Genomic DNA, 60948 nt, shown 5'->3' with positions numbered 1-60948 from the left:
ACTTGAGGTTGAATAGCATCAACTTTGGATGGTTTATCATCGGCGTCAAAGTCCTACAAAGACGAAGAACGATGGCAAAAATTCAAATAAATAATCGGAAATCTTCTTCAAATTCTCACAAAATTGAAATAACCACTCTAAAAACACAATGATCTTATAAATTAATTAAGTGAAATTGATTATAATTTTCTCCATAAAGGATGGGATATAAACTCCAAAAATAATTAACGAAAATCTCATTCTAATTTGCTGAATTTATTATAAAAGAAAATACAAAATGTTGGCTATATATGGAATTTTCTTCATCGTGTGCCAAAAGAAAGTTATTAAGGTAAATGCACCTTAATTATAAACTACCACATTTACACAAGTGGCTATTTAAAATAGAGTTCAGTGGCTATCTAGTCATATGAACTATTAGAAATTTATAAATAGTCAACGTTTCGTTAATTTTTGGTAATAAGCCACATAAATCTATTTACGCAAAGTAAATTTCTAGTAAATATATGTAAATAATGTTGGTTACATTATATTTTTGGTTATTTACGAAATATTTATGACTATTTACAAAAAATTATAAAACGTTGGCTAAAATGCAAATGTTTATGTTTTTGTGACTTATATCACTAAATAATTGTTCAAAATATAGTTGAATAGTTGACATGTTGGTTAAATAACAATTCAAACGTAGTGACTTGGTTAATATAATTCGTGTTATTATATGACAGTACATATCATTAATCACCAACGTAACTAAATTCTGTAAGTACACGAATGATAAACATTAATAAAAATTTATGAGCATATATCCATGCTACTAGTATTATTCACTTAATTAATATTGCTAAAAGTGTGTGATTCTCACGATGTTTACGTTTGGCCTACCAAGTAGGGACGCGTGTTTAAATATGAGTTACAATTAGTAAGTGAGACATTTTTCTTGCTCATCCGTGGAAGACTCAACCACATTTACTGCCTAGCATTAGCTTATGATTTATGATCCCCTGATGTTCTTTATTCTATATTATAATTAATCAGCCAAAGTTAAATACATATCTAGGTCATTTTCAAAGAGAAACATAATTATGCATGCCTCGAAGTTCCATTAGTATACCATTTTTCTCCCAACCCTAATTAAGTTCATCGTACGTACTACAAAAATCAACCGTAAAAGTGAGATTATCAAAGTAGAGGGAAACATAAAGAGGAAATGAGAAGATATGAAAGGAATATTATGATTTTTAATTAATTTTATTTAATGATACTATTGGTATAATGATTATATATATATATATATATATATATATATATATATATAATGGTCTCTACTAAAACATATGGTATATATGCACACACATAATAAATCAAGTAACGAGCATCTACACCCCTTTGGCATTGTTATTGTACAAATAGAGAAAAAAAATGTGTTTAATTTTTTAATTTAGAAAATAATATACAAACAAAATTGTCAAATCTCACTTTTCAATTTCAATTAATATAACGCGCGCGTATATATCTTTCTTGTTCCGAAGGGAGATATCCCATTAATTCTTGACATTTGACACTTTTCTGAAAATAACTATACTACAAAGCAAGGAATAAAAAGCCGGCGAAAATCCTGGAAAGTCGCCGAGAAATTCTCTGCCGGAGGGTTAACGGCCGACGAAAGAAGAAAAGATCGTTTCATCGTTTTATGTTCGCTGGAAAATTGGCGAAGCGACACGCCGTTTTCCATGAACGACAGCCGCTCAATGTCGTTGTAGTCGAAGTATAAAACTGGTTGAATGTCGTCCAAAGTCGGGAGAAAAGAAAAAAAACAGCGGCTCAAATCGTGCGAAGAAGATGAAGATTTTTTTTATTTTTTTTTTTCTGCGCACGGGAAGAAGAAGAAAGGAAGAAGAAGAAAACAAACGTAATTGAGCAAGAGTTGGTTAATTGCTCAATTAAGTCCTCAGTTTTTAGCCTAAGCTTCACTTTTGACCCAAAATTAATTTTTTTGTTGCAACTGGGTCCTTAATTTTTATTGCAAATGGTCATATCCATTTAATTCCTTATTCAAGTCCACAATTAAATGGATAATATCACACATAGTCTAATATATAATAGGATAATTTACAAGAATCCCCCCTGAACTATTACTCGATTAACGAAGTGCACCCTCAACTCGGATTTTCATCAACAATTACCCTGAATTCCTATATGTGTTCACTTTTGCCCCTTCTGTCAAAGTTTATCAGTTATCATCCATGAATTTCACACGTTTTAGGCATGTGAACTCACCATTTAAGCATGTTTTAGTCAGGTGACACATCAGTTGAGGTTATAATTGTAATTTCAATTAATTACTTTGTTTAAATTTTATTTTGTTTATTAAATGAGTTAACATTTTAATAAATATTAAATACAAATAGATATATGGATCTATTTCTTGTCCCTTCTCTTCCACTTCTTAGCCGCCATTACTGTCACCAAGAAGAAAAGGGTTTGGAGATACCAGAGTTCTCAAACATTTGATCGGAACTCCCCGATGTCGGCTCTTCCTTCTCCGACATATTGAGATATTATCCGAACAAGAATATTTGATTTTTGGATCGTGGGCATTTGAGGGATCTGAGATTACAGGTGTTGTGGGTGACTGAACCATTGCCGGAGAAGCCATCCATCTCGGTGAGGAGCTGGTTGATGGTCTGCTCGTGCTCGTCGTTGCCGCCGCCCATGCCGGCCCCGCGCTGGCGGCCGACGGCGTCGATCTCGTCGATGAAGACGATGCAGGGGGGCCTTCTCGAAGAGGTCCCGAACCCTGGAAGCACCGACGCCCACGAAGAGCTCGACGAACTCCGAGGCCGCGCACGAGAAGAAGGGATATTCTGAATAATCAGCCACCGGATCAAACTCAAGACCAAGGGATCTGGAGCGGGGGCTGGGCAAGGACGGCGAGTCTCACCGGACTGGTTCGCGCAGAGGCCGGGGTTGCTTTGGATCTGGTGCGCGAGCAGAGGCGGAGAACCCGGATCTGGAGCGGGGGCTAGGCAAGCGAAAAACGAGGAGGCACCGGCGAGCTGGGAGATCGGTAGCGAGACCCGGGCGAAGGGCAAGGAGGCGCCGGCGAGCCTGGAGTGCAGTCGCGCGCGAAGAAAGGGGCACCGCCGTCGCCGGGGTTGGAGAGAACCGGCGCGCACACCAGCCCGTGGAACTCAGATCCACTTTTTTTGTTCTTTTTTTATTTCTTAAATAAAATAGAGATTTGATTTAGATTTGAATTATTAATAATAAAAAGAAATTGAAATAATAGAGGGTATTTTTATAATTTCATATAATTTAAGTCACATATGACATCCACGTCATAAAATTGTTAACAGAGTTAGTAAAAATTTGACGGAATGGGCAAAAGTGAACACATATAGGAGTTCAGAGTAATTTTTGATGAAAATCCGAGTTGAGGGTGCACTTCGTTAATCGAGTAAGAGTTCAGGGGGTATTCTTGTAAATTATCCTATATAATATCACACATTTAAAAATTATATATAGTATCAAATTCTATTATATATAATATCACATATACTATGAGACAATTCTAATACATAATATCACACATTTATAAATTATATATATTAAATATTATTAATAGCACACATTTATAAAATATTATATATATACAATTTTCTATTAAAAAATTATATGCATAATGTATTTTCTTTATATCTGTTTAAAAACTGAAAAATATATGTATGTATTACATGTATATATTTTAAATATATTTTACCACTTTTTTTTCCGTTCGGTTTTTCATCGGCACGTCGATTTTTCATTTGAAAACGGCATTTCACTTGCCATTTTCCATATAAATTCCGTTCGATTTTCTATCGGCATGACGATTTTCCGTAAATCAGGAGCCTCGAAACGGCAACGAAAACGACATTTTTTTCCTTGCTATAGAGTAGTAGTTTAGCATAGCAGGAAAAGTAAACTACGACTTTCTTCCGTCACCGTACGTAGCCAATAACCTAAGGGAAGTACTACAAACTACAAAGTAATACCTTCTTATAGCCTGTAAACTACACCAAACTCATTATTTCATTTTTAACCTAATAACTGAAACAAGGAATGAGTATTAATTCAATCATGTGTGGACAGTGACGGACCCACGTTGAAGGCCCAAGAGGCCTGGGCCCCCAAAAAAAAAAAAAAAATTCAGGCTTAAAAGAAATTGTTTTTTTTTTTTTTTTTTTTTTTTTTTTTCGGCCAAAATTCAGTTTTGGCCCCCCCGCCGCCCCCCTCCCCGCCTTCCGAGTCTGGGTCCGCCACAGTGTGTGGACGTGAATTAATGAAAGTCGGACTCGGGGATTTGGAGCCATACATAAATTAAATGACACCAATTACTCACTTAAACCAAATTTAATACGCATATATACATGCATGTCATTAAATGCAACGCTAGCGGAAACCGACTTGTCCGCAAATTGCTAGCCATATAGCACGAAAAAGATCTTCGATGTCAAAAGATCACTTGTAATTATGATCATGCATACGAACTCAACACATTATAAAATAATTTCTTCTTTATTTCAGGTTTATGTATTTATATTGCATTTCTTTGCAATATTACTCTTGCCCACTACTTTGCAAAATCGACATATGTTACGTTCATATGGAAAGGCGTAAGTAAGAAGATATATAGTAACGCTTGTTATATGTTTGTTAGGTCTCTTAATATTGTCTTTTTAGGTGATTTATTTTCGGCTTTTCAATGTTATATTTGTTTGGTATTGGTAGTACTCATTTTAGAATAGAAGACTTAAGTATTATTAAGTGGAATTCTAGAACTATTAGGCCAATTAACCCAACCACCTAAGTTATTAGACAGTGACCTTGATTACACTCTCCCTAATGAAATTTTGACATTTAGCAAACCAAGTAACCAACCCAAACTTAAGTTGGTTTTCGATTTTGATGATTGTGCGGACCAAGTTTTACCAAGGATACCCATTACATGAATCTATTATACATTCCATTTTATCGATACAAACATCATATTTATATATGCTAATTGATATAGTCATATCAAGCTATATTTTATTATGGAAGTTTTTTTCAACGATTTGCAATTAAGAAGCGATACTTTACAATGACTAATTATTGAATAATGATAATTAATATATAAAAAACTGCTAATAATATAATATTTAAATACTTGTTTCCGGTAGTTATTAAATTGTCACTGAGCGACCAACTTAAACGTCGACGAAATGTAAACACAAATTATATAAAATAATTTAGTTCAAAATAATTATTTTATTTTATTTATTTATTTTTTTTATAAGAAAAGGCGCTAAACATAAAGTAGAAATACATACATAATAATATCAAGTATAGTAGAAGGTAGTTCATATATATGTATTATAGATATGACAAAAAAAAATCTGTTAGTTAGTAATAAAATAAAACAAAAAAACAGCTTGTCAAATGAATTTTTTCCAATTTTTTTTAAAAACAACAACATAAAGATATAAAATAGTTGAATGTGGCAAAACTGATCAAAATAACACCTTCAAAACATTTGCCGAAAACTTCAACGAGACAAATTAATCAACATTTATCCCCGTGTAATCTCCAAAAGGTGATCATTAGCATTTCCCAATTCCTGAACTGTTGCGATCTAATTCTTTATAAAAGTTAGTCTTTGCCACTCTATTATTACAGTCCTACTGAAGCAATGTGACCTTGAAAGGGTTGAATGTTTTTTAAAGTGTAAGTAGCGGAACGTTATTATGTCAACCATGGAAAGGATTTTTGCGACGACACCTCTAGATATCAGAATTCAGAAGTGAGAATGCTGACATGAGTAACGATATATCATGTGAAAACAGTATTGGCTGCTTACACCAAGTATACCATCACTGAAAACTTTGCTCTCTGTTCATTAACTTTTTCCAGTATTTCTAATTCATTCGGGCGAGACATCTTATGATGTCATGTCATGATGCGCTCGTTCCTATGGATATTCCTTAAATACTTATGGCTCACGAAAGTCTCTTTGTAGGATATACTTGATCAAAGTAGGCCTCGTTTTCCCATAACAATGTACGAGTTCACTTATCACGTACAGGTTCTTACCTGTCAATTGTTGTCTGTCTGTCTATCGATCTATCTATTGAATACGCCTTTTCATATATAAGGCACAAATTGAAGATCGGATGCGGGCTAAATCAATTCCCACCAATGATTGAGAGGTTGATAAAAGACTCATGAAACTCCCTCACAAACACTAACTCTTACCTCATTGCTATGGAACCAATTGCTTTGACAATGGAGAAAAGAAACGTCTCAGGCTCCCCGGCTGTCTATTGCGGTATATCTTTCATGAATTAATGAATGGATGCATGCAATGGAAGGGTTGTGAAGATCTGTTTAACGATGGGTTGTGGTACTGTATTGAAACTGAGAGTTGAGATTTTCGAAGAAGACAAATTAAGATGAAACAAGAGTTCTCTCTTTCACCGTCAAGGGAAAAGAGAAGCAAAAGAATTTCTCGATTCAACTGAATTGATTACAGAGAAGAGATTCCAAACTCTCTTTTAAATAATTGAGGTCACATCACATGCTCAACGACACTCCGCTTAAGCTGTGAACGACCATAAAATAAAAGAAACGACAAAGAAAACATAAAAGCCTAAAACAACTCTAAACAGAACAATTCTTACACACTAATCAACCTACTGACTTAACTAAAACTCCAAAATTTTGCTGTAAAGAAGTGAGTGATTGCTGTTAATATCGATGCATCTTTGCGGAGGATCATCAATGTATTGAAGAATGAACAATATCAATGCTTTAAATCAAAACGATGACGCTGGCAAATCCTCCAGAAAAAAACCAGTCAACTATTATCTGATCAAAACGATAAAGGAAGCACTGAGTTGATAAAATTAAACGATAAAGAAGCGCAGGCATGATCATTGTACAAGAACTAGTGAATCGAGCTACAAGTTTTTTTTTTTGTATCTCGTGTCTTCAAAGACTTGCTGTTTTTTATCAACAGGTATTATATATTTAATTTTTTTTAACAGGTTTAGTTTAGTAGAAATTACAAACCACTTGAGAGTCATTGGATGGAAATACTCCGGAAAACCATCAATATATCTCTTGTACCTCTGAAAAATGGAACCGCCGATATCACCGTTGGTATTCTGGTCGCTATCAGGATTTTCATCATTAGTGCCACTAAGGCAATCGTTTACAGGCAGTACTTCAGTACTTGCTCTCAAATTAGTTCAATCCCAGAGTGAGCAACCTTTTCTGTTTTCTCAACATGGCCACTCTAGTTTCTATTAACGTTTGTATTATTGTGTTAATGTATTGATTATGACATAGTTAATATTTATTTTCCAAGTTTTGACATTTACGTTAAAAGACCATGTATTAGAAAACTTTGTTCTTTAGTACATTTTCTTCTGAAATATCCGTTAACTATCCGTATTTCGGATATCTCCTAAATACCCGTCGGTATAGCTATTTCAATCCTTGCTCCGGGCAAGCCCACATTAAATATGTCCAGCATAAGTTGATATTTGAGACAATGGCTGTTCTTTTTGTGTGCAAGGTTTTCGCAATAATAGATAAATCATACTGCACACCAGCTTGTGAATCAGATATCGTATTACTGGGCATTTTCAACAGATGTTGTCTAATGTTGATCATGACCCTATAATAAATCACTCAGTCATCGAGTTCTTCAGAGGCAAAAATGCTAATTAGAACAATACTCTATTAATGAAATTCCTGTGCAACAATGAGGCCTAAATGCTATGCAAGACTATGTTATATATTATTACACTTGGTCCTTTTTCGCCATGGTTTCAACAGATGGTTCTACCAGAGAAATCGTACAAAGGAAATAATTTTTTATACATAACAGAGATCAACAATGTCTTGAACATCAAAGAAACCAGGTTAGGCAGACCTAAAACAAGAACAAAAATCTTGATGAATGTCAAGAATTTACCTCCGTTGACAAATCATTACCAGCTCTGCTCTTCTCAAACTTTTCCTTCCACTCTCTCCAAGCGGTCCTGACTTTGTCAATCTGCGAATCAGGAATTCCCGTGTTTCGATCCAAAAGCTCGACCCATTCATTCCAAGGAGCCGCCGATGGGTCCAAAAATTGTGAGATTCTCGGAAGCATCGTGGATGCATAGAACTCATCAACTTCCCTCAGAATCGGTCCCGATTCACCCATAGTCTGCAGTTCGGGCCTAGTCTCATTCCATGGTCTTGTTCTCGTCAAAAACGAGTTTCCTCGTAATATCAGGACTTCTGACGGAGCAAGCGGGACTACGAATCTCGAGAACTTGAGCAAAGAGAGTGGTATAACATCTCTCGGGAGTAAATTCCTCTTCACCGCCACGGCCGTACCGACCATTTTTCGAATCTGAAACGATTGCCTATATAATTTTTAGAAGACAGATTAAGAGAGCTAGTCGAAGAAAAGAGAAAAAATTCCGGACCTGATGTAGCATAAAAGACTCTCCCCAAATCGAGACCTCAACGAAACCATGTCCACATGATTTCTCCAAATCTCCGCAAGAACAACGAAAGATCTTTCTGAAATGTGCCGCTCCTATTCGATCCCTCTCGTCGGGTTCGTATAGCCATTTAGCAAGAAGAGGTACGTTCTCTTCAGAAAGATTAGAGCTTGATCCAGCAGAATTTGAAGTGTCGACTCCCTCTGATTTGTTATCTTCTTCTCCATCGATCGCCTCAGAATCAGATTCCAGTCCCGTTTCAGGTTTTATTGTCGTAACGTTACCAGTCCGGCGCGATTTTTTTACGGGATATTTTTGCCTGTAATTTGCTCGTATTGTGTAGTTATGGAATGGATGTTCTCCCTATATATGTATAAATTAAAAAAAAAAAATCACAAGGTTCATAATTCAAGAATCCTCACAAAAATAAAAGTAAGAAAGGTTTTAATTACCTCGAAAGCATTCAATATCTGATTGAAGTCTGATATATGTACAGCAATTTCATCTTCGCTAAAATTACTTTTGATTCCGATTACATCTACCGGAAGAAGGTAAGAGTACTGCCGAAGAACGCACTCTCGTCTGGGGTCAAATCTCCTAAATATACGATTAAGATTAGTTATCAAACACTTAAAATGCTTGAGCTAGAAAAATGATCAGCCACAAAACATAAACATTGTTCTCAAATGGGTAGGGTTTGGTTCTCACTTTTTAGACGGCAAAACGCTGAAAACCCTAATGTCACGAGGCAGAAAAGCGTTGATGTCGTTCGCTAGAGCGATCCCATCAGGATCGTCCCTCCATGCACTCTCTGGTATCTCCATCTTCAACGATATCGTAGTTGCCAGCGAGTGAACCTGATTAAGAAAATTGAAAAGATATAAAAATAAAAATCGAAACCCTAACACAATTTAAAACTCATGCACTATAGAGGTAGTTATTACTCCTTTATCAGTGCGGCTACTCCGAGCCCACCCAATCCTCTGGAGGTTCCCAAAATTAGTTTCTTTAATCCCACCGACTTTGAAGATCGCACTTTCCAATTCCTTCTCTACAGCTACATTCCAATCATTTGATAAGCTGATTGAGTGTATTACAAGTTTGACTCAGTCAATATCGAGCCTTATACATTTCTTGTAAAATGAAAGAGAGCGAGAGAGAGAGAGAGAGAGAGAGAGAGAGAGAGATAAAGAAACTTACTGGATAATGAGTGCTCGTTTCGTTGCATTTGCAAGCCTGGAATATTCAGTACAGAGAATGTTAAGCGAAAATAAAAGGTTGCAGAAGAATTTTCATAGGACGAAACCGAACCTCTGTATTCGGTTCCGACATAGCCGACGCGGAGAGCGACTTTCTTCTTCATGAAGGTTTCCCATTTCTTGGACTGAGACTCGGTGGGTTCTTCGAGCGTTGAGGGAGACGGAGAGCATTGGTAAATTTGGGAGAGGTTGAGGGGTATTTTGGGGTTTGCAGCGATTCCAAAGCTGCGGTGGGTTCGTCGGGGTTTCGCGAGCCACGGCGTGAGCGGGAGTCGCAGGGACGAGATGGCCATAGACACACTTCACTCACTCATTTACCTCTCTTTTCCGTTTTTCGCTAAACCCATTCAGAAAGCTCATATCCAATACTAACTGTGATTTTTAGCAATTTTTAAGCCGAATTTGATTTTTACTACACTATATTTAACACTAAAGATTATATTCTAATATACTTCTAGTTTAATTAGACTAATTTAACTATCTATTGATTATATGTATAATTTAAAATATAAATAATTTAATATACATCAAATGAATAGTATTGAGCCCATAAAGACTATAAACATTTGTGTAATTTAAAAAAAATATAAATGTAATTTTTTTTTATCTGAATATAAATGTAATCTACGTTTGGTGTTAGACTATGTATTTAGTGTACAAATTATCATTAGACCATTTAAGCTTGCCCATAAAGAAGCCCAAACCGGCCCATTAAAACAGACGATTGCTGCGATATACCGTCCCTCTTCTCGTGTGCCACGACACAACACAATACTATCGCTTCTGCTCTCTCTCTCTCTCTCTCTATCCCTTTATCTTCTTCTTTTGTCACTCTATTCTCCTCCTTCTTCCTCCTTAAACCCCGAAACCCCAAGCCCTAGCTCACTCCAACCAACGCTCTCTCAGTCCAGAGCGAGCGGTAGAGAGAGAGAGAGGGAGAGAGAGAGAGAAGAAAGACACAGCAATGAGCCCGTCGGCGCTCCTCGCTCCTCCTTCAACCCCGAGCACTCCTCTCATTCTCCGATCTCCCTTTCTATGCCCTATCCCTCTCCGAAATCCCTCCGCCGCCAGAACCTCTCTCCCTCTCCACCGGCGCTGTTACCGAGCCTCAACGCCAAGGAACTCCTCTTCTTCCGCCGCCGCGCCGTCGAATTCCGACGTCTTTGGCGGAAAGAAGGAGCTCACGGGGATTCAGCCTCTGGTGGAGAAGCTATCGCCTCCGCTCCGCCTGGCTGGCTCGGCCATCGTCTTCTCGGCTGCCGTGGCGGCTGGCTACGGCCTTGGGATTAAGGTCGGGAAGTCTCAGAACGCCGCTATCGGCGCGGCCGTGGTGCTCGGCGCCGCCGGAGGAGCCGCTGCGTACGCTCTCAATGCCTGTGTTCCGGAGGTCGCTGCCGTGGAATTGCACAACTATGTGGCCGGAAGTGACGATCCCACGGCCGTGAAGAAGGAGGAGATCGAAGGAATCGCGAAAAAGTAAGTTTTTTTTATTATTATTTATATTTTGTGATTTGAAGGAAAATTTGACTAAAAGCTCTAATCTCGGTCCATGTGATAGTCTGACAACGAAAATTAGTTACGAGATTTTTTTTTTCTCAAGTCAACAAATTCCACTTATTTCACTCCAAGTTTCTCGTCATGTATCTATCGTTGTTATTGTCATATTCATCTTGATTTTGTGTCCTGATTTTATTTCCTGTTGAAAATCTGTTAGATATGGTGTGAGCAAGCAGGACGAGGCATTTAACGCCGAGCTTAGCGACTTGTATTGCCGGTAAGTTAGTTACTTTCTAGTTTATTATGCTCTGTTTCCTTGATGACAATATGACAATTCTAAGGCCGGTTAAAATAATTTTATTATTTTTCTCTTTCTATACCAGGTTCGTCTCTTCTGTCCTTCCTCCAGGGATGCAAGATCTCAGCGGGAGCGAAGTTGATACGATCGTCGCTTTCAAGAACGCGTTGGGCATTGATGATCCGGAGGCAGCTTCAATGCATATGGAGGTACTATACTAGCTGTAACATTTTACTGGTTCTTCTCTGTTGAATTTGAAGTAGTTTATTGAACTGGGTTAGTCCTTGTTGGCTTTCAGATTGGTCGAAGACTGTTTAGGCAAAGGCTAGAGACCGGAGACCGTGATGGTGATATAGAGCAGCGACGGGTATGTTTTTTGCTGGTATGCATAAAATTTTGAGAGATATGGAGCTTGAGCACTGTTAGTGATTCTCCAGTGCAGGCATTTCAGAAGCTGATTTATGTTTCGACTTTAGTTTTCGGGGATGCATCGTCGTTCCTCTTACCTTGGAAGCGTGTGTTCAAAGTCACTGATTCGGGGGTATGATTTTTCTATGTGGAAACAATTCCAGGATTGCTATTCTTTAATTTTTGCTTCATTCTTTTACTGTGGCCCACAGTTTTTAATTATTGCTCTACCAGGTTGAAATTGCTATCCGTGATAATGCACAGCGGCTTTATGCTGCGAAGATAAAATCGATTGCCAGAGGTATATATACACATGCATTCAAGTTGTATTTACCAGTCTTTCGTAAGTAAAAGACCTCGGATTGTCTCGGGTTTCCTTGAAAGCTAAATCAAATAATTTTATTTATTATAAAAATAGGCTTAATCTATGTTCTCTCCCTTAGCATGGTATCTTTCCCTGTGAGTAGCATTCTCTGCATACTTAGTGATTGAGTTCTAATTTTTTTTTCCTCCTTATTTTGATTATAAAACTTGATTTGTCTTCCTCAGACATTAGTCCTGAGGTGCTTGTCAGCCTTAGAGAAGCACAACTCATGTACCGACTTACCGATGAGGTAACATTCCGTAGTGTAGTGCTGTAATATCTAATCTTTTTTATGAGACGGCCAATAGTTATTTACTTCGGTATTTGTGGTTTGTACAGCATGCTGAGGACTTGCTCAAGGACCATACAAGAAAGCTTGCTGAAAAGAATATTACATCTGCTCTCAACATACTGAAGGCCAGATCAAGAGCAACGTATGAATATTTCCATATAATTTCTGTATGATCAATGGTCTCTCTTGAAAGTAATCGTAGAACACAACGTGCGAGTACTTAGCTTCAGTCTTTTTGGATTTGCTTTAGCTTAGATGTTTTAGCAGCTGCATTGAATTTTTTTTTTTTTTTTTTTTTTTTTTAACTCCATAACAAGCTTCAGTATAAGTTTCCACTTCCGATATCTGTCATTTCTATTACTCATCATCCGGTTCTTATTTTTTTTCTTCCAGTCAGGGAGTTAAGCAAGTTGTTGAAGAGCTTGATAATGTATTAGTGTTGAATAATCTACTAATTTCGTTGAAGAACCATCCAGATGCAGACAAATTTGCTCCTGGGGTCGGTCCGGTTTCCTTACTAGGTGAAGATGGCTACTATGCCTCACAACTCTGCATAGTAATCTAAAACGTAATAAAAATGAATGAATATTAAGAGTTATTATTTTGTTTCTTTCTGGCTTAGGTGGTGAATACGATGGTGATAAAAAGATCGATGACTTAAAGCATCTCTTTAGAGCTTATGTTACAGATGCGTTATCCAGTGGTCGAATGGAGGATAACAAGGTAAAAAGTTCGCGGTGTAGTTTTTGGTTGCAAAATATAGAATTCGGGGACATTTTCTGGTTGCATATTAGTAGAAATCTCTACTGGAATTGATACTTCCCGAAAGAAGACAACTTATTGGTGTTCGCAGGACCATTCCGGACTGGCCTGTCATTATATTCGTCATATCTTAGTACATCTCATCGACGATATGTTTTGGTTGACGTGAATATCTTACTTTCCATTTTCTTTTGTTGGTTCCTGCAGCTGTCTGCTTTGAATCAGTTGAGGAATATATTTGGCTTAGGAACGCGTGAAGCAGAGTCGATTGTTCTCGATGTAACTTCGAAGGTCTATAAAAAACGGCTTTCACAGGCTGTTACTAGCGGGGATTTGGACGCTGCTGATAGTAAAGCATCCTTCCTTCAAAATCTCTGCCAAGAGCTGCAGTTTGACCCACAAAAAGCCAGTGCGATCCATGAAGGTAATAATGGCTTAAATCAAATGACAGAATCGTTCTCGAGTAAATAGTCATCATTTAGCGCGCACAACTGTTTATAGAGTTTTGTTTGTTTGTATGCTCTATGTTTTTATCCAAAATATTACTCTGTTAGCCACTAATAATGTGTTATGTATTTGTCTGAAGAAATTTACCGCCAGAAACTTCAACAATGTGTTGCGGACGGAGAGCTGAACGATGACGATGTTGCTGCTCTGCTTAAGCTACGGGTCTTGCTCTGTGTGCCTCAGCTGACCGTGGAAGCCGCTCACTCAGATATCTGTGGCACTTTGTTTGAGAAGGTTATCATTTATACATTTGACTTAACTAACTTTCTATACATTCTTACTTACTCCCGTTTGTAGCTTTAAACCTCTTCCATAATTTGTTTATTTATGCCAACACATGACGTGGGAACAACGAAAGATCTTATTTCCAAAAATTGTTTTTCTCTTCGGTCACAGATTGTGAAAGAGGCTATTGCAGCAGGAGTGGATGGTTACGATGCAGATATCAAGCAAGCTGTCAGAAAAGCAGCACGTGGCTTAAGATTGAGTCGAGAGCTTGCAATGTCGATTGCCAGTATAGCGGTAAGTATTTCCTATATCTTTCTTTGTTCTTTCAGCTCGCTATGATATAAGAAGCGATTTGTTACCGAGCTATATTATTGGGAATAACGAAAGCATCTCTCAATACTCAAAGGCTCGTTCTTCTCCATTCCATCTGTGCAGGTTCGGAAGATTTTTGTCAACTACATAAAACGAGCCCGGGCAGCTGGGAACCGAACTGAGTCAGCAAAGGAGCTGAAAAAGATGATAGCCTTCAACACTTTGGTTGTGACAGAGCTTGTAAAAGACATCAAAGGCGAACCAGCCGATACTCCGGCAGAAGAGCCTGTTAAGAAGGAAGAAGACGAGAAACAGTTCAAAGACGAGGAATGGGAATCCCTTCAGACGCTCCGGAAGATAAAACCGTCCAAGGATCTCGCAGCAAAGATGGGGAAGCCCGGGCAGACTGAGATAACTCTCAAGGACGACCTACCCGACAGGGATAGAACTGACCTCTACAAAACGTACTTGCTCTTCTGTCTAACCGGGGAAGTAACCAAAATCCCGTTCGGAGCCCAGATCACTACAAAGAAAGACGATTCGGAATATGTTTATCTGAATCAGCTCGGTGGAATCTTGGGTTTGACCGCGGCGGAAATTGTGGAAGTACACAGGGGCTTGGCCGAGCAAGCTTTCAGACAGCAAGCAGAGGTGATTTTGGCAGATGGGCGGTTGACAAAAGCCAGGGTTGACCAGCTCACCGAGCTGGAAAAGCAAGTGGGCTTACCTTCACCGTACGCACAGAAGATTATAAAGAGCATAACGACTACGAAAATGGCCGCGGCTATCGAAAGTGCCATCGGTCAGGGAAGACTGAACATTCAGCAGATCAGGGAGCTCAAGGAATCGAGTGTCGATCTCGAGAACATGATATCAGAGAGCATGAGAGAGAGCCTCTTTAAGAAGACGGTGGACGAGATTTTCTCGTCCGGCACGGGAGAGTTTGACGAGGAAGAGGTCTTTGAGAAAATCCCCGCAGACCTCAGCATCAACGCCGCGAAGGCGAAAGGTGTCGTTTTCGAGCTCGCCCAAAGCCGGCTATCAAACTCATTGATTCAGGCTGTTTCACTGCTAAGGCAGAGAAATCACAAAGGAGTGGTATGCTTGATAATCAATATTAATTTTTTTTTTTAAGTATTTAAAGAGTTGCATGTTATGGAAATTTTCTGTTTCTTTTGCAGGTTTCGTCTCTCAACGACTTGCTGGCTTGTGACAAAGCTGTGCCAGCGAAGCCCCTCTCATGGGAAGTGCCCGAGGAACTAGCTGATCTGTACACGATATACCAGAAGAGCGAGCCGGCCCCCGAAAAGCTGTCTCGCTTGCAATTTCTTTTGGGGATCAGCGACTCCACCGCCGCCACTCTCCGGGAGATGGGAGACAGAGCTCTTTCTGTTACCACCGACGAAGAGAACTTCGTATTTTGATTCCCCAGTCTTAACAATGTAATTTAAGTTATTATTTACTTGGCTTTGCCGTGATCGGCTCATTTTTTGTTGTTTAAGATGTCGAAATTTCAGAAAGTTGGTAGTGAGATTGTTTTAGATAAAAAGAGTTCGTAGTTGTCCATGCAGTACCAGGTGTTGAAAAACTCTAGGGTATTGTAAGATTTTGCAAAATGCTTCTTCTTATGTGCAAGGGAATTATTAATGGAATTAAATATTCATATTCTTCTTCTCTTGCAGTTTTTCTTAAAGACCAAAATAAGGTGAAAAATCATATCTAAAAAAAGAAAAGTGACACTCAAGTCAAAATAAAGTCTCCGTACTTTGGCATGCTTCCTTCCGAATTCCAATGACGTTGTTTCCAGTAATTTGGTCTAGCATGGCAACGATGTGTTACGATATGGATAGTTTAGTCTATTAATTATTCTTGTAGTAGTTAATCTAGTCGCATTCACTATTCTCGAAGGAACTTTAAAGTTCTTGTAATTTTCGATTTTTCATTGAAATGAGATGATTTTGTAAGTTTGTGAACTTGCATCGGAAACGAAAGCTAAATGCGAAGATCACCAAATAGAAAGTTGTGAGCATTTGGGTTAATGAGTTGGAAAAGAGAAAAGCTTTAAATACCCAATGCATGTTCATTTCTAAGAATGCAATTCTGTACAATGAATGCTATTTTTTTTCCCTTTCTTCAACATAAAAAGACAATAATGTTTACTTTCTTTCTTTTTTTTTTTTTTTTTTTTTTGAGAAATAGAATATGTTATCATTGATAATGTTGTTCAATAAGGATTACAAACTCTATCGAGAGAGGAAAATTCTCCAACCAAATGAGTTCATCGTCTATGAAAAGAGCAAGAGTGGTCAATCAATGAGCGGTTAAGAACTTAATATCTGTTGCTCGTCTTTGTGAGCAAGATTATTGTTTAAAGTTCATTAAGAATGACCTCTTTGTAGATATGAGACAACTTTACTCTCGGAAAGACAGACAATAAATTATATATACGAGACAAAATACTTTCAAACGTGTTAATGAAATTAGAGTTTCTCCAAACCTTGGACTACCGTCTTTGCATCTGACTCCACGAAGTGGTTGGCAATCTCACATCCAAAGTCCATGATAAGCCAAAGGCATAGAACAATAGCCTCTGCTTCTTTGACTGTGAACATGTCTGGAAGGTTTCGAACCAGGGCCGCCATAACGAAATCAGTTGAGTTGCGGATGATAGCTCCAATGCCGATACAATTCGAGTCATGTGGGAGGGAAGCTGGCAAAAAAATAATTGTATGCAGAAAAAGAAAAATTATAGAAAATTTATAAAATAGGAATAGTTATTTATTTATTTATTTATTTAAGTTTGAAAAGTTTTTTTCTTCTTTGCTTCGGCTGATGACCAAATTTGTTGAGTGTATGGTAATTTAACAAATTTGTGGTATCTTCCATCGGCTCCTGTAGCTATATAATTTTCTTCAAACGTTAAAATTTGTATTTTAGCCAACATTTAGTTAATAATCATAAATTAATCACTCAGCTATCACCTCATCTCATCAAATAAGGTACGTTTTACTCTTATTATCACTACCACGTAATGAGACTAATGTGTAACTATTACACCTAAAATTGTAAATGTTAGCTAAAATGCAATTAAAATTTCCGTGAATATCTTTTTTTTTTTTTTTAAAGATTCAGAAAGTTTTACAGTAATTCTATATGAAAATGTATATAGGGAAAACAATGCTCAATAAAACTGCAGACAGTAAAAAAAAAAAAAAAAAAAAAAAAAAAAAAAAAAAAACCAAAGTATACGGGAGAAATTTAGCTCATTGCATTTATAAAAAGTTGGTTTTAATTCTATACCCTCATCTCATTTTTATTTTATTTTCTATTTATTTTTTCAGTCCAAAATATCAAAATGACCTTTAAAAATTGCAACATTTTGTTTCATGCACTTAAAAGTTTCAACTTTAAGTGAGTACCTCTCTTAAACAAATAATACCTCAATACCCTTCTCTTTTTTTATTTTTTTATTATTTTTTTAAAAACAAAACAGCTGCATATTGAAAAAAAAAACGAGACAGCGTACGTGGGGTGCTTGGCTCAGGGTTCTCGCTTGCACACCACACAAATCATCGAGTGAAGCTTCATTCGGGCGGACCCAAGACATTCCGGTGGCGAAGTCGAGTTCCGACGTCGGCGACGATATTGACGGTGCAAAAACTCAACCCCTAAACAAATTAGGGCTTTGTGTTTAAGGTAGTTTCATCAATGAAATTTTTATATTTCGAGTTTGATACTTATTTTGTTGTGTTAGATTGAAAACTTTGTTAGTTTTGAACCAGAAAAATATGTATCCAACTCAATGAAACTTTGATTGGAAAATATTTTCGAATGTTGAATATGATCGTCGAACTCTACTGATACTGGTAAATTTCCAGTAGATCAGTAGAGCAGTAGAGTTCCAGAGGTAGAGCAGTAGAGCAATAGATCAGTAGAGTAGTAGATCTGTAGAGCAGTAGATCTGTAGAGCAGTAGAGTTTGATTTAAGCAGTAGAGTTCCAAAGGTAGATCAGTAGAGCAGTAGAGTTTGATTTAAGCATTAGAGTTCGAGAGTTAGATCAGTAGAGTGACATAGTTATATCCGTAGAACAAAGTAGATTTATATAGTAAATTTATTATTAGCATTCTAATTTTTAATTTTCATATTGTATATTAAATTTATCATTAGTATTCTAATTTTTAATTATCATTTTGTAGATAATGACGGAGAAGCAGAGTTGGTTGATGTTATACCTCCAATAGTTCATAAGAGAAAAGGCAAGAATAAGACAAAGAGAATTCCTTCAGTGGGAGAGAATATGTGGAAGAATAAATGTTCAAAATGCAATTAATTTGGACATAACATATCAAGATGCCCTTTGAATGGAGGAGAAGCTAGGTCGACACCAACAAAAAAACGCAAGAACTGATAAAAAAAAAAGATGCTTATATGTATTTTTTTAATTGACTTATTTATCGTATGTCCATGGATGTTTGTTACCATGCATTATTGCTTTCATTTTCTTAAATTGTAGTGATATTAATATTGATCTACTAATCAGTAGAGCAGCTCTAATGCTCAGTAGAACCAATAGTAATATTGCTCTACTGACCAGTAGAGTAGCTCTAATGCTCGGTAGAACCACTAGTAATATTGATCTACTGATCAGTAGAGTAGCTCTAATGCTCGGTAGAACCATTAGTAAAATTGATCTACTGACCAGTAGAGTAGCTCTACTGCTCGGTAGAACTACTAGTTATATTGATCTACTGATCAGTAGAGTAGCTCTAATGCTCGGTAGAACCATTAATAAACTTGATCTACTGACCAGTAGAGTAGCTCTAATGCTCAGTAGAGTCACTAGTAATTGTGATCTACTGACCAGTAGAGTAGCTCTACTGCTCAGTAGAGTCATATAAAACTTAAAAAATATTATACATGAAACTAACTAATATTAATAAATTTGTCACTAATGTTATAAATGAATCTAATTCTAATTAATTGTTCACTAATTTTAATCAAATATATCATAGGACACATATAATAGATGAAGCCCATTAATTTTAAATTATTCATATGACTTTGTTATTATACATGAAACTAACTAATATTAATAAATTTGTCACTAATGTTATAGATGAATCTAATTATAATTAATTGTTCACTAATTTTAATCAAATATATCATAGGACACATATTATAGATGAAACTCATTAATTTTAAATTATTCATATGACTTTGTTATTATACATGAAGCTAATTAATATTAATAAATTTGTCACTAATGTTATAGATAAATCTAATTATAATTAATTGTTCACTAATTTAATCAAATATATCATAGGACACATATAATAGATGAAGCTCATTAATTTTAAATTATTCATATAACTTTGTTATTATACATAAAACTATCTAATATTAATAAATTTGTCACTAATGTTATAGATGAATCTAATTATAATTAATTGATCTACTGACCAGTGGAGTAGCTCTAATGCTCGGTAGAGTGACTAGTAATATTGATCTACCGACCAGTAGAGTAGCTCTAATGCTCGGTAGAGTGACTAGTAATATTGATCTACTGACCAGTAGAGTAGCTCTAATGCTCGGTAGAGTGACTAGTAATATTGATCTAAGCGGGAGGGGAGGAGTTTTCAAGTTTTATATTTTTTTTAGCTCATTGCATTTATAAAAAGTTGGTTTTAATTCTATACCCTCATCTCATTTTTATTTTATTTTCTATTTATTTTTCAGTCCAAAATATCAAAATGACTTATATGCCCACGTTTTTTTTATTAAAAAATATAAAACTTGAAAACTCCTCCCCTCCCGCTTAGACCTAGCGAACATGGAAAACTGAACAGAAAAAAAAAAATTCCAGCAGAGAAGGAGAGTGGAGAACCCAGGAGAGTGAGAGGTAGAGCGAGAGTGAGCGGAGAGAGAGAGAGAGCACGCGGAGAAGATTTAAAAGGGGGCCGAGAGACACCGGCGGCGAGCGGAGGACGAAGGCAGCACGCGGAGGATGAGGTGAGACACCGACGGCGCGCGGAGGACGAGAGACACCGGCGGCGTGCGGAGGACGAGGTGAGACACCGGCGGCGCGCGGAGGACGAAGGCGGCGCGCGGAGGACGAGGTGAGACATCGGCGGCGCGTAGCTGTAATCATCTGCTCAATTCGTGTACTTGTAATCATCTGCTCAATTCGTGTAGTTGTTAGAACTAGATATTGACAGGTTAGGGGTTAGGATAATTAGAAATCATATTAGCCAATAAATAAAGGAGATTAAGAGAGTAGAAGACATGGAAATATCAGTAGTATATCACAGATGAGTAATATGCTCCATTGTCAGTAATCACGTTGTGTTCCTAGACTAAGTTAGAAGTAGAGTTTTTGTAGATTTACCATTGAGAACTGTGATAAGCTAGTAAAAAATCATCTCTGCTTGTTCTCTCTTTTATTTATTTCACTGTCGAAATCTTTCTAATTATAAATACAAAACCCAGTAACTTGGTTCGCTATATCCCATTAGTGAGTTGAGTGGTTGGGTTGGTTTTGGAATATGATGGATTTGTTACCAATAAGCGTTTTAACTTTTTTTTCTTCTTCTTTGTTATAAGAGTAGATGTAGTAGAGTGGTCTTTTATGAGATAAAGTAAGTGCACTCATGTTTTCTTTTTTAATTTTTATTCAATATTGGAGGAAAATAAATCTTATATGCATATGACCTGTATATATAGCTTCTACTCCATTCAAATGGCATCTTGATATGTTATGTCCAAATTGATTGCATTTTGAGCATCTATTCTTCCACATCTTCTCTCCCACTGAAGGAATTCTCTTTGTCTTATTCCTGTCTTTTCTCTTATGAACTATTGGAGGTATAACATCAACCAACTCTGCTTATCCGTCATTATCTACAAAATGATAATTAAAAATTAGAATACTAATGGTAAATTTAATATACAATATGAAAATTAAAAATTAGAATGCTAATAATAAATTTACTATATAAATCTACTTTGTTCTACTGATATAACTATGTCACTCTACTGCTCTACTGATCTAACTCTCGAACTCTAATGCTTAAATCAAACTCTACTGCTCTACTGATCTACCTTTGGAACTCTACTGCTTAAATCAAACTCTACTGCTCTACAGATCTACTGCTCTACAGATCTACTACTCTACTGATCTATTGCTCTACTGCTCTACCTCTGGAACTCTACTGCTCTACTGATCTACTGGAAATTTACCAGTATCAGTAGAGTTCGACGATCATCTTCAACATTCGAAAATATTTTCCAATCAAAGTTTCATTGAGTTGGATACATATTTTTCTGGTTCAAAACTAACAAAGTTTTCAATATAAAACAACAAAATAAGTATCAAACTCGAAATATAAAAATTTCATTGATGAAACTACCTTAAACACAAAGCCCTAATTTGTTTAGGGGTTGAGTTTTTGCACCGTCAATATCGTCGCCGTCGTCGGAACTCGACTTCGCCACCAGAATGTCTTGGGTCCGCCCGAATGAAGCTTCACTCGATGATTTGTGTGGTGTGCAAGCGAGAACCCTGAGCCAAGCACCCCACGTACGCTGTCTCGTTTTTTTTTTCAATATGCAGCTGTTTTGTTTTTAAAAAAATAATAAAAAAATAAAAAATGAGAAGGGTATTGATGTATTATTTGTTTAAGAGAGTTACTGCATGAAACAAAATGTTGTAATTTTTAAAGGCAAAAACCAAAATCACCCGTACGGGGACTACTGTGATTTTTATTTTATTTTTTGCTTAAAAAGTATGTAACTTGTCCAAGTTTGTTTGCGTTTAGATCCCAGCCCAGCCCAGCCCATGTTCCTTTAGGGCCTCTTTGTCCGTTGGGGAAGAACTAACACTGATCGCAGCCACCCAAAATCGGCGGCGCTGTGCTGAGCAACTCTATATTTGGGTTTGTTATTGACAGTGCGGTTCAACCCGGGAAAAAAGGCTTTAGTTTTCGAGCAAGTTATATTTAACCTCTCTCTCTCTCTCTCTCTCTCTCTCTCTCTCTCTCTTGATGCTTGAGCTGATTATGTATTTTTATTTTAATTGTTTCCCTTTGAATGATTTGTTAGAGAAGTTCTGAGGGTCGTTTGAGACAGAAGAACGCTGAATTGAAGTCGAAATAGAGACGGTTTCACTGTATCCGTTACTATACAAACATCCCTGAGCTCTCCTTTAAACTCAGTCACATACCCAAACCCAAACCTAAATTCAATCCACTGACAAAGAAAGTCTTCAGAGAGCCAAGCCTCAGTCAGTTCAATTCGCGACTGATCAATTAGCTTTCGCAAGGTGGTCGAATTCAATGGCGAAGGAAGAGTTTAGGGTTTACAATTCGCTTACGCAGCAGAAGGAGACCTTCAAGACCACCGTGCCTGGAAAGGTCGGAATGTACGTCTGTGGCGTCACGGCTTACGATCTCAGCCATCTCGGCCACGCCAGAGCTGCTGTCAATTTCGATGTCCTCTTCAGGTCACTGACATTGTCAATTTCGAGTTTTTGAATTTATTTCTGGATTGATTGCGGTGCAATTGTACAATTACACTGGTCAAGTTGGATATGGAAAGTTTTTACGTAATGATATTGAATTATGGGCTTTTAATCCAAAGTCTGCTTTTTCATTATTATTTTTTGAAGATGAAAATATAAGGCCATGAGTGAAGAATGTAATGGAGGTTTGTAGGTGTGTTTGTGAACGTGCAGATATCTACAGCATCTGGGTTATGAAGTCACTTATGTTCGGAATTTTACTGATGTTGACGACAAGGTGAGGTCTTTTTGGCTGTTTTTCTGTGAAGAAATGAAAAGTTGTGTTGGTTTTCAGTGTAATTCTATGTTTTTTTTTGGTGGCATAGGACTAGATACTCGGATGGTTAATTGAGTCTGTAATGATGCTTATCTTTGATTTATCGCAGTTAGTCAGGGAAGACTTGATAGTATTTTCTGATTATTTGTTTCTTTTTTGGGCTTTTCTTTTTTATAAATGCTATTTTGTTGGTTGATTGTAAGATTTGGTATGCTTGTCTTCTTACTTAGGTTTGTATCAAAGAACAGTCTTCATTCTGTATGCAGTATAGATTTGGGCACTATGTGTTCTGTTCATAGTATCAACTCATCAATTTGTTAGCTTGCTTTGAAATTAAAGAATTACGGTACAATGACAGGGATTTTATTTACTTGGTATATCCATATTGTTGGTGTAACTATGAAATTATTCATAAGGGAATCCAATTATGGGAGTCCTAAAGTAGGGTTGCACTCTGGATTTGTACCATTATTAACTGTGATATAAAATTCTTGTGTCGTAATTCTAATAATGGTTTATATGCAGATTATTCGTCGAGCAAATGACATTGGGGAAGACCCCATAAGTTTAAGCAACCGTTTTTGCGAAGAGTACCTTCAAGACATGGGTGATCTTCAGTGCCTCCTTCCTACCCATCAGCCACGTGTATCGGATCATATGGAGCAGATAAAAGACATGATAACTCAGGTCTCTCTCTCTCTCTAACTGGAAAAGGGAAGACTTTGACTAGAAATCATAAATATTAAAGAAGACAAAAGCAGAGTGTCATAATCATTCAAATTCTCGAAGACATAAATAAGAGTTGTGCATCGGGTTCGATTCTGGTTATTTCTTTCTCATGTCTTGTTGCATAACGCAGATTATCAACAAAGGCTTTGCCTATGCGGTTGATGGAGATGTGTTCTATGCTGTTGAGAAGTTCCCGAATTATGGCCAATTGTCTGGACAAAGGCTGGAAAACAATAGAGCCGGCGAGCGTGTTGCCGTAGATTCAAGAAAGCGTCATCCCGCCGATTTCGCACTGTGGAAGGTTGGAAATTTATTTAGTTTCAAATTTCAATATTGTAGCTTATATGGTATAAGCAGTATGCCCCGCGCGTTGCTGCGGAATAATTAATATATTTTAGTCTGGAGGAAGAAATATATAAAGACATGTCCAAAAATATTTAGGTATGAAAAAAATGAATTAAAAGTTTTTTTTTACTGATAAAAAAAAAAATCGGTATAAATGAACACTACTTGTGTCTAGGGTTCAATCTCTTAAAAACACTGTTCATTGAACAGTGTTTTTGTCAGAGGATTCCTCTACTTTATAGTTTATATATATATATATATATATAATATAATACAATATCTTGTATTGTTGTCTGATAGTTATATATGAAATCTGGCAGGCTGCGAAGCCTGGAGAGCCCAGTTGGGACAGTCCGTGGGGACCTGGAAGGCCCGGGTGGCATATTGAGTGCAGTGCTATGAGTGCTGATTATTTGACCTTCAAATTTGATATTCACGGTGGAGGAATTGACTTGATCTTCCCACACCATGAAAATGAAATTGCTCAGAGCTGTGCAGCCTGTGAAGAGAGCAGCATAGGTTACTGGATGCATAATGGACACGTTACTAACAATAATGAGAAGATGTCAAAGTCTTTGGGAAATTTTTTCACTATCCGTCAGGTAATTGATTGACACCGTGGTTTTTTTTTTTTTTTTTTTTTATTTTATTTTTTTATGGTATTATAGATCTTTTTTTCTTCTATATAAGAGAAATTAAGTTTATATACTGTATTTCGGCGTCTTGCAGATTACCGAAATTTACCACCCTTTGGCTTTGAGATACTTCTTGTCAAATGCGCATTACCGAACCCCTCTTAATTACACAATTTCTCAGCTGGACAGTGCATCTGATGCTATTTATTACATATATCAGGTTTGAAATCTCATCCAGAGGTTGAACAACATCTTGTGTATAGGAAAATCGACCATTGCATATATTCGTTTAGTAACAGCTGGACGGTGAATCTTTTGTTGAGCTATTGATACAAATTTCAGACGCATCTCGTTTAGCTTATCGTTTGTAGTTTAACCTCAGTGAAATTGCTTCTGTTAAATAGAAACAAACAAAATTTCTGATCATCTGCTGTAAAAGTAACTTCATGTCCCTTGTTAAAAAAAAAAAACCAGTAGGTTCAATTTTTACCCAACTTCCCTACTTGGTTCAAGCCACTATTGGAAATATTCCAGCGGCATGGTGTTGGTCGTTTGGTATCCAAGTATGGGTTTAATATTTCTCAATTGTATGTTTAAAAGTCCTGAAATTCATTATTGGATCATTTATATTGGAGAACACCTCTTGATACTAAAATGATGGTCTCATTATTTGATGATCTCCAGACTTTGCAAGATTGTGAGGACGCGTTGACTGCGTTTCAAGAAGGAAACCCGAAGGAGGGAGCGGAACCAAATGGAAAAACAATTCAGATCGATCCGAAGGATGCCCAAGAATGCATCACTAAGCTAAGCACTGAATTCGAGAGCAAAATGTCTGATGACATGAACACTGCTCATATATTGACCGGTGCTTTTCAAGACGCTTTAAAGTTGATAAATAGTTCCATCAACGCAGTCAAGGTAATATTGAAAAACAGTTTAATATTGGCTCCAGTTTCCTCGCATTTTTTTCTTTCTTTATGTTGAAATTCGGAAAATTGTGATTTCTTGAAGAAGAAGCAACCAAAGAAACAGAAGCAGCAAAAGCAAAAGCAACAAAAACAGCAAGACCAACAGGACGAAGAAGAGCAACAGAAAGAACAGCAATCATTGATGATCCAATCCCTCATTGAAGTGAAGGAACAAGTTAAAAAAATTCTCTCCATTCTGGGCTTACTATCGTCCAGCACACACTCCGAGGTAATTCTAATTTTTTATTTCTTTTCAGTAGTTTGATTGTTCAATCAAACTTAACGAGGAAAATATCCGGGCAGGTATTACAGCAGTTAAAAGACAAGGCTTTGAAGAGGGCAGGTTTGGTCGAAGACGATGTGAGAGACTTGATCGAGGCTAGGGCTGAAGCTAGAAGAAACAAAGAGTTCTCTAAGAGTGATCAGATCAGAGCCGACTTGACCGCCAAGGGAATCGCTCTCATGGATGTCGGGAAAGAAACTGTGTGGAGACCTTGTGTCCCGGTTCTACAAGATCAACCACCGCAGGAATCGGCATGATGGTGAGAGAGAGAAGTCTTTTATAATTATTACATCAAAATATACATCGAAATCATGTTGAGATCATTTTTCGTGTCACTTCCCCGTCTGGATTATTTAGATTTCCGGTCTAAACGGTTTTCCTTAATCAGTTCTGGATTTTTACTCGTGTTTGTAAGTTTATATATTGAAGGAGCTGCTTGAGATCTGATCAAGCTGCTCTATCTTACACCCCATATGGCATCTACCATAAACTAATAAAATTGGGATTTGTAAGATATATAACTTGTCACATTATCAAATATTGTCTAAAAGAGACCTGAACTTATTGATTATTAGTTCTTTATTTTATGTTTTAATTAGTTCTGGCTGTGCTAGAACTCGTTGAACTATTTCCTTTTTTTTTGTTACTTGTTAGTATAGCATATTCTTAAATTTTATGATTGTCTAGACAACTAAATTGATCACTATTCCGAATCATCAAATGATAATATTGTCATCAAACAGAGAGGGATACAACGGGTTCCCATCATCGTTTAACTGCATGGATTATACTAGTAGCTGTGTTAACACTTTACCCATGCTTTGACGTAGTTTATGATCTTAGATCATATCCTTAAATAACCAATTTCAGTTTAATTATAATCAATTACGTTTATATACCCCATGCATTGAACACTACAATAAATACCGGAAACAGCCTCGACATTTCTAATGTTTAAAGCGTTCGTTTAAAAACTTACTCATAACTAATGTTTAATGTGTTCGTTTAAAAACTTGCTCATAACTAACATGGGATCTCAAATATCAAAATATAAATATTATCTTTATTTACACGACGAAGCAAATTAAACTCCAACTCACGATAAAAAATATTTGTAAAAATTGTATTAAATATTACTCATATTTTTAGAATGATGGGTGTCTTTTTTATATTTTTTTCTTACGACCCATATTTTCATATAATTTTATATTGATTTGAAAATGGAAAATATCAACAGTATCTCCTGTGTTTAATCAAAATGCGAGATTTATTCCTTCCACTTTTCAGAAATAACATACATCTCTCCTCGCTTTATTATAAATGACATTTTCCTCCCCTAAAAATATGTAATATCTCAAATACCACCCTTTTCGTTATATTTTTAAAAATGAAAAATAATATTTTTGGTCTCTCAACTTTGTCACTAGTAATAAGTTGGTCCCTGAACAAAAAAAATCTGCAGTTTTACCCCTTCGTCATTGTAATTGTATCATATTTGGTCCTTATATTACTTATATCGCCAAAATAAACGAAATTCGATCGTGTGTCTATCATGTGTTGGAAAAAATAAAAAATATTTTGGTAATAACGTGAATTCGCAAAATGCCCTTAATGAAATAACTCTTTATTTTTATTTTATATATAAAATAAATTAAATAAAAATATTTCTTTATAAAAAGTTAAGAATTTTTGTTATAAAGAGAGGTTTTGATTTTTTTTAATAAAATAGTAAATAAATATTTATTTTAGTAAGGGCATTTTGGGGAGTCCGTTTTTTTTAAATAAACGAAAAGAATGGTATTTGGAATATTACATATTTTTAGGGGAGAAAAATGCCATTTATATTAAACTGGTGGGAAATGTATGATATTTTTGAAAACTGAAGGAATAAATCTCGCATTTCGATTAAACATATGAGATTGATATTTTTACATTTGAAAACGAATTTGGAATGAGGTATATATATGTCTACCGCTCAAAATAAGACAATTGTGTCTAAATTCCTAATATATCTGGACCTGTGCTGTAAGTACAATGAAAATTATGACATAATAATAATCAATCATTTACACCACAAAGCTGCCTGAAATCAGCGGGGGGAGTTGCGAGGAAAGAGAAATAGTTGTAAAATATTTGACATAGTTGATCTTATTCTCATATTTCTTCCTCTTGATTTTGGGTTTATTTAAAAAAAAAAAAAAAAAAAAAAAAAAAAAAAAAAAAAAACCTTCAAGGCCGTCAAACTCAGCATGCAAGAGAGCCGAAATATTTGAATTTGAAACGGACATATTAGCTAGATACATATAGAGCAAAGTCCATTTAAAGATGTTATGAACAACTCAGATTAAATTTATATACTTTCTCTAGCTTTTTAATTAATCACTAACCTTTGACTTTCTAGAGACTTTGAAGCTCTTGTAGTTAATTCTGCTTCAGCATTTGGGAGTAGAAGATTCTGAAAGTTGGGGAACTTGCATAAACCTTGCAACGGAAACCAAAAAATATGAAACTTTCAAAAGGCTTGCATATAAATTACCAAAAAATAGATAAATAGAAAATATTTTGACTAATCAGATTCCCCACTAAGAAAGGTTCACACAACACAATGGAGCGTTTTGTCGCAGCGCACTGATCAAAATGATGGTTAGTTAAATAATACTATAATTATGAAACGTAACAGAAACAAGAAAAATGAGCATACAAGCTTTTGACTTTTTCTGAGCATGCTGCAAAAATATCAACAAAATTGACCCAAAAAAAAGAAGAAGAAAAAAAAAATACAACCATGTCGTCTATAAATACACTGATTATTCTCCAACAATTGGTACTCAATATCGTGTCTAGCTTAATTAATTTCTTCCTAAACATCATATATTGTCAATATGGCATTGATCTCAAAATCGACTGCGATCAGCTTCTTGATTGTTGCAATAATGTTAGTGCACTCAGAAACAGCCTCAGCTCAATTATCAATAGATTACTACGCAAAAGCGTGCCCTAAAGCGGTGTCGACGATCAGGACTGAAGTGACCAAGGCCGCCATGAAAGACCACCGAATGGGCGCTTCCTTGCTCCGTCTCCATTTCCATGACTGCTTCGTCAATGCACGTCTATCAACTCTCTCTCTCTCTCTCTCTCTCTCTCTCTCTATATATATATATATATATATATATATGTATATATATATAACTTTCATGACTGCACAGTATTTTATATCTAGCCTAACATGCATGCATGGATTACACATTAGTATTTTCATTTCTATATGCCACCATGCTACGATAAATTTATTAATTTTCTTACAGAGTTCCAACTTATATAGGAAACAAAATGACTCAGATCATAATCATATATATATATATATATATATATATCCTTGCTTGCTCTTGAGTAGAGGAGTATGTAGTATTCATGGACGTGGGTGTGTTAATTACAGGGATGTGATGGGTCAGTTCTGTTGGATGACACGTCAAGTTCAAAAGGAGAGAAAACGGCGGCGCCGAACAACGAGTCGCTGAGAGGGTTCGAAGTGATCGACGCCGTCAAGTCCCAACTAGAAGCCATCTGCCCCGGTGTCGTTTCTTGCGCTGACATACTTGCCGCCGCAGCTCGCGACTCCGTTCGCACTGTAAGAACCATAATTTGTTCCATCCATGGCATTAAGAAAGATTTAGCCACCATTTTTTTTTTTTCATGCAAAAATATCTGATGATGGTTAATTTGTGTTTTAACCGGAAAAAAAAAAGTTGGGTGGGCCTTCTTGGGGTGTTGAGCTTGGAAGGAGAGACTCCGAAACTGCGAGTTTCAGCGCTGCCAACACCGAGCTTCCGTCTCCCATACTTGATGTTGCCGACCTTATTACTTTTTTTGAGCTCAAAGGATTCACTGCCACAGAAATGGTCGCACTTTCAGGTGATAATTTCTACCATACTTCAAGTGGTGATCATAGAGACTGACTTGACATGCTTTGAAACCGAGAAATTATCTTAAATATCGCTCAACTCGTAAGAAATATCCTACACATCATCACATGCGTATTTTCTCACAGGGAACCAAATATTCCAATCGGTACATGTTAAGATTAGGTTATGAGTTGCTCTTAATAGAGATATGGAAAAAAATAGTTGGATTTTTGTATTATTTAATATTTGAAATTAAAAATAATTGGATTCACTCAACACTATTTTGAGGTACATGTTAAATCTCACGTCAATTTAAATTCTCCTACTGTTAATTAGATTGAGATGAAACGATTTGTTGTGGTTCGGTTTGGACGGTTTTTTATTTGAAAAATGTCTAGTCCGACTTATCAAACTGAGTTTACACAGTTTGATTATGATTTTGTGTGAAGGAAAACTAAAAGCTGTGACCATTTATAATTAAAACGAAAACAGGAGGCCATACGACAGGGAAATCCAAGTGTGTCCTGTTTCGCAACCGGCTCTACAACGAGACCGACATAAACGCTTCGTTCGCTGCCTCCCTCAAATCAAACTGCCCGAGCTCAGGCGGCGATGACAACCTCTCTTCCCTCGACACAACAAGTGCGGTCGTCTTCGACAATGCTTACTTCAAGAACTTGGTAAACTCCAAGGGTCTATTGCACTCTGACCAACAGCTTTTCTCCGGCGCCACTCAGTCTCTGGTCAACACTTACAGCCAAAACACGGCCACGTTTTTCAAGGATTTTGCTGCCGCGATGGTCAAGATGGGGCGGATGGGCCCGCTCACCGGGACGGACGGTCAGATTCGCTCAGATTGTCGGAAAGCCAATTGACTCTGCTGACTTGTGATGGTTTCAAAGAGTGTTTACAACTTTACATTATGTGTCGATTCTATCAATAAATGACTATTTCTAGGTCACTGTAATAGGTTTTCTTTTTCTTACTTGAATAAGGGTCGCTGGAAGAAAGTTCCATAAGCATGTTTCTTCGTTGCAAATGCAGATAAGAATCAGTTTTCATGGTGAACTTCTGTATGGTTTTGGTTGGAATCATTTGTATCGGGTTATTATAAGACAGCAAATTTTATATATATATATCTTCGGTGTTCAATATATATAGCTGAGTGACGACAAATGAAGCGTAAAATCTAAATGACACAAGATAAAAGTAGAGAGTAAACATTTTGATAATGAAAGCAGAAAATTCCTCATGACAGGAGAAGCTAACCATCAGTGTCATTCCCACCATCCTTGAAAAGCTCTTGACCATATCCATGACTCGGTCCAAATTCTGGAAATCACTTTTAGCCAAATTCTTTTTTTAATTAAGGTTGTAATAATTTTTTTTATTTTCTAATATAAACCACGCTCTGTTACTTATTCCCCAAAACTAACTCAACATGAAGTGGGTTCGATGCGTAGAAATCGGCCATGGAGGTTTCGCCTCTGTGAGTAAAGCCAAATTGAAATTGAAGAAAACTTGTCCAGAGCTGCCTCCGATCATCGCCGTCAAGTCTGTGGAGACCATCTCCTCCGCTTGTTCGTCGCTGGAGAACGAGAAGTCGGTGCTCGACAGAATCAGAGTGTGTCCGCAGATCACCCGTTGCTTCGGCGACCAAATCACGTGCGAGAACAACAACATCTACAATCTCATCCTGGAGCATGCCTCCAACAGAACCCTAGCATTTACAGATCCGATCGGCTAGGGTTCCATTGGAAACATACTGCATGAGGAGATTGTAGATGTTGCTGTTGTTCTCGCACGTGATTTGGTCGCTGAAGCAGCGGATGATCCGCTGAAACACTCCGATTCTGTCGAGCACTGACTTCTCGTTCTCCACCGACGAACAAGCAGAGGAGATGGTCTCCACGAACATGACGGCAATGATCGGTGGCAACTCCGGACAAGTTTTCTTCAATTTGGCATTGCTCACAGTGACGAAGCCTCCATGGCCAATTTCTTCGCATCGAACCCACCCCATGTCGAGATTCTGTGTTGAGTTAGTTTTGGGGTATAAGTAAAAGAGTGCTGCTTATAACAAAAAAAAAAAAAAAAAAATATAACAAACTCACTCCAAGACAAAATCTTAAAAAAAAAGAATTTGGCTAAAAGTAATCTCCATCTCCATGACTCAGTCCTTCGTCAACGGCGGAGGCCTCCCGGGCCAGGCTTTCTACACCTCATCCCCGATCTGGATCTCCGGCGCCGACAAGATTGCCGCCGCCTCCTGCGAGTGCGCTAAACAAGGCCACGTCTTCGAGATCCAAACCATCGTCTGCATCCCCTCCAAGAACGGCATCGTCGAGCTCGGCTCCACAGAGGTCCGATCCCCCAGCACCGATCTCACCAACAAGGTCTGAATCCTCCTTAACTTCACCTCCGCCACCGGCGTCGAGTCTACCTCTAGGGCCAACGACCAGAACGGCAACCATGATCCCGTCGAGACCAAAGCCTCTGCCGCGCCGAGCTCCAACATCACAGAGGCTCTGGCGACACAGAGCCTCTTCACCAGAGTGCTCAACTTCGCTCTAGAAGCCACAATGAGAAATACCCTCCGACAGAACCAAGTCTTCGAAGTAGGCTCTTTCGAGTTTCTCAGCCGAGCGGCCACAAAACTAGGGTTCATACAGATGTCTCTGTAGGTGTCCGAGGAATGTCCAAATGTTTTTGAAGTCAAGGCCACAGAATTCGAAGCTCGAAAAAGCTGAGAGAGAAGCCAAGAGATTAATGGTGGTGGGACATCTCCGCTTCCAGCCTCCACTTTCATCTACAGAAATAAAATTCAAGTCTTTACTTGAAATTTTTCTCACTTTTCCCTACTATATTTGTAGTTATACTGTAATTTTACTAATGCAAAATCTGAATTCTATTTTCTAGAATTTCAACTGATGAATAAATAGAACGAATCATGTACAAAGAGAATGACATAAATACACACATTTTCAATCCTGATGGATATTGTGAATCGCTGTAACGATGCTTTTACAGTCGAACTCCATCGTCTTCATCCAGTTCTCAAAGTCCCCAATTTCCTGAGACGAACACAACCAACTGATAATAAGCAAATGAAATCACACGTTTTTACTCCAAATGAACACCGATCGACAGAAAAGAAAGATCGATCGAACCTTGACGGCGGTGTTGAGCGTGCGAGTGGCGGCGAGCCACTGGTCGGTCTGCCTCGTGAACCTGGCGATCGTGGCGGAGAGAGATCGAATCTCGACCTCGATTCGCTTCTCGTTAACGAAGCTCTCCTGTACGCCGTCGTTCACCGCCTCCACCAGAAGGTCCGAAACCCTCGCCGCTTTCCTCATCGCCTCCTTCTTCGCCTTCTCTGCCAACGATCATCGTTTTCCTTTCAATGAACGCAAACGCTATAGATACAAATGTATATATACATAGATGGCTGACTAACCGGTGGCATCGCGGAGTCTGAGGGAGGACTGGTGGTGGTCGTGGACTAACTGAAGCAGCGAGGCTTCCAGGCATCCGGGATCAAGGTCGGAGGAGAGAGCCACGCGCGCACGCGCTGCCGTTGGGAGACGCGCCGGGGAGTACATCTGACTGTGCTTTGGGCGGAGAGAGAGTATGATTTTTTCTTTTTTCTTTAAACAGAAATATGGGATATATTGTGAAAGCATTTAGTAAATTAGTATTTAGTATATGAAACGACACACACAAGCGGCGGACGTGACTCGACATCAGAGTCGTTTATAGCCCAAAGCATTCTCCTAGTGGTACTCCGAGTCCAAGTTTCTAGGCCATGTCTTATTTTCTAATTTTAAAAAAGGCCACTTTTAATTGAAAAATGAAGGGAAAATATGTGGAGTTTGCTGTTGAAGTCACAACAACAACACATTATTTCATTTGTGATTTCATTTGTATCACAAATGAGTCTAAATTGCATTCGTATTTTTTTTTTTTTTTTGCATATTTGTCACATATATAATGTCTTAATTACTCTTCTATTTTATATTCAACAAGAATCCATATCCACACTCAAACCCTAATCTCTCATCAAATTCTCTCTCAAACCCTAATCTCTCTAGCTCAAGCTCCGGCCACCGCGCCGATCGCCGCTCCGACGAGGTCACCGCCGACGTAACCCTCGTCGGAGCTCTCGCCGGAATCACCGGCGCTTCAGATTATCGATTTATTCTTCTAGTCTACTTTTGTTTCGTAAATATTTAACTGTGGTTCTACTTTCTTCTTCTAGTCTACTTTTGTTTTGTAAATATTTAACTGTGGCTCTACTTTCTTCTTCTAGTCTACTTTTGTTTTGTAAATATTTAACTCTGATTCTACTTTAATGGTATTTTGGTCTAATAATAAATAAGAGTGACTTACTTGCAACACGTTTTTTGGTAGTGACATAGATGCAATTTTGTTCATAAGAAGTGACTTTGGTGCAAATATCTCAATATCATATGTGTTATCTATGTTTAATCAAAATGTTGGGGTTATTCTCACAATTTTTAGAAATATCATATTTATCCTTTCAAATTACTACTTATATCATAGATATACCCTGAAACTTATTTATATATCAAATACATCTCTTAAACTAAAATTTTGATCTATTTACCCTAAATGATATCACATATTTATTTTTTATTTTATGAAGAAAATAAAATATATTAATGAATAACTACCATTTCGTGATGCTCATAGATTAGAAATAAATAAATAAATAAATTAAAAATTTTAGTGTGGAGACGGAAGGAACTCGTATCGGACACATTTCACACATTTCTTTTTTCTTTTTCGACAAACCCACAAAGCTCCAAGGTCATTGTTATTACTCTCTTGGGCCGCAGGAGCCAATCTCCAAGCTCATCGTAAGATGAAGGAGATTTGTTTTTAATAAAATGAAAAATAAATGAAGATATTTTTCTTCATAAAAATGAAAAATAAATAGAAAAATCTTATCATAGGTATTATGTGCATTTAATATATATATATTTTTAATTATAAAGTCAATTAAAAGTTATGAAAATGGTTATATTTGATTTAATACATTTTTATAAGGTATAAACATGCTATAAATAGTAATCTGAATGGATACATGTGATATTTCTAAAAAACTGTAGAAATATTTTTAGCATTTCGATTAAACATAGGGATGCATATGATATTTTCTCAAAAAAAAAATGATAAAGAGATTTTTCATGATCATGAAGTAACTTCACTTAATACACCGTTATACAGAAAAGTGTTTTCACTCTCAAGCTATATAAATAGATTTTTGACATTATTTTAGACAAAAATATGACTTTATCACAAACGCTCTTCGCCGTCAGGAAGGGAAGACACTCGTATCCCCATATTTGAAGAGGCTTCACGAAACCGGTGAGGTGGATTTTGCTCTTCTTTTTCTTTGCAAGCTCTTTGTCCGATGGCAGCTCTAGCTTATGCACAAACTTCCAGACACTCGTAATGAAAAAATCTCAGACCAAATTGCCCCAAGGATGGCTGTCGAATTTATCTAACTCCACATTCGGGGACATCATTTTTGCCTTATCGTCAAAGAGGACATTTACTAGAAAGTAAACTTTTAGGTACTTTACCTCTATTTCTATCGGCCATTCCTTGCTTTTGTGAAGGAAGGATTAAGTCACCTCTCTCTTGTAAATGGGAGCCAAGAAAACGGTTTCGTAGTGCTCTTGGACCCAACTTTGCCCTCGAACGTAAACTCCTCGTACATATACTCGAATTTCAGATGTGTGATTTCCTTGAAGTGTTCTCTATGAATTATTGAACTTTCCCTGCTATCTCGATTTCTAGTTTGTCAAAAACTTCTCCCTCAAATATCCGGGTCCTCATGATCAAATGACCGATGATCAAAGATGATCAGATAATCCTTTTCTAGACCCAGAAACTGTCCAAAACAGGACTGGAAAAAAGGCTTTTACCTCTGGATTACGATTTGCGAACATGTTTAGGAAATTCTCCAATCCCCTATTGAAATTGAAACCACACCCTCTAATACTCTGTTCGAGAATATATCGTGTCCACACCTACAAAAGAAATAAAAATCACATTGGCAAACCAATTAATATAGAACAATCAAACTTATCCAATCATCTACTTGTTAGGATTTTTTTTTTGTTACTCAAGTGTCCCGAAATCGACAAGTTTGTGACATCTATGTCACGAAATCAACATATTCATGATAAATAGGTCACGAAATGACGATTTCGTGAATAAACAAGAGTCGGAAAACAACATTTTGTGAATCGGACCAAAAAATACGTGCAACTCGTCATTTTAACACATCATCAGTAAATCCAAACAAGATTTTTTCGTACAAACCAACAAACAAATTGTTCCTCTTTTTCCACCAAATGTGTTTGTACGTTAAAATACATACATTCTCCGGAACGGATTTTGACATTGATTCCTCTACAACAGGAGATTTTCCTTTGTCTCTGTTTCTCGGATTTTGCTTCACCGTGAACGCGTCATCACTCTTGGTGGAAGCGTCGTCGTCATTTGGATCTTGCTGGGTTCTCGGTCTTCCTATTTATTTTTTAGGAGACAGAGCGTCTATGGCTTTCCGCTTGAGAGACGACACCACTTTTCACTTTTCTTGTTCTTTCACTTTTCGCCGGCGCCGCTTTTCGTGGGCTTTGACGGAGTGTGGACGACGGAGGTTGAACAACTTTCCCTTTGTTTAAACAAATCTCTAGACATAATTGTGATTTGTGACTACACCGGTCTGAGTTTCAAAATTGCACATTATATTTTCTTTAGACTTTGTTTAAACTACTCGTCACTAAATTGCTCGAAGAATATTGTCATACAACTAATTCCAACATCCCATGTGACATAATTTAAAAATGGTTTCAAATGCATTCTTCAATAATATTAAACATGTGTTAAAATTATCAAATAAATTAAGATGGAACACAAAAAGGTCAAAATTATCAAATAAATTAAGAACGAACACAAAAAAAATGTTGAACAAAAAAGATTTTAAATGTGAATTGGACTTTGGAATTGAAAATGAAAATGGCAAGAGGCTTTATGAGATGGATGAAATATATTTGATGTTAAAAATAGAGTTCATGATGAAAACATGAAAAATTTGAGCTTAAGTAGGAGAAGAAATGGTAGATGTGAGACTCGAGTGCATGAATACCTTTAATAAGAGAAATTAGTCATTATATATATTGGTGCTAAGTATTCCCTAGAAAATAAACAAATAGTCTATAGTAGTTTATTTATAAGAATTAGAATTAACTAAGCCTTTTGAAACTAAAAATTCCATATTAGTAACATTTTATATTCTTAAAAAAGAAAAAATTATGTGAAATAGTCAAACAATTATTCTCGATTAAAGTAATAGCTAAATTATTTAAATATTAAAAAAATAATTGAATTCATGCATACATCTCTATATTATAACGCATGTATCTTGTTTTAGTTTGAGCTATTTTTATAATTACGAGATAATTTAACTAAAATTTTAATATAAGAAGTTTAAAGTGACTATACACTTTACTCTCCGAGAAGGATACTCACAATGCTGACTTTTGTTGGAATAAAGTTAATAAATTTTATTTATTAACATGTGTATGGCTGATTTGTGGCAACAATTTTAGTGGGCTCCACTCATCGGAATTTAATAATTCCAAGTGATACGGATTCCTCGTAACGAGGGCTATAAAATTGAATATTTGTTTGCCAAAATCGGACTTAAGATGAATGAGAAATTGATGCTCAAAGTAGGCTAAAGAAACACAATTATTGTTGTGTTATGGAAGTGAAAACCAAGAGTCCCACATTGGTTGGGGATGTGTGTTGTGGTAGTGTTTAAATACTATACTCTTTCTTTAGTGGTCAAGCAAGTGCAAGAGAGGAGAGTGTGGGTGAGCCTCGCGCGCACATACACACGCGCGCCGCCGAGCCGAGCCGAGCCAGGCTCGGTTTCGGGTTTCGGGAATTGTCTCGGGCTTTTTTTTTTATTGCAGAGTTCACTTCCAAAATTTGTTTTAATGATCACCTTTACTCACTCGTGCCATTACTCGTGAGATTCAATGCCAGCCATGAAGGCTGAACGTTTGAGCAGGTGATCAGGTGTGTTAATGGCCGAGGATAACAGCCTCATGATGAGTGTTAAATGCCTTTAAGGCTGGGCGTTTTTTAGCAGGTTTAAAATTCCTTGGCTGCCTATATAAAGGAGGTAGAGCTCTCTCATTCGGACACACCCCGAATCCAATACTCCCACTGTTCCCGAGTTTCTCTCTTCCCCAGAAAATTCCTTTTATCTTTGTGATAGTTTCTGACACAGGTTTGAGTTCGCCGTTGATACACTAAGTGGTGCCTTCGTGTGTCTTACTGTCGTTGTATCCTGGGAGGCTGTCGTCCAAGTGATCTTGCACCTGAGGTGGGCGATAAAAAGCTTCAAGGAAACCGTCCAACGGACCTCGACTTTTGTTACCCGTCTTTTGTTATTTTTTTTGTTTCCTTGCTTCTGTCTTTATTTCCGTCAATATTTTGTAATATTGCTAACAACTTTGATTGATTTCCAATGTTAGCAAATACCGATTTGGCTTTTATGATTTACTCTCACGTATAAATTTCGCAATATAATATAAATTCAACGTAAATAATCATGAAATTTGATTTGTTATCTTTTTAATAGAAAGCTGTTAACAAACGAACGGTGTTAATCGAGGTTCGAGTGGCTTCTGTTAAAGTCAAAACGCTTGCTAAAAACTCAAATCATTCGATTTTTTTTTTTTTTTTGTTGATATTAATTACATATTAAAATACAAATTATAATTATATACATACACGCGTAAATTCGCGTTTCCAAAACTATAGCTTAAAACATAAGAGTAGATTCTCAAAGGAGACAAAGCAGATGGTGATAATGTAATTCTATAACGAAAGAGAGTAAAAGTCAAATACTGTGTTAATTAATTAGGACCCGGATAGTCAGACGTCTCTCTCTCTGTCTCTCATGTAATATCTTTCTGTATCAAGATTCGCACGACCTGCTCCGCGTTGATTTTAAGGTACGAAATTCATATGTTAACGGTATTATGTGAAAAAGTCATAACGTCTGCATATAATTTAGCTGTATTATTATATCCTTCATGCATAGTCTATTTGCTCTCCAATAATATAAATGGGTCTTTTTTTGAAAAAAAAAAAAACAATAAATCATCATTTTAAGGCTCGAAACAAGATTACATATAGTAACAATTTCAAAGTTTTTTGCAATTTTGATTTTCATCGTATATATAGAATATAAAAATCAAAGGACCGCGTGGACTTTGTTTATAGTTATGGCATAAATGACTGTTGTACTAAGTATGGTGTGGAGACTTATTCGACAAGATAGTACACATTGATACTTGTGAAAAGCGCTATATGCGAAGGGATATAGGCATTATTTTTTTAATTTTTTTTTGAAGCTGAGGCATTGTTTTTATCAAATCCATATTTGTAACGTAATTTATAGTTCGTTTTAACAAACCCCACATTTATGCGGGAGACATATAGGTAATCTTCTAAAACAATATTCTTGACTTTTATAGCTAATTAATAAATGAACAAGCCAATTGCAATTTAAAATAGTATATTCACTCCTCTTTTGTTTCTCTAGAGTTAGGATGGAATCAATCCTTTTTCTGAAAATATATTGGATCAGCATGTCTAAACAACGAGTTCTGTATATGCATGCATATGGTAAATATTTATGAATGTACAAATAACAATTAGAGAAATTGCCTCATTTGCCACCAATTTCATAACATTTTTCCACTTTCCACCAAAAGATTAATTTTTCCCAAAATGCTACCGAGATGTCAACATTGTTGACATCTATGTCAACAATGTTGACATCTTATAGTGAAGGGCAAAAATAGATGTCAACACTGTTGACATAGATGGTGGCATTTTGGGAAAAATTAGTCTTTTGGTGGAAAGTGGGAAAATGTTATGAAATTGGTGGCAAATGGGGCAATTTCTCTAACAATTATTCTCGGAAAAAAATGCTAGCCATTTAATATTCTTTTATGTTATAGAAAAGAATGGTTCATAAAAAAAGTAATGAGTAATGAGTAATGACATATCTTTAGTAGGTGTACGGCATACTTCTTATATATATATATATATATATATATATATATATATATGATTTTTTTTTAATGATTCAGATAATTTTATTTATTTATTTTTAAAATTGTTTTTTTTTTATAAAAGTATTGCAGTGATTAAAACATTTACTTATGAGCTATTATCTAATATTTGTTCCTTTTTACTTTGAAATGTATTATATTACAGGAGATAGGTGTTTAACGCGTATAAAACGCGTTTATCACACGGTTTGAAATCCCGGAGGAAACGGACAGGAACCGGTCGGGATCCCCCTTTTTTGAACTCCCCGTCACCGGAACCACCAAAACCGGAAGTTTCCGGTGATTCCGGGGGAACCGGACCGGGAACCAGTGAGGAGCCCGGTTCTCACTTCCCGGTCTGGTTCACTTAAAAAAAACCGGCTATAAAAATCCGGGTTCCCCCTAAATGTTCTCATTTGCGTCGGTTTGAGCTCGCCAACTTTCCGCCGCGACCAAATTGATTTCTTCCCAGATCCCGCCCGGATCCCGCTGTGCCGCCAGCTTCCCGACGCGACGTAGGCGATTTCTTCCCAGATCCCGCCGGATCCCGCCTTTCCCGGTGAGCTTCCCGACGTGTTTATGTTTTTTATGATTTTGAGTATAATTTTTGAAATTTCTTGATAATTCTTGAAGATTAAGTATAAATTGATAGTTGTGAACATGAATGTAGTGTTTATATAGAGTTTTTGTTCATGTTTATAATTTTTTTGTAATTAATCCGAATTATGTTATAATTTTGTGATTAGTTAGTGATGATTAAGTTTATGTTGAATTTGTTTATGTTGAATGTATAAAACGCGTTTATCAGTAGCTCAAACAATGCATGCATTAATTACGCCAACTCAAGTGTTTTGTTTCTTCCTCATCTCTCTCCCTAATCTCTTGTTGTAACTTGTCCGTGGTTCTATATGTATATATTACTTTCAATCTTATTTTTTTAGAATTTTGTAGCTTACTAAGCCATATGAAACATCACATTTTGTATATGGTCGAATTTTTAAACAAATAGTCAAAGTGATGAGTTGACACACACAACTCATTCCGTACACTCAGACTCTCTCTCATTTCTCTCTCTCTGACACACACAATTTTTTCCTTTTATTTCTTCAAAACTTCAAAAACTCATATCTTCCTTATATGAACTTGAAATTGAGTGATTTTAAGTGTTCTGAATTCGTGGGGATGAGATCTTAAGAAATATATGCTTTGTGTTGGATGAAATTTGGTGTTTACTGTTGTAGAATTCCATCGGAGAAGAGGTCCACACATTGATACGTTTTTCGGTCACTGGCAGTAGATCGTCTTCACCGTTGGTCTAAAAATGAAGTTTACAATTTGGGTAAGTAAAGGTGTCAAATAATTTCTCTCTTCTTCTTTTTCTTCGAAAATTCATGTATGGATCCATTTCTTTTCTTTGAATTGTCTGTAAATGTCTGTTAATTTGCGTTAGTTAATATTTTCCATGCTTTCCGCTCAGGGCCGCATGCCTCAAAGATTCCAAGTACTCTCTCTGAAGAACTTGAAAATTCTGGAAATTTTCTTGAAAATTTTCCTTGCGAACTCAAGCGTCGTCTTCATCCTAGGGTTTGAGAAGTATAACCCTTACCGGTGATTAGCTCGTTTTTGCAATAAACTTAGCACTCTTCGTCCTCTTCTTTTATTTTTTTACAGTTACTAAGATTCTGGATTTTTCAATGCTCAAATAATCGCTGAGTTCGCGTGTTCAGTTGAAAATAATCACTGAAGGAAAGAGATGAAATGGTTTTTTCAACTACAAACGCGAAAGTTGGTGATATTATAGAAATTTGGAATCAATAACACTTGTCATTAATTGCCGATGTTTAAAAATTATTTTAATTATTTTTCATTATATCTGGTTTAATTGTAAGGGTATGAAAGTCAAATATTTGTATCAACTTAAGAAATCTACCGAGCCCTTTTTTTTCAACTTAAGAATAATGTAACGTAGATGTGACGTACATAGCATATATATATATATATATATATATATATATATATATATATATATCCTAAAAAAACATACATTTATATATATATATATATATATATATATATGTAATTAATTAAGATACGTTAAGGCTGAGATAACGGGATTGTATAGTCATATCATCAAAACAGAAGGTTCCTCAATATAAAGTGCGCATGACAATAGGTATGGTTTTTGTTTTTATATAAGCGAAATACAATAATTTCCTTGTGTGAATATATATAAAATATTCACTTTGACGAACTAATACATCAATAATACGATAATGTTGTAATATTTTTACGGAATTTTTCGCATCTTGAAAACAAACTCATCTAAGTGGGTCCTGTATGTTTCATCCTTCCTTTCAAGTTATGAAAGAGCTAATACAATAAAAAAATATATATAGATTATACAGGGGACATATTTGAAAGGAAAAAAAATATCAGATGCGGCATACACGAAAATCATATAATTTGGGCTAAAACACTAGTACAATCGATAGCATCAGGTGCGACAAAAGTCGCACCTGAAAGCACCACAGTCGCACATGAAAGTATCATCAGGTGCGACTTGTCGCACCTGAAAGTCATCACTATCAGGTGCGACATTTTAGGTGCGACTTGTCGCACCAAACGTCGCACCTAAATATTCTCCAAAATAAGATATTAAAGCGGGAATTATAGTATCAGATGCGAGTCGCATCTGATACCTTCGCGGGAAAAGTATCAGATGCGACTAGTCACATCTGATAGTAATTCCCCGCTTAATATTTTGACGGGTTACAGTACAATCAGATGCGACTTGTCGCATCTGATACTTTTCCCGCGAAGGTATCAGATGCGACAAGTCGCATCTGATTGTCTGTAGTTTTTTTTTTTTTTAAATGTTGATTCTAATAGAATCAGCCTATTAATTATTTAAAAATTATAATTTAAAAAATTATTTAAAAATTAATTAAATAATTTTTTTGTTAAATTAAATAAATAATTTGAATAATATTCATTAGAATAATTATATAAATAATTTAATAGAAATTCTAATATTAAATTCATAAAATTTGATAATTTACGTTCAATAAATTAAAAAAATTACAATCTATTCTGTTTGTTTCCCTTTTTCACTCGAAGTCTTCCAATTCTGGAATGCACGGCCTCCTCTTCCGCCAGATCTTCCTCGTGCGCCTTGGCGGCCTGGTGCGCTGGCGCTCGAACGATGTCGCTGAAATTCTACCGAACCTGGCGTCTGATCAACATTGGGCATTGAAGCGGATGGCGGCGTCTGAACATTCGGCATTGAAGCTGATGGTGGCGTCGTCCCAGGGTGCATCGTCGCGGGGGATGTCTGCATGGGAGACGGATGCTGTTGTGTGTAGGCAAAGAACTGTCGCTGAAACGTCTCCATCTCAGCTCGTTGCTCACGCCTCATCTCTTCCATTACAGCCTGTTGTGCGGCCAACACTGCTTGTAGCTCGCTAACCACTGGATCTGGAACGCGCCTCGATGAAGAACCTGAGGACGAGCTGTCGTCTTGAGCCTGAGCCAAGAGATACGAGGATCTCGGGATCGAGGGACCTATCCCGACATACCAATCTCGACGTTGCATCAACGAAACCAAGAACGACAAAGAAGAAAACTCTTTGCATCCAGGGTACAATTCTGCTTCCAACTCGGCGAAGAGGTCTTCCACTTGCTCCTCTGCACGCACCTCGCTCTGGGTCGGCTCCGTAGCATCGTCGAAATCCTCGTGATCCCTGATATCCTCCACAGCACCGTGCAATCCTCATATTCCTCTCTGATCTGTTCCTCCGATGGAATCTTCTTCATGAGGAAGGACGACACGCTCGAGCTCGCCGTGATGATACCATTTTGTGTAGCCTGGGGTAAACCCCTTGTTCAGCAAATGATTCCTGACAACCCCGATGTCGTGCCATCTCACGTTGTTGCAAGGTTTGCAAGGACACCGATATTTGCCATTTTCGTTAGGGAATCTTCTTGCAGCGCGAATAAACTCGTTAACACCGGTTTTGTACTGCAATGTCACCCGATTATTCTCCGTGATCCAATCTCTACTTGGATTGGACATTTCGCTGAATGAGAGCGAGAAATGAAAGTTTGGAAGAGTTATTGATAAAGGACGACGGAGAACAAAATGAAAGAGAGATTATGAATTCTATGTTATTTTGAGCTTGGATTGAATAAGTTGGGAGTTTTTAAACTAATTAATTCAAAACTCTACCGAAATTTCGGCAGAGTTTCCCCTATTATACTGACAAACCAAAAACCTGCAAAATTATTTAAAAACATACACAAACCATCCAGAACTATCCTATAAATTAGCTCAGCCCTAAACCGAACCTCCGTGGTTCGATCACAACATTTATAAATGAAAAATCGAAATAAACAAAATAACACAAACTATCAAAACATGTCACAAACTATCAAAGCATGTCACAAAACTATTTTTCTTATTTAAATTACAATTTCATTACATGTTAAATCAACTACACAAACTTATCACAAATTAATTAACTAATTATAAACTAAGCAACATAAATGTAATTATTAAACTAATTACAATTTCTAGGTAATAATTTACTTACAATTAATCTAAATTAATTAAAAGCAAAAAAATTAAAAATGTCACAAACTATATATCAAAACATGTCAAAAAACAATTAAAACTTAATTTTAACCTAATATAAACTAATCACATTATTAAACATGTGAAATTATCATATTAATACTAACTAATTTACAATCAATTTAAACTTTTAACCTAAACTAATAGAATTATTAAACTTAACCAAATTACTAAACATGTTAAATTAATTATCAAATTAATACTAATTAAGTTACACATTATTATTAACTTACATATTTCACATTAATTAACTAACCTAACATATTAACTAACATATTATATATACACTAACCTAACTAACTAATATATACACTTATATATATATTTATCAACCTAACTAACCTAGCTAACTAACTAATATATGATTATAAAAAAAAAACTAATATATACACTAACCTGCTAGGACGGCCGGCCGGGGACAACGGCTCGGTGGCTGGGACTCGGAGGCAGCAGGGCCGGGGCTGAGCGCACGGCGAGGTCCGGAGGCACGAGACGACGGCTGTACGAGTTTAAACCGAGTCAGAGAGAGCGAGGCAGAGAGGGAGCGAGGCAGAGAGGGAGTGAGAGAGAGAAATACCGAGTGAGAGAGAGAGGCAGTGGTGACTCGGAGGCGGTGAGGTCCAGTGGCTGAGGCGTTGTCGGAGATGGAGCAGCGACGGCGGAGACGGTGGCGGAGCTCCGGCTGATGAAACATAGAAAATTAGTGAGAGAAATAGAGAGCCAGAGATAGAGTGAGAGAGAGAGAGAGAGAGAGAGATAACCTGGTGGTCCGGTGACTGAGGATGTCGGAGCGGTAGCTTGTGGTGGTCCGGTGGCCGGCTGAGGGAGAGTAACCTGAGACGGGCGCTTGTGGTGGCCCGGGTGGTCGGCGAAGTGTTCTCAGGCAAAGGAAGAGTCGGAGAAGAGAGGGACGGAGGAGATGGACGTGGAGTCGGCTACTGAGTTTACAACCGGAGAAGAGAAATTAGCAGAGAGGGGGAGAGAAAAACGAGTTTGTTTCAGCGGCTACTGAGAAGAAGAGTCGACCTGGGTTTTTAAACAAAACCCTAATAATCAGGTGCGACAAAATCGCACCTGATAATTCTTCAGGTGCGACTAGTCGCACCGGATTATAATTAAAAAAAAATAAAAATTTCATTCGCCACGTCAGATTAATGAAATAAAAGAGGGAGAGATGAGGCCCGCCTAAAAATTTAAAACTATCTGATGCCTGAAAGTTTCATCATATTTTCAGGTGCGACTAGTCGCATTGGATTGTCAAAATCAAAAGACAATTTGAGCGATTTTTTTTCGTCTTCTGATTGACTACCAGATGCGTTATTTAGATGCGACTAGTCGCATCTGATACTCTTGAGCATCAGAAAATCAATTTTGTAGTAGTGAAATGTAAAAACACTACAAGAAATAACACATTTAGCGACGACACTATTAGCGACGATTTAGTCGTCGCTAATATATCGTCGCTAATTCTTTGGTGCGAGAAATATTAAAGTTTGGCGGCAAAGATAATTAGCGACGACTTTATCGTCGCTAATTCTTTTTTGTCGTCGCTAAGTTCGCGGGAAAATAATTAGCGACGATAAATTAGTCGCTAATTATTTCAAAATACATTTAGCGACGATATTTTCGTCGCTAATAACGTTGAATTAATTTCGAATTTTAAAGAGGGAAAAATCCCTCCAATGTAATTAAGACGAAAACATTTAGCGACGATAAAATCGTCGCTAAAGATTGTTTTATCGTCGCTATACAATTAGCGACGAAATAATCGTCGCTAAATGTTATCAAATTTTGACGAAGTTTAAAGAGGGAAAAATCCCTCCCATTAAATTAAAACGAAATGATTTAGCGACGATAAAATCGTCGCTAAATGTGTGAAATTTACTAATAGCGACGATTTAATCATCGCTAAATGTCTGGTTAACGTAAGTTCATTTAGCGACGAACTGAAATCATTTAGCGACGAAAAAAATCGTCGGTAAATGTCTTTAAATACCAGAACGCGACCCAGCTTCCCCATTCGCTCAGAAACCCTAACTTCCATTTCTCTCTCTACTTTCTCCCTCCTCCGCTGTGTGCCTCGTCCGCCGTGTGCCGCCGACGCTCCTCCGCCGTGTGCCTCTCCGGTAAGTCTCTCTCCTCACTACTTCTCTCTCTCTCTCTCTCTCTCTCTCCTCACATCTCTCTCCTAAAGTCTCTCTCTCTCCCATTACAGCTCATCCTCCGCCGCTCCTCCGCCGCTCCGCCGCCGACGCCGACGCCGCTCGACCACCGACGCCGACGCCGACGCCGCTCCCCTTCTCTGGCCGCGCGCGCTCTTCTTCTTTTTGTCCGATCGGTAAGTTTTTTAAAAAAAAACTATATATATATATATATATATATATATTAGTTAGTTATAGGATTAATATATTTTAGTTATAAATTTATGTATATATTAGTTATATATTAGGTATATATGATTAATATATATAGGATTATAAACTTTAGTTATAAATTTATTTTAATTAGTTATAGGATTATAAACTTTAGTTATATATTTGTTATAAATTAGTTATAAATGAATTATATAATTTTAGTTATAAATGTTTGTTATATATAACTAATATAATTTATTTAGTTATATAAGTATAAATTAGTTATAAATGAATTATATATTTTTAGTTTATAAATTTGTTATAATTTATATTTTTAGAATTATATATTTGTTATACCAAATATAAATTTTATAAATTATAAATGAATTATAAATATTTGTTATAAATTTTATAAATTATAAATGAATTATATATTTGTTATAAATTTTATATTTGGTAAAATTATGTAAAAACAATTAGTTAGTTTATGTAAATTAAATGGAATTGTATTTAATTGTTGTTAGAAATGATTAAAAATGTGATGGATTATGAATTTTAATAATCGAACCACTGAGGTTGGATTTATTGTTAGTTTTAGGATGTTTCTATGCAGGTTTTAAAGTTAAAGGCTTGATGCCGGGTTGTTAAGTTTATAGGGGAGGTTCTGTCGAAATTTCGGTAGGATCGATCGTGAAATTATAAAATAAAATCCGAAAACTACTAAATTTTGAAATGTTCAATCTATAGGTAAAATGGGTTATCCAAATAGGAATTGGATAATCGAGGACCAACGTTTAAGCGTTGAGTTTGCGGCTGGCATGACAGAGTTCATGGCAATGGCCCAACAACACGTAAATGTCGAAGGACGAGTTAAGTGTCCATGCAAGAGGTGTAACAACGTGTTGATGCAAAAAATTCATGATATAGAGAATCATCTCTTTATCAGAGGATTTAAGAGGAATTACACGAGGTGGAACTTTCACGGGGAGGAAGAAGATGACGTAATGCAGTATCAGACGGAGTACAGAAGATGAGGGATGTTTGATGCTGTACACGATATCTTAGATCACAACGACGTAGACGGTGACGATGACAGTATTGACCCGAATGCAGAATACCAGAGTGGACAGTTCGATGACCTTTTCAGCGACCTGAACACAGAATTATGGCCGGGTTGTACGGAGTATTCGTCACTCTCATTTGTTGTCACGTTGATGCATTTGAAAGTGATGAACAAGTGGACGAATAAGTCGTTTGATCAGCTTCTGAAAGTACTGAAAAAATCTCATCCGATCGACAACACGATTCCAGAGTCACATTATGAAGCAAAGGCGAAATTGCGTCGATTTGATGGAAGAAGATGATTTGTCAGACGACGATGATTGATAGTATATAACGTTTTTCATTTACTTACTAAATTAACTGATTTAAATCATTAAGAATGCATAACTAAATAATTTTTTTTTTGAATTTCAGATGGCTGCGGCTACAGGAGCTGGAGTCAGCGGAGGCGGGGATGACTTCTTAGCCCGTCTCCCGAATTATTGCAAGTCAGCGCCCGTACGTGATGGCGTCGAAGAAGAAGACGAGGATATCGAACCGGCCGTGCGTGGGCCGACGGTCGGGCTTTGATCTGAGCGTGCACGGCGCCCCGGGGTGAAGGAAGTCGTTATTTATAACGAGGACTTTCAGTCGTTCTTGCAGCCAGAGCGCGAGATAGATCCGGATCTCGCGACGTTCGCGAACACGCTCGGGTTGGTCGTCCGAGACAAGATCTCGCCTATGGTCCCAAGGTGGACGAATGCGAACGTGGGGCCGGCGAAGGAGGCCGAGATCCGAGCAGCGATTCGAGACAAGTACGACATTCGAGTCGATGGTGATGCAACCGGGAAGAAGAAGGCGATTGTCGATGCGGCAATCATTCGAGACGCGAAGACTCGTCTTCGCGATTGGAGGCATACATTGCGGTCGTGGTTCGCATCGACTGCAAGAACAGCGTACAGGTGGCGCGGTCGCTGAAACCGAAGACCGTTAAGCTCGACACCGAATGGGAGACGCTGATACAACGATATACGAGCGATGAATTTAAGGTAATATCGAATCATTTACGTTACTCGAATGTTTATTAAACGATTTGTTATTTACGTGTACGTTTACTTATATTACAACAGGCTATACAAGCGAAGAATAAGGCGAATCGCGCGAAGAAGAAGACGAAGACTCGACAGGGGACGATTGGGTTCTCGACCCACCGCATGAAAAACGTAAGTTTTATGTTTATATGATACATCAAATCGTTAAAATTATCTAACACTTGAAGTTTTGTTTACATGCAGAAGAGCGTCGAGACAGGCGCATTCGAGAGCTTGTTTGCGAACTACAAGCGCCAACATCAGTCCGACAAGTCTGAATGGCTGACTCCTGAAGCCTCCGTACGTTATGTAAGTTTACATTTATTTTTCTTATTTTTCGATTAATATATACTAACTAGTTAATTATATCAGGATCGACTGGTCGCTAGGTTCAACACGTTGCGAGCGGAGGCTGAGCACCAAGGAGCGGACGTTGATATTTCCGTTCTAGAGCAGCAGGCGATCCGCGATATTATGGGTTCGCGGACTGATCACTTGACCGGCGTCGGACGTTTGGTGCCACAGGGAGCACGGATGGCGGCTGAAGTCGCCGAAGTCTACAGTTCGGAGGCTGGGACGTCGCAACCAGGATATGTCTCGCAGGAGGTGTTGGCATCGACCCTCGCCGCGTTCGCCGAGACAATACAGAGTCAGGTGCCCGACCTCAACCTTAGCTCGTTCATGTCCCAATTTCCGCAGAGTTCGCAGCAGGCTCCGTCATCCCACAGCCAGCAGACTCCAACGGCCGGCGTCCACACTCCGACGCCCGACGTCCGCACTCCGACGGGCGGCCAGCAGAGGACTCCCGACGCCAGCCAACAGACGACGCCCGGCGGACCAAGTCAGTCTACTCCGACGCCGCAGCCTGCAGAACTTCAGCGCCAACAGAAGAGCGTTTCTCGTCGAGGAGGGGGAAAACGAGTGGCGGGACGACAAAGCAAACGTCGCGACTAGTGGTTTATTAGTTGTTTTGTGTATTTATTATTTACATATTTCTCGATAACCGAAAACGTACGTAACCGGATTTTATATAGTTGTTGATTTGGATAATATAATTTAGTTTTTATATGATTTTTCATTTTAGAATTTCACAACAAAAAAACCGTAAAAAATAAATAATTAACGACGAAAAAAAAAATTATAATAATAATAATTAGCGACGATAAAATCGTCGCTAAATATTATTCACACAACGTTTTAGCGACGACTTTGTCGTCGCTAATTGGCGCGGGAAAAATTCCTGCGTGAATTAGCGACGACAAAGTCGTCGCTAAAACTCTGTTTCACAACGAAAAAAACTTCTCGTCACAACATTTAGCGACGACTTTGTCGTCGCTAATTGACGCGAGATTTTTTCCCGCGGTAATTAGCGACGACAAATTCGTCGCTAATTGTCTGTTTCAAAATGAAAAAAAACTTCTCGTCACAACATTTACGGACGATTTTATCGTCGCTAATATCGTCGCTAAATATTTACCGACGATTAAATCGTCGCTAAATATATTTAGGCACGGCGAATTAGCGACGATTTTTATCGTCGCTAAATACATTTAGCGACGATTTTAGGGTTATTACCGACGAAAAAAATCGTCGGTAAATGTTGTAAATGTTGTAGTGAAAAAAAATTATAAAAATTTGTAATAAAAATTATATTTTTCAAAAGTTTAGAATTACATCCCCCCTTATATATACTTGGTGGCTCTGACAATGCATGTATAAAAGTAGAAATTTCGTATACTCGAGAATAAACCTTTCAACGGTTAAAAAATATCGCTTTTGAGTGACGTGAGGAGTTGTAATTGGTCAAATTACTAAATCGAATTTTGATGTCACTCTTTTGTAAAATCGACATAAATATATCTATATATATATATATATATATATATGTGTATATACTTTTATATAATCATTTGTGTAGTAGTGATTGATTGATAACTTTGCAAAAGGAGAAATAGTTATGCGAGAGAAAACTAATAGAGAAGTAGGTTTTAATGTATTACAATTCAATATATGTAATAAGAAAAACTGCAAAAATAGTTAATTATTTGCCTAGAAGAATATATAAGTAAAGATAAAATCAGCCTTACATATAAATTACATATTAGTAATAGGGGAAATGAAAAAGATTATGAAATCACCAACAACATGGTTTTTACAAGATCAGTATAGCAAACAATTTAAATAAATATTATTTTTTCTAAAAAATATTGATTCTGAAATAATCAAGCGTGTATAATTTATACCCAATCGGAAAAGAAATGAACTATTTTAAGATCTAATAAATACCATATAGACTTAATTATGTATTTGAACTTTTTAATGTCCACACATACAAAGCACATGTATACATTTGAGGTGAGATAGAGGTCCAAACATGTCCTTTATATGATTTCTTTGGGTTAATCTGAAAATCCCCCAAAACTTTGAGATAACTAACGATAATAATGGTCAAGACTTAATAAGAGGACTCTTGTTTTGTTTTGTTATGTATGTTCCATTAATACTATTTTATGATAATAATCCCGTAAGAACTAAGAAGTAAGGCAAATCATGCAGATATTGAATTTAAGGCAATGACGTGGGTGCTGATTTTTTTACATATTCGTTTAAATTTTGTCCACATCTAGTGTAAGAAGTATTTTCTATTTTGACATTGAGGGTTTTGGGTAGGAAAAGTCACGTACGTTAATAAGAAAAATGACGACCGAGCTCTTGCCAATGAAGAGGAATACTATTTACAGCTAATTATTCGCTATTGGCGCAAATAAACCTTCTTGTTATTTACCACCATTTTTTTATGATTCGATTTAGACCTTCAATATATAACTTAATAATTACCATTTGACTTTGTCAACCAGTCTAGCGGTTCTAGTCGAATCCCTTGGCATGCAGTCCCACCAAACCATTATAAAATTAATTAGAAGAAGAAAAAGGAGGAAGATAATCCAAACACTTATTGACCTAACTACCCAAGCATATATTTAAAAAATTGATTAATGTTTACTCTTTTATGGCCGTAAGTGAACAATTCAACTTCGACTAGAACAACACACAAATATGCATTTGATGCTTTCACGCCTCTCCTATATCAAGCCTTCACTAGGACCGCGTTATTTTAATTATTATTTTACTTTCCTAATAAAATTCAAATAAGTTATTCCATATGAATAATGATACAATATAACTGGTCGTAAAAGATTAGGTCACCTGCTGAGCCAATTGACAATTCAGCTTCCATATTCCAGGCTTAATATCACTCTATAAATAATCCTTCTTGTCACCACAGTTTTTTTCAACTCACTATACTTGATATTTGTTTTTATCTTTGCTCTTCCTTCAAAGTAGCATGGCTTCTTCTCCTTCAATATATCACCTTATGATCACTTTAGCTTTAAGTGTTCTTGTGGTTTTCACAAGCACTAGTTCAGCTCAACTTTCCACTGAATTTTATTACAAGAGTTGCCCTAAACTTTATAGCACCGTAGAGAAGGTTGTCCAGTCGGCGATCTCTAAAGAACTTCGCATGGGTGCTTCTCTTGTTCGCCTTCACTTTCATGACTGCTTTGTCAATGTGAGTCAATTGATTTTTCTTTTTTAATTCTTAAGAACTTGTATATAAGTTGAAAAAAAAATAATTTATATACGTAACATGTTAGCTGTGCACTACGCGCTTATTATTTTGTTGATTTCCTCAAATAAGATAACCCCGGATAACCGATCGAAATGACGTCAGCTGTGTACGTATTCCATGCAGACTTTTTGTAAGCGTTACGAATAAGTATGCTTGGCTGATTGATTATGGCATGAAAGTCAAACTTCATGTGGAAAGTATACATACACAAAACAACAGGTTCCTGTATGATAAAAGTAAATAAAAATTATATATATTTTGTAAAGTACAGATGTTAAATTTATTTACAAACTCTGATGAATTATTCTCTGACTTTTATATTAGTTTCTAAATATTTTCCAATAGCCTAATTTGCGTTGCTGGTTTTAAATTATCGTTCCCAGGCCCGGGTTTAGTTTTAAACATAATAATTAAAATGTGGAGTTTGGTGCTTCCATATATATATATATATATATATATATGTAACTGTTTGATATAATATCACGTATTAACCAAAGATATAAATAAAGGCCTCAAAATCCCATTGTGCGTGAGTTTTTCCGTAAGATAAGATTACTGCTCCATATATATATTTTTGTAGCCCAATGTTATTTATTGTCAAATATTCCAATCCAAACAATTTTAATAATAAATCAGGTTTTAACGAGACTCCCATTCAGATTTAGTGAATGTGATATTGACATGCCAAGCTTAGGTTTATTCTCTTTTAAATTAGTACCAAGTTTCATATATGTTTGAGGTGAGAGGGTTTAACTATGTCATTGGTAGTTACGAGTTCCGTTTATTTAATCCTAAAATGTTAATTTTGCTGTGATTTGATTTATCTTCCCTTTAACATATTCACACATAAATTCCTTGATTAATATATAATAATATATATTGCATTGTAGGGGTGTGATGGGTCAATTCTGTTGGACGACACGTCATCATTCAGAGGAGAGAAAACAGCTGGGCCAAACAACAACTCCGTGAGAGGGTTTGAGGTTGTGGATAAGATCAAGGCCAGCGTTGAGAAAGTCTGTCCCGGCGTGGTTTCGTGCGCTGATATTCTCGCCATCGCAGCTCGCGATTCCGTGCACACCGTAAGCTCTTTTAATAATATTATAATATTGATAACGATGATGGTTAATATTGAAAACATGTACGTGCTGTAAAATATTAGCTGGGAGGGCCAAAATGGGAAGTGAAAGTGGGAAGAAGAGACTCAAAGACGGCAAGCTTGGCAGCAGCGAACAGTGGAGTCATTCCTCCTCCAACTTCCACACTAAGCAATCTCATTAATAGATTCCAAAACAAAGGTCTCTCTGCAAACGACATGGTTGCCTTATCTGGTACACACTCAAACGATCACTCTTCTTTTATCTTGTTTGAAATTTTGTTACTTTAGTGCCGTCAATTGCTACCGAATTTATTTATAAAAGAGTGATGTAACTAAACAATCAATTTAAAGTTACGAATTTGTAAAATAGTTAAGGTTTGTCAGTTTAGTGATGTAGCTAAAATATACAGTAATTTGATTTCAAATATTTTTTTTACTTTAAGATTAATTTTTTGAAAGTGATAAATTGTTTATAGTTAATCGTAAAAATATTTAATCTTGACTGTCAAAAAAATTTTGAAAACGTAAATTTGACTACTTTACTAAAAAGTTGGAATTTTGACTATTTTGTTAATCAATAAATTTCAAAGTATTATTTTATACAATTTTCCACTATAAAATTGCTGGAAGAAGATTACGCATGAATTAACTTAATTGATAATTGACGTGACTTTTTGTCTTTTGCGTTATTAATTTATTTTTTGAGCTAAAATATATCTTGATAACTAACTAAAGTCAACAAATTCCTACTACCATGCATGTATTAGACAGTTGAACATGTCAAAGCATAGTGTTTCCACAATAAATCAATGATATGACCCTTACCATTATTTATTTTTTAGTCATCTAATGGAGTGAATCAATTCTCTTGTGTTGGTGCATAACAATGATGAAACATGTGTAGGAGCTCACACATTTGGGAGAGCAAAATGTTCAGTATTCCGAAACCGGATTTACAACGAGAACAACATTGACTCTTCGTTCGCCAAAAAGAGGCAAAACTCATGCCCTAAAAATGCCCCTTCCGGGGACAACAATTTGGCGCCCTTGGATGTGACGACACCGGACAAATTTGATAATTATTACTATACCAACCTCCTAAACAAAAAAGGTCTCCTTCACTCGGACCAAATCCTCTTCAACGGTGGATCTACCGACTCGTTGGTGAAGCGTTACCACCAAAACCCAGAGACCTTTAGCGCGGATTTCGCTGCCGCCATGATCAAGATGGGAGACATTGAACCCCTCACGGGATCGAACGGTGAAATCAGGAAGCATTGCGCCAGGCCCAATTAATTTAAAATTGTCACGTTTTTGTTGATGCGTTTGATTAAAAATAAAATCTCTTAATCTATATCGACCTGGATAGGGGTATAAATTAATTGAAATAGGTTATTTGGTTTGCTGTGAAAACTTGCTCATAGAAGTTGTTGGCGATGATCAAGTGTTTGATACTTAATTAGAATGACTTTTCCATTAGCTATTTCATAATTTGTGTTGGTGTGAAGAATTATTTACCGTTTGCTTTGTAATGTTTTCAAGAAGTTGCTGCATAGTAATGTGAATTTTCTGTCTTTTTTATAAGTTACCTTGCTTCGCTTATCATTTATGTTATGAATAGATGACAAGCAAAAATAAAGTTAATACAAAAATAGAAAAACGCATATTTAACGTCTAAAATTTAGATGAAAAAAATTAGTGGAATTTCATCATCCAAAATAGGTTATAGTACGTGTGTACATATATAGTATATATAATGTCAAAAGAGAAAGTGACAACAGTCTAGGCTGGAATTTCACTATACCAAGATCGGGCCCTATTTTCAAAAAAAGAAAAAGAAAAAAAAAGATCGGGCCCATCGATGTACTACTAGATCTCGGAAAAATAAGATTGTACCGTGTGCCTTTTGGGCGGCCGACCAAAACCCATTCTAGTTAGTAGTTATCGAACATTAATTTATTTTCTTTTATTTGAGTGATGCTGTAAAATTCATAAAACGAAAGTTCCATGAGATCGCTTGTTATTATTAAGTTTTAAACTTTAGGTTTCCATTAAGAAATATAAACATAAACATCATAATAAGATGATAGGAAGAATTAAACCTTTGCTACTACGGGAATCTTCGTGGAAATTGACTTCGTTAGTTAATATTTTTGCTTTGTTTCGCCATCGAGAGTGATTTTAACCGCTATCATTTGAGATAAAAGAGGAGACAATTCATCAATGTAAAGTAAACATGAGTGATTGATGAGCTAAAAACGTGGGGATAATTTCTGTAATATTTAATGTTGAATAATGAGAAATTGGTAATTTAAAATATTAACAAAAAAAAAAAAAAAAACCATGCGATTTACTTGCTTTATAACTCTAGATTATACAAAAGAAACAAAACACTTTTAACGACAAATGGGTACTATAACTATATAGCTTTATGAAACTTATAAATTGCATATTAATCCCAACGTTTATTTTAAATTAGCCATTCTCATTACTAATTAACAAGAATAAACGATCACGCATCTTGACCAATTTCAATTCTTTTGAAAAACATTAACTGTATGATCACTACACCAAAATGTAGTTTTAGCCACAACAAGTCACAACTCAATAGCTGTGACAAATGGAGATACAACCGCGAGTAGTCACAGCTAGTGAATTTCAATATTTCATTTGTGTGACACTTAGAACCGCTTATTTATTTAGGGACAAACAGATAGTCACGACATTGTCGCCGCTAATTATTGTATTATAACGGTGTACATGCTTGACATTAGGCAAGACATCACAACTATTATTATATTATATTGACCTATTTTCGTCTCTCCTCTCTCTCTCTCTCTCTCTCAACGCTGAAGCAATCTTATTCACGACTCTGTTGACCACTACTGATGACCGACACCGAATCTTTTTGATAAGCTCTCTTTCTGTCTCACCCTACAAAAGTCGCTTCTAAAGGTAAAAAAAAATCGCGTCTAATTCACTACTACAAATTTGGTTTTCTGATGCGCATTACTATCAGGTGCGACTAGTCGCACCTAAAAGTCGCATCTAAATGACTTTCGGGTGCGACTAGTCGCACCAGATTGTCAACCCGAAGTATAAAAAAATTCGCTAAATTTTTTTTTTGCTTTTGAGTATCAGGTGCGACTAGTCGCATCTGATAGTTTAAAATTACTATCAGGTGCGACAAAGTCGCACCTGATTGTTTAAAATTTTAACCGGGCCAATTCTCCCCCTCATTTTTTCATTCAGTTTTAAAAACAACAACTCCTCTCTCTCGTAGAAGAAGAAGAGAGAACCAAGAGGGAGGGAAAGAGAGATCGAGCGAGACTGAGAAGGGGAGAGACCGAGGGAGAGGACGCACGACCACCAGCACCAGCCCGACACCCCAACCCTGTGCGCGCGTCATCCTGCCAGCCACCGAGCCCGAGCGCCACCCGCGCGCGGCCGAGAAGGAACCAGCGCCGCCGCGAGCACGTCGAGGACGCCGGAATCAGAGGAGAGGAGAGCCAATCAGAGATATTCAAGTGAGAATTTCTTTTCCCCAATTTTGAGATTCGATTCTAGGGTTTGGATTGGGGTTTTTCTCTCTGATTGTCTTAGGGTGATTTTGGGCGTGGATTAGTATTTGTTCCGGATTTAATAGTTTAGGAATCGATTCAATGATGTTTGTTCTTGATTTAAACTGAGTTTGCCTTTTATTTGGATCTTGGCCGTGTGATAGTGGTGCTGGCCGAGTGTTTAAGTTGAACTGCCTCTGTAAATCGACGTGGACAGATCGATATGATCTGAGTTCTTATTTTTGGATATTTTTCATGGATAGTAGACTGTATGAGCTTTCTCAAATGACCAAGAACATGTAAATCCATTGAGTATTGAATGAGTTATGAATTTCCAAATTTTGTGTTTCGCAGCAGTAAAACGGGATTTCCAGAATTGTAACAGTGAATTACGGGCTGTTTTTGAGATAGCTATTCTTGTCGTATATATGCTTGTAATATCTCGTTAGAAAGCTACATGAGTCTACTTTCATTTGCCGCTAGAATCAATCGATTTCAAGTTTTGTAGCTCGAGTTATGATGGCTTAAGCGCTAGTGGGTCAGGCCTCGTTAGAAAGCTACATGAGTCTACTTTCATTTGCCGTGTTTGCTGATTCGCGTGGTCCGATTTTGATTTTTCTCGCCGTGCGCTCAGCCCCTGCTCACTCTCCGCCGTGCGCTCGCCTCGTCCCGAGTCTCTGCAGGTTAGTGTTTAGTTTAGAATTTGTGATTAGTTTGTGAAATTGTGAAATAGTAATATGTTTAGTTTAGTTTAAATTTCTTTTTGTTTTAATTAGTTTTTATATATTGTAATTTATCAATTAGGAATTGTAATTAGTTAATGAAATTAAAATTAAGATTAATAATTGTAATAATGTGATTAGTTTATCAATTAGGAATTGTAATTAGTTAATTAGTTAATTGATTAGTAATTATAATAATGTGATTAGTTTAAATTTGTTTTTGTTTTAATTAGTTTTGATATATTGTAATTTATCAATTAGGAATTGTAATTAGTTAATGAAATTAAAATTAAGATATATTGTAATTTATCAATTAGGAATATAATGAAATTAGTTTTGATTAGTTTTAATATGCTGATTTTTTATTGTAATATATAATCAGCATATTAAATTTTTTTTTTTTAAAGATAAAGAGTATCAGGTGCGACTAGTCGCACCTGATAGTCAAGACTTTCAGGTGCGACTAGTCGCACGTGATAATAGAAGACTTTCAGGTGCGACTTTTCGCACTTGATAATCAAGAGGATTATCAGGTGTGGACTTTCGGGTGCGACTTTGTCGCATCTAAAGTCGCACCTGAAAGTACTTTCAGGTGCGACTTTTGCACTTTCAGGTGCGAAAAAAGTCGCACCCGATGCTATATTTTGTACTAGTGATTGATCTTTAGAAGCAACTATGTCGCTTTTTTCGCTTCTAAAAGTTCGTTTCAAAAGGTAAGTCGCTTATCATTTTAGAAGTGACATGTCGCCTCATATGTCGCTTTCAAATCCGAGTATTTGGCACGCTAAATGACTCCCGCTAAATAGCGGGACATACTTATAAGCTTGGAAGCTTTCCTTATTCATCTATCTCTCTCTATCTTTAACTCCCCATCACTCTCTCTATCTCTCTCTCTCTCTCTCTCTCTCTCTCTCTCTCTCTCTCTCTCTATGTCTCCACATCTCTATCACTCTTTATCTGTCTCTTCGCTTCCACCATCCAAAAAACAGCCACTTCACTCAACCCCCAAACTTAACCACTAACCCATGAGCCTCACCTGAGCTTGTATCCATGTATGTGTTTGTGCGCGCGTGTTTTGTGTGTATATGTGTGTGTGCGCCCTGAGTGTATGCTCGTGTGTGATTAGTGCATTTTTATATATCGTTATCATCTATATCCGAACTTAAATTATTGCAAGTTCTCAAGCAATTTTTTATGATTTTCGTAGTTTTGTGATGATAATGGTTCAGAGAAATTTTTTGGTCTTATGACCTCAATCGAAATAATGTAATTTTTGGTCAGTGTGTTTTTGTTTACTCTCTCAATTTTATTCTTCATGTGTTCATATTTGGAAAGATTTTGCATACAGTAGATGCTTTATTATCAACACTCACCTAAAATATGAATTGGTACTTAAGTCTAGCGTGTGCGTGTGATTAGATTGACGGTGTGTAGAATTTATTTGGAATCTTACATTGAAAAGATATGGGAAGTAACAAGAACTTATAAAGGTCATGGGTTATTCTCATTGTCAATTAATTTAGACATTGAACCCTATGATATTTCACATGGTATCAGAGTCACAAAACCCAAACGAATATTCGGTTCCATTATTAAAATTCGTCCCATGAAAGTGAACCCAAATACCCGCACATGCTAGGAATCTATATTGAAATATATGAAAGCTATATCAAGATTTCATAAAGGCATGTATTCTTATAAAGGTCATGGGTTATTCTCATTGTCAATTAATTTAGACATTGAACCCTATGATATTTCACATGGTATCAGAGTCACAAAACCCAAACGAATATTCGGTTCCATTATTAAAATTCGTCCCATGAAAGTGAACCCAAATATCCGCACATGCTAGGAATCTATATTGAAATATATGAAAGCTATATCAAGATTTCATAAAGGCATGTATTAATCTTCTCAGTGCCAATTGATTTGAGATAGAATCAAATTCTAGCTTATTAATGAATTCTTCTAGATGTATTTTATGGGACTCAAACGTAGATCTAGTTTTTTTTTTTGTTTGCATCAACAAGAAGATCTAGTTGATATGGCGCCACATTCCTCTAGCTAATTGGTTTAAAATGAATTTTAAGGTCTTCTTCGTTACATAACAACTTTTATCACTATAAACTACGTACCGACCATAAAAAATGAGGACACAAATAACTTTTAATGGTTTGTAGCTTAACAATTGTGAGGACTTGCTAGCAATTAGCAAAAGTTGTAAGCTAGTTGCTTATCATTATTTTGCATTTTACCTATTAGCTTAACTAAGCTACCTTGCTTAACTAAGCTACTAGCTTAGCAATTAAATGGGTCAATTTTTTTATTTTATTTTATTTAATAAGTGGGAATTGAATAGAAAATAATAATAAAATATTAATTATTGACATGTGGGATAAAGTTAAGCTAGGAGAGTGATTTAACTTACCAATAGAGAACAAATTTGCTTAAATTAGTTGTAGCTTAAATTGCTTATGTGACAAGTTAAACAAATATGGTATT

The 60948-nt window shown here is 36.6% G+C and overlaps 6 protein-coding genes across 8 annotated transcripts; 4 read left to right on the top strand and 2 right to left on the bottom strand.

Moving 5' to 3' along the window:
* Positions 1–7801: 7801 nt before the first annotated feature.
* Positions 7802–10160, bottom strand: LOC149381588 (Pseudouridine synthase family protein). 2 transcript variants are annotated; one of them, XM_089629720.1, is made up of 7 exons: positions 9834–10160; positions 9723–9758; positions 9467–9579; positions 9231–9379; positions 8975–9119; positions 8505–8885; positions 7802–8428 (listed from the first exon to the last, which is right to left on the bottom strand). In XM_089629720.1, the coding sequence occupies exons 1-7, from the start codon at positions 10072–10074 to the stop codon at positions 7991–7993; spliced, it is 1503 nt and encodes a 500-aa protein (XP_089485846.1). In that variant the 5' UTR covers positions 10075–10160; the 3' UTR covers positions 7802–7990. The 2 variants fall into 2 exon arrangements, with proteins under 2 accessions (XP_089485846.1, XP_089485847.1); XM_089629721.1 differs by having other exon boundaries at positions 9467–9602; positions 9834–10145.
* A 385-nt stretch (positions 10161–10545) lies between these two features.
* TIC110 (translocon at the inner envelope membrane of chloroplasts 110) lies at positions 10546–16124 on the top strand. Its single transcript, XM_089630256.1, has 15 exons — positions 10546–11257; positions 11496–11555; positions 11662–11785; positions 11875–11943; positions 12019–12117; positions 12219–12285; positions 12534–12598; positions 12688–12782; positions 13034–13161; positions 13263–13363; positions 13610–13826; positions 13989–14143; positions 14306–14431; positions 14573–15547; positions 15631–16124. The coding sequence occupies exons 1-15, from the start codon at positions 10746–10748 to the stop codon at positions 15871–15873; spliced, it is 3036 nt and encodes a 1011-aa protein (XP_089486382.1). The 5' UTR covers positions 10546–10745; the 3' UTR covers positions 15874–16124.
* Positions 16125–22483: 6359 nt separating this feature from the next.
* Positions 22484–26826, top strand: LOC149381586 (Cysteinyl-tRNA synthetase, class Ia family protein). Its single transcript, XM_089630148.1, has 9 exons — positions 22484–22947; positions 23179–23242; positions 23807–23968; positions 24141–24311; positions 24676–24957; positions 25085–25210; positions 25675–25911; positions 26005–26190; positions 26265–26826. Exons 1-9 carry the CDS (start codon positions 22781–22783, stop codon positions 26499–26501), a joined length of 1632 nt encoding a protein of 543 aa, XP_089486274.1. The 5' UTR covers positions 22484–22780; the 3' UTR covers positions 26502–26826.
* A 2247-nt stretch (positions 26827–29073) lies between these two features.
* On the top strand, positions 29074–31247 carry LOC149381585 (cationic peroxidase 1-like). Its single transcript, XM_089630150.1, has 4 exons — positions 29074–29348; positions 29681–29872; positions 29991–30156; positions 30639–31247. Exons 1-4 carry the CDS (start codon positions 29127–29129, stop codon positions 31019–31021), a joined length of 963 nt encoding a protein of 320 aa, XP_089486276.1. The 5' UTR covers positions 29074–29126; the 3' UTR covers positions 31022–31247.
* Positions 31248–32826: 1579 nt separating this feature from the next.
* BLOS1 (GCN5L1 family protein) lies at positions 32827–33816 on the bottom strand. Of its 2 annotated transcripts, XM_089630152.1 has the most exons (4): positions 33604–33816; positions 33317–33522; positions 33127–33220; positions 32827–32955 (listed from the first exon to the last, which is right to left on the bottom strand). In XM_089630152.1, the coding sequence occupies exons 1-3, from the start codon at positions 33746–33748 to the stop codon at positions 33131–33133; spliced, it is 441 nt and encodes a 146-aa protein (XP_089486278.1). In that variant the 5' UTR covers positions 33749–33816; the 3' UTR covers positions 32827–32955; positions 33127–33130. The 2 variants fall into 2 exon arrangements, with proteins under 2 accessions (XP_089486278.1, XP_089486277.1); XM_089630151.1 differs by having other exon boundaries at positions 32949–33220.
* Positions 33817–52708: 18892 nt separating this feature from the next.
* Positions 52709–55655, top strand: LOC149381583 (peroxidase 4-like). The gene is made up of 4 exons (XM_089630149.1): positions 52709–53005; positions 53956–54147; positions 54228–54396; positions 55069–55655. The coding sequence occupies exons 1-4, from the start codon at positions 52781–52783 to the stop codon at positions 55458–55460; spliced, it is 978 nt and encodes a 325-aa protein (XP_089486275.1). The 5' UTR covers positions 52709–52780; the 3' UTR covers positions 55461–55655.
* The last annotated feature ends 5293 nt before the right edge of the window (positions 55656–60948 follow it).

Source organism: Urtica dioica, chromosome 11 (assembly GCF_054948205.1).
Source record: "Urtica dioica subsp. dioica isolate 48M chromosome 11, U.dioica_male_clone48M_v1_H2, whole genome shotgun sequence".
Classification (NCBI taxonomy): domain Eukaryota; kingdom Viridiplantae; phylum Streptophyta; class Magnoliopsida; order Rosales; family Urticaceae; genus Urtica; species Urtica dioica.
The sequence above is the reverse complement of the archived record's forward strand: the minus strand, read 5'-3'. Positions and strand labels throughout refer to the sequence as shown.

Coding starts and splice junctions, on each gene's coding strand:
- LOC149381588 (XM_089629720.1), bottom strand. CDS start 10,074: ATGGCCATCTCGTCCCTGCGACTCCCGCTCACGCCGTGGCTCGCGAAA. Junction 9,580..9,722: donor AAACGAGCACTCATTATCCA/GTAAGTTTCTTT, acceptor ATTGGAATGTAG/CTGTAGAGAAGGAATTGGAA. Junction 8,429..8,504: donor AGTCTTTTATGCTACATCAG/GTCCGGAATTTT, acceptor CAATCGTTTCAG/ATTCGAAAAATGGTCGGTAC.
- TIC110 (XM_089630256.1), top strand. CDS start 10,746: ATGAGCCCGTCGGCGCTCCTCGCTCCTCCTTCAACCCCGAGCACTCCT. Junction 12,599..12,687: donor TGTACCGACTTACCGATGAG/GTAACATTCCGT, acceptor TGGTTTGTACAG/CATGCTGAGGACTTGCTCAA. Junction 14,432..14,572: donor TGTCGATTGCCAGTATAGCG/GTAAGTATTTCC, acceptor CCATCTGTGCAG/GTTCGGAAGATTTTTGTCAA.
- LOC149381586 (XM_089630148.1), top strand. CDS start 22,781: ATGGCGAAGGAAGAGTTTAGGGTTTACAATTCGCTTACGCAGCAGAAG. Junction 22,948..23,178: donor AATTTCGATGTCCTCTTCAG/GTCACTGACATT, acceptor GTGAACGTGCAG/ATATCTACAGCATCTGGGTT. Junction 23,969..24,140: donor TAAAAGACATGATAACTCAG/GTCTCTCTCTCT, acceptor TGCATAACGCAG/ATTATCAACAAAGGCTTTGC.
- LOC149381585 (XM_089630150.1), top strand. CDS start 29,127: ATGGCATTGATCTCAAAATCGACTGCGATCAGCTTCTTGATTGTTGCA. Junction 29,349..29,680: donor TCCATGACTGCTTCGTCAAT/GCACGTCTATCA, acceptor TGTTAATTACAG/GGATGTGATGGGTCAGTTCT. Junction 30,157..30,638: donor AGAAATGGTCGCACTTTCAG/GTGATAATTTCT, acceptor AAACGAAAACAG/GAGGCCATACGACAGGGAAA.
- BLOS1 (XM_089630152.1), bottom strand. CDS start 33,748: ATGTACTCCCCGGCGCGTCTCCCAACGGCAGCGCGTGCGCGCGTGGCT. Junction 33,523..33,603: donor CAGACTCCGCGATGCCACCG/GTTAGTCAGCCA, acceptor GATCGTTGGCAG/AGAAGGCGAAGAAGGAGGCG. Junction 33,221..33,316: donor CGCTCAACACCGCCGTCAAG/GTTCGATCGATC, acceptor TGTTCGTCTCAG/GAAATTGGGGACTTTGAGAA.
- LOC149381583 (XM_089630149.1), top strand. CDS start 52,781: ATGGCTTCTTCTCCTTCAATATATCACCTTATGATCACTTTAGCTTTA. Junction 54,148..54,227: donor CTCGCGATTCCGTGCACACC/GTAAGCTCTTTT, acceptor GTAAAATATTAG/CTGGGAGGGCCAAAATGGGA. Junction 54,397..55,068: donor CGACATGGTTGCCTTATCTG/GTACACACTCAA, acceptor AAACATGTGTAG/GAGCTCACACATTTGGGAGA.